The sequence below is a fragment of the Plectropomus leopardus genome, chromosome 24 (assembly GCF_026936395.1).
Source record: "Plectropomus leopardus strain MGB_pleo_1.0 chromosome 24, ASM2693639v1, whole genome shotgun sequence".
Lineage (NCBI taxonomy): Eukaryota > Metazoa > Chordata > Actinopteri > Perciformes > Serranidae > Plectropomus > Plectropomus leopardus.
In genome coordinates this window covers 10,994,273-11,066,361 of record NC_142199.1, presented here as the reverse complement: position 1 = coordinate 11,066,361, position 72,089 = coordinate 10,994,273, and the positions used below count along the sequence as shown (strand labels likewise).

At 37.5% G+C, this 72,089-nt stretch overlaps 3 protein-coding genes and 2 long non-coding RNA genes across 6 annotated transcripts in view; 1 reads left to right on the top strand and 4 right to left on the bottom strand.

The window, feature by feature from the left end:
• The window catches only part of LOC148185499 (uncharacterized), a 19,206-nt gene extending 8,552 nt beyond the window's left edge, over nucleotides 1-10,654 (top strand). Inside the window, exons 5-7 of one of the 2 annotated variants that reach the window (XR_015775864.1) lie at nucleotides 1-2; nucleotides 2,794-5,710; nucleotides 6,352-10,654. The exon at nucleotides 1-2 is cut by the window's left edge and continues 5,031 nt beyond it. This is a non-coding gene — a long non-coding RNA (uncharacterized LOC148185499). Of the gene's footprint in view, nucleotides 5,711-6,351 lie in introns of both variants that reach the window. The other variant, XR_015775863.1, reaches the window with a different exon arrangement.
• Nucleotides 10,655-23,027: 12,373 nt separating this feature from the next.
• On the bottom strand, nucleotides 23,028-25,923 carry LOC121939400 (claudin-10-like). The gene is made up of 5 exons (XM_088074430.1): nucleotides 25,799-25,923; nucleotides 24,071-24,232; nucleotides 23,908-23,989; nucleotides 23,695-23,802; nucleotides 23,028-23,598 (listed from the first exon to the last, which is right to left on the bottom strand). The coding sequence occupies exons 1-5, from the start codon at nucleotides 25,812-25,814 to the stop codon at nucleotides 23,412-23,414; spliced, it is 555 nt and encodes a 184-aa protein (XP_087930556.1). The 5' UTR covers nucleotides 25,815-25,923; the 3' UTR covers nucleotides 23,028-23,411.
• Nucleotides 25,924-34,462: 8,539 nt separating this feature from the next.
• Nucleotides 34,463-61,688, bottom strand: LOC148185497 (ATP-binding cassette sub-family C member 4-like). Its single transcript, XM_088074909.1, has 19 exons — nucleotides 61,564-61,688; nucleotides 61,173-61,259; nucleotides 58,973-59,069; nucleotides 58,631-58,840; nucleotides 57,982-58,219; nucleotides 57,709-57,855; nucleotides 57,524-57,603; nucleotides 57,265-57,415; nucleotides 57,071-57,190; nucleotides 56,749-56,971; nucleotides 56,502-56,613; nucleotides 56,197-56,388; nucleotides 55,956-56,111; nucleotides 55,696-55,785; nucleotides 55,435-55,607; nucleotides 55,226-55,331; nucleotides 41,583-41,664; nucleotides 40,975-41,088; nucleotides 34,463-34,479 (listed from the first exon to the last, which is right to left on the bottom strand). Exons 1-17 carry the CDS (start codon nucleotides 61,686-61,688, stop codon nucleotides 41,584-41,586), a joined length of 2,388 nt encoding a protein of 795 aa, XP_087931035.1. The 3' UTR covers nucleotides 34,463-34,479; nucleotides 40,975-41,088; nucleotide 41,583.
• On the bottom strand, nucleotides 51,205-54,409 carry LOC148185498 (uncharacterized). The gene is made up of 2 exons (XR_015775831.1): nucleotides 51,845-54,409; nucleotides 51,205-51,477 (listed from the first exon to the last, which is right to left on the bottom strand). It is a non-coding gene; the product is annotated as an uncharacterized LOC148185498 (long non-coding RNA).
• A 2,083-nt stretch (nucleotides 61,689-63,771) lies between the features above and the next one.
• On the bottom strand, nucleotides 63,772-71,587 carry LOC121938689 (protein O-glucosyltransferase 1-like). Its single transcript, XM_088074186.1, is given in 11 exon segments — nucleotides 63,772-64,664; nucleotides 65,545-65,601; nucleotides 66,434-66,601; nucleotides 66,722-66,780; nucleotides 67,514-67,613; nucleotides 67,795-67,854; nucleotides 68,753-68,874; nucleotides 68,964-69,099; nucleotides 69,226-69,369; nucleotides 69,614-69,704; nucleotides 71,453-71,587. Coding segments are annotated over 11 exon segments (1,167 nt in total). The 5' UTR covers nucleotides 71,526-71,587; the 3' UTR covers nucleotides 63,772-64,507.
• Nucleotides 71,588-72,089: the final 502 nt, after the last annotated feature.

Sequence of the window (72,089 nt, the reverse complement as noted above, 5' to 3'; positions counted from 1 at the left end):
ATGTGAGTAAGAGGTCGCCCGACTATCATGTGGCTTTCTTAATGATCTGTTTATTGCATATTATACTTTAACTAGTGTTTTAGACTGGTTCACAGCATACTGTCCTATGACGTCTTTAGTGACTATTTTTGGACATTTTTGGACTTTTTTATGGCTTTTTACAAAACTTTTTTGACCAGTGTACAGCATACTTTCTTTTGACTTGTTAAAGCTGCGTTATCCTTTGACTGGTTCACAGCATACTATCCTATGACTTACAAATTCCCTTTTTATGGCAAATTAATCTTTGAGTATTTTATGGCATACTCTTTATTTACTTTTTATAACATAATATTATTCTCTTTTATGGCATACTATCAAATTATTATTAAAATAAGTGTTTGTTGGCATGGTGTTTTTTTGATGTTTTTGGCTTTTTATGAAGCTTCTGTTTTTGTCTAGTTTAGTTTACAGCAAACATTTCTATGACTGTTTCATAGCATATAACACTTAACTAGTTCATGGAATACAGTACTTGGACTTTTTTAGTGCCTTTTTTAAAACTTTTTACTAGTTGACGATATAATATCCCACGGCTTTTATTTTTTTTTTTTTAACATGTTTAACTTTGACTGTTTAATGACATACTGTCCAATGACTTTGTGAATGACTATTTTATGGTATACTCTACTTTTTAAACTTTTTAGGGTGTTTTATAGCTTTGTTCTTTAAACTTTTTTGACCAGTTTAGAGCATACTATTTTACTGTTTATGGCCATTATATTGTGACTTTTTATGATGCATTATTCTTTCACTAGTTTACAGAAATATCCCGTCAGTTAGTATTGTCAGTTACCTTTTTATTGCATATCAAACTTTGAGTATTTCATGGCATACTGTTCTTTGACAGCATACTGTCCTATGAATTATTTTAATGACAGTTTCTAAAAAATATCTTTATGGGGGTTTTCATTTATAACAGACACTACATACAACAAACCAAACAAAAAATACAAACAAAACCAAACAAAAAATACAAACAAAACCAAACACAAAATACAAACAAAACCAAACAAAAAATACAAACAAAACCAAACACAAAATACTAACTAAACCATGCAAAGTAATATGAACCAAACAAAAATACAGTGCAAATAGTTTAAAAAAAAAAGCAATAATAATAATAATAATAATAATAATAAAAATAATACAAAAAACTACAGACAAAAAATAATAAATAATAATAATAATACAAACAAAACACAGACAAACAAAGCAATAAGTTGATGATTTATTTATGTTTAATTTTTAGCCTGAAAATCCCCCAAATTGTTAAAATGAAGTCAAACAGAGAATGAACTGAATACTCAATGTTTGATTTTTTTAAAAAGAAAAAAAAAAGGGTGACATCATTAATATTAAGCCATCTTCCATGTTCTGAGTCATCCACTGCTGCTCAGATAAAGATAGAGAATACAATTTGGTTTTGTTTTTTAACTCTTTAATGGCATGCTATGCTTTGACCAAATGGGCTTTTTTAATGATGCTTCTGTTTTTGGTCTAGTTTATATGACTTTTTATCGCATCCTTTCCTTTAACTCGTTCATTGCATGCTGTACTTGGACTTTTTTAAATGACTATTTTATGGCCAGCAGTACGCAGACTTTTAAGGGCTTTTTTCACTTTTTTACTAGTTTACAGCAGTATTTTTGACCATACCCTCCATTAACTTTTTGTTTTTTTGCATAATATTCTTCTGTAGTTTTGTGGCATACTATCCTTTTTTATTTATTTTTTTTAAATAACTGTTTAATGGCATGCTTTGCTTTGACTTTTTGGGCTTTTTTATGATGCTTGTGTTTTGTCTAGTTTAGAGCAAACTACTCTGTGACTTTTTGACAGCATGTTATCCTTAACTAGCTCATAATCTAATACTACATTTTTTGTAAAAGTGTATTATACTTTGACCGTTTTATAGCATACAGTACTTTTTATTATTTTGATGGCTTTTTTTTCTTACTTTTTGACCAGTTTACTACTATATTTTGACTGTTTAATATCATAGTACACTTTGACTAGTTTACAGCAAACTGAACTTTGTTCTTGCTTTTTGTATGTTTTTGAAACTTTTTTGACCAGATTAAATAAACTATCCCTCAACTGTGTAATGACATACTCTCAGATTACTTTATACGGCAGATTATACACTGACTAGTTACAGAAAACTGTCCTATGACTTTTTTAAATTACTTTGTTATAGCATGATATTCTTTCACTGCTTCATGGCAAAACTATCCTATGAATTTTTTTTACTAGTTTACAGCAGCATTTTATAGCATACCCTCTGATGACAGTTGTTGCACAGTATTCCTTTGCAGTTTTGTGGCATACTATCCTTTTTTTTCTTTTTCTATAAATAACTGCTTAATGCCATGCTATGCTTTTTTCTTATTTGCCTTTTTATGATGCTTCTGTTTTGTCTAGTTTACAGCAAACTGTTCTGTGACATTTTGATAGCACATCATAGTTAACTACTACATGGAATCCAATACTTCTTTTAGGTGTTTTTCACGTTTTCACTAGTTTCCGACATACTTTCCTATAACTTTTTTTGTAAAAGTATATTATATTTTGACTGTTTTATAGCACACAGTACTTTAAATTATTTTTATGGCTTTTTTTATGACTTTTTGACAACTGTGTCGTTTGACTGATTAATGTCATACTGGCATGACTTCAGAAAATAGTATTGTGGGGGGAGGGGGTTGTTTCTTTGGTTCTTTGTGTCTGTGTTTGTTTCTTTGTGTTTTACAGGACAGCCGCACAGGGGGGAGGATGACGAGCAGCGAAGAGGCAGCCAGTCAGAATACAACCCCAGCTGTTGTGGAGGCTTCGTCCTGGATGACGCTCACCTGAACCATGTGAGTAAGAGGTCGCCCGACTATCATGTGGCTTTCTTAATGATCTGTTTATACTATTCAATTACTTTTTAAATGACTGGGATTACATACTATCCTATGACTTCTTTAGTGACTATTTTTGGACATTTTTGGACTTTTTTATGGCTTTTTATAAAACTTTTTTGACCAGTGTACAGCATACTATCTTTTGACTTGTTAAAGCCGCGTTATCCTTTGACTGGTTCACAGCATACTATCCTATGACTTACAAATTCCCTTTTTATGGCAAATTAATCTTTGAGTATTTTATGGCATACTCTTCATTTACTTTTTATAACATAATATTATTCTCTTTTATGGCATACTATCAAATTATTATTAAAATAAGTGTTTGTTGGCATGGTGTTTTTTTGATGTTTTTGGCTTTTTATGAAGCTTCTATTTTTGTCTAGTTTAGTTTACAGCAAACATTTCTATGATGTTTTGATAGCATATAACACTTAACTAGTTCATGGAATACAGTACTTGGACTTTTAGAGCTTTTTTTTTTTTTTTTTACTTTTTTACTAGTTAACAATATAATATCCCACAACTTTTTTTTTTTTTAAACATATTTAACTTTGACTGTTTAATGACATACTGTCCAATGACTTTGTGAATGACTATTTTATGGCATACTGTACTCTTTAAACTTGCTTGGATGTTTTTTAAAAACTTTTTGAGCAGTTTACAACATCATTTTTGTCTATTTTATGGCACATTGTACTATGACATTTTTCTAAAATACAGCCCTATGACTGTTTAAATCACTATTTTATAGCATGCTTTACTTTATTATGGCTTTTTAAAAATCTTTTACTTTTTTTGACCTGTGTATAGCACAGGTCACTATTTTACTTTTTAATGACATATTATTCTTTGGCTAGTTTGATTTTTATTTATTTATTTTTTTTTTTTAATACCATTTTATTGCTTATTAAACGTTTGTGTATTTTATAGTATGCTTTTCTGTAATGGCATATTGTCCTAAGACCTTTTGTAATGACTGTTTTATGGCATGCTATACTTTTACTTTTTAGGACCGTTTTATGGCTTTTTAAAAAGATTTTTTGAACAGTTTACAGCATACTATCTTTTATGATATATTATTCTTTCACTAGTTTACAGAAATATCCCGTCAGTTAGTATTGTCAATTACCTTTTTATTGCATATCAAACTTTGAGTATTTCATGGCATACTGTTCTTTGACAGCATACTGTCCTATGAATTATTTTAATGACAGTTTCTAAAAAATATCTTTATGGGGGTTTTCAATTAGAACAGACACTACATACAACAAACCAAACAAAAAATACAAACAAAACCAAACACAAAATACAAACAAAACCAAACAAAAAATACAAACAAAACTGAGCACAAAATACAAACAAAACCAAACAAAAAACAGAAACAAAACTGAGCACAAAATAGACACAAAACCAAACAAAAAATACAAACAAAACCAAACACAAAATAAAAAACAAAACCAAACACAAAATAAAAACAAAACCAAACACAAAATACAAACAAAACCAAAAAAATACAAACACAGCTATGCAAAAACATACCAATACAACTGCAAAAGAAATACAAACACAATCAAAAACCAAAAAGTACAAGCACAAAATAGACACAAAACCAAGCAAAATACTAACAAAACTAACCAAAAAATACAAACAATAACAATACTACTACAAAAAACTACAGACAAACAAAGACATAGTGATAAAAAATAATATTAATACAAACAAAACACAGACAAACAAAGCAATAAGTTGATGATTTATTTATGTTTAATATTTACCCTGAAAATCCCCCAAATTGTTAAAATGAAGTCAAACAGAGAATGAACTGAATACTCAATGTTTGATTTTTTTAAAAAGGAAAAAAAAAGGGTGACATCATTAATATTAAGCCATCTTCCATGTTCTGAGTCATCCACTGCTGCTCAGATAAAGATAGAGAATACAATTTGGTTTTGTTTTTTAACTCTTTAATGGCATGCTATGCTTTGACCAAATGGGCTTTTTTTAATGATGCTTCTGTTTTTGGTCTAGTTTAAGGCTTTTTATCGCATCCTTTCCTTTAACTCGTTCATTGCATGCTGTACTTGGACTTTTTTAAATGACTATTTTATGGCCAGCAGTACGCAGACTTTTAAGGGCTTTTATCACTTTTTTACTAGTTTACAGCAGTATTTTTGACCATACCCTCCATTAACTTATTTTTTGCATAATATTCTTCTGTAGTTTTGTGGCATACTATCCTTTTTTATTTATTTTTTTTAAATAGCTGCTTAATGCCATGCTATGCTTTTACTTTTTTGCCTTTTTATGATGCTTCTGTTTTGTCTAGTTTACAGCAAACTGTTCTGTGACATTTTGATAGCACATCATAGTTAACTACTACATGGAATCCAATACTTCTTTTAGGTGTTTTTCACGTTTTCACTAGTTTCCGACATACTTTTCTATAACTTTTTTTGTAAAAGTATGTTATATTTTGACTGTTTTATAGCACACAGTACTTTAAATTATTTGTATGGCTTTTTTCTGACTTTTTGACAACTGTGTCTTTTGACTGATTTATGTCATACTGGCATGACTTCAGAAAATAGTATTGTGGGGGGAGGGGGTTGTTTCTTTGGTTCTTTGTTTCTGTGTTTGTTTCTTTGTGTTTTACAGGACAGCCGCACAGGGGGGAGGATGACGAGCAGCGAAGAGGCAGCCAGTCAGAATACAACCCCAGCTGTTGTGGAGGCTTCGTCCTGGATGACGCTCACGTGAACCATGTCAGTAAGAGGTCGCCCGACTATCATGTGGCTTTCTTAATGATCTGTTTATTATATGTTAAACTATACTTTAACTATCATACGGCTTCTGTTATGACTATTTCATGGCAAACTATCAAATGAATTCTTTCATATTAGTATTATTTTTTTCATATTATACTTAGACTTTTTTATTGTAAGCTATAATTTATTTATTTTTTTTTTTTGCGTGTTTTTTTATGACATGCTACACTTGGACTTTTTAGGGCTTTTTTACTTCAGTTTTTTGGTTTACCGAATACTATCCTCTGACCTCTTTTTTATAGCATATTATAATTCTGGCTGTTTTATGTATTATCCTATGATTGTTTGAATGACTATTTTATGGTATGCTACACTCTGACTTTTTATCGGTTCTTTTATGGCTTTTTAAATTAAATTGACAAGTTTAAAGCATACTATCCTATGACTTTTGAAAAATTACGTCGTTCTAGTATGTTAGTTTTTGAATGTTTTGTGGCATAATATTATTCTGTTTTATGGCATACTATCCACTAATTTCTTTCAATAACTTTAATGGCATGCAATACTTGTTTTATGGCATACTGTGATTTATATACTTATGATTTTTTTATGGCTTTTTGTTTGTTTTTAATTTACAGGACAGCCGCACAGGGGGGAGGATGACGAGCAGCGAAGAGGCAGCCAGTCAGAATACAACCCCAGCTGTTGTGGAGGCTTCGTCCTGGATGACGCTCACCTGAACCATGTGAGTAAGAGGTCGCCCGACTATCATGTGGCTTTCTTAATGATCTGTTTATTGCATATTATACTTCAATTAGTTTATAGCTAATATCCAATAGCATTCTTTCAAACAGCATATTTCACTTCTTTTTATGGTATACTATTCCATTACTATTTAAATGACAGTGATGTCGTATTATCCTATGACTTTTTAGGACTTATTCGTGACTTTTTAAAATAACTTTTTTGACCAGTGTACAGCATACTATCTTTTGACTTGTTAAAGCTGCGTTATCCTTTGACTGGTTCACAGCATACTATCCTATGACTTACAAATTCCCTTTTTATGGCAAATTAATCTTTGAGTATTTTATGGCATACTCTTTATTTACTTTTTATAACATAATATTATTCTCTATTATGGCATACGATCAAATTATTATTAAAATAAGTGTTTGTTGGTCTGATGTTTTTATGAAGCTTCTGTTTTTGTCTAGTTTAGTTTACAGCAAACATTTCTATGATGTTTTGATAGCATATAACACTTAACTAGTTCATGGAATACAGTACTTGGACAGCTTTTTTTTAAAAAACTATTTTACTAGTTTACAATATATTTTTTTTAAACATATTTAACTTTGACTGTTTAATGACATACTGTCCAATGACTTTGTGAATGACTATTTTATGGCATACTGTACTCTTTAAACTTGGTAGGATGTTTTATACCTTTTTTTTAAAAAACTTTTTGAGCAGTTAACAACACATTTTTGTCTATTTTATGACACATTATACTATGACATTTTTATAAAATACAGCCCTATGACTGTTTAAATAACTATTTTATAGCATGCTTTACTTTATTATGGCTTTTTAAAAATCTTTTACCTTTTTTGACCCGTATATAGCACACTATTTTACTTTTTAATGGCATATTATTCTTTGGCTAGTTTACAGCGTACTGTCCAATGATTTTTTTTAAAGATACCATTTTATTGCTCATTAAACGTTTGTGTATTTTATAGTATGCTTTTCTATAATGGCATATTGTCCTAAGACCTTTTATAATGACTGTTTCATGGCATGCTATACTTTTACTTTTTAGGACTGTTTTATGGCTTTTTAAAAAGATTTTTTGACCAGTTTACAGCATACTATCTTTTGACTGGTTAATGGTGCATTACACTTTGACTGGTTCACAGCATCATAATTTAAAATTACCTTTTTATGGCATATTAATCTTTGAGTATTTTATGGCATACCCTCCGATGACTTTTTATGGCAGATTATCCTGCTGGTTTTGGCCATACTATCAAATTATTTTCTAAATCACTTTTTTACTAGTTAACAACATACCATCACCTGACTACTTTTTTAAAGGCGTATTAAACTTTGACTGTTTAATGACATACTATCCAATGACTTTGTTAATGAACTCTACTTTTAAAACCTTTTAGGATGTTTTATAGCTTTGTTCTCTAAACTTGTTTGACCAGTTTAGAGCATACTATTTTACTGTTTATGGCCATTATATTGTGACTTTTTATGATGTATTATTCTTTCACTAGTTTACAGAAATATCCCGTCAGTTAGTATTGTCAATTACCTTTTTATTGCAAATCAAACTTTGAGTATTTCATGGCATACTGTTCTTTGACAGCATACTGTCCTATGAATTATTTTAATGACGGTTTCTAAAAAATATCTTTATGGGGGTTTTCATTTATAACAGACACTACATACAACAAACCAAACAAAAAATACAAACAAAATAGCCCTGACAGCAAACATAGCACACCACAAAATGGAAAAGCAAAACCAAACACAGCTGAACAAAACATACAAAAAACCAAACAAAAAATACAAACAAAACCAAACACAAAATACAAATAAAACCAAACAAAAAATACTAACAAAACCAAACAAAAAATACTAACAAAACCAAACACAAAATACAAACAAAACCAAACAAAAAACACCAACATAAACCAAACACAAAATACTAACAAAACCAAACAAAAAATACTAACAAAACCAAACAAAAAATACAAACAAAACCAAACAGAAAATACAAACAAAACCAAACACAAAATACAAACAAAACCAAACACAAAATACAAACAAAACCAAACACAAAATACTAACAAAACCAAACACAAAATACAAACAAAACCAAACACAAAAACACACAAAACCAAACACAAAATACAAACAAAACCAAACACAAAATAGACACAAAACCAAACAAAAAATACTAACAAAACCAAACAAAAAATACTAACAAAACCAAACACAAAATAGACACAAAACCAAGCACAAAATACTAACAAAACCAAACAAAAAATACTAACAAAACCAAACAAAACATACTAACAAAACCAAACACAAAATAGACACAAAACCAAACAAAAAATACAAACAAAACCGAGCACAAAATACAAACAAAACCAAACAAAAACTACCAAAACAACCATGCAAAAAACACACACAAAACCAAGAGAAAAAAAAACCAAACACAACCAAGCAAAAAGAAACTACAAACACATCCAAAAAAATCAAAAAATACAAACACAACCATGCAAAGTAATATGAACCAAACAGAAATACAAACAGTACAAATAGTGAAAAATAGTAATAATAGAAATAGTAATAAAAAATAACAATACAAACAAAACACAGACAAACAAAGCAATAAGTTGATGATTTATTTATGTTTAATTTTTAGCCTGAAAATCCCCCAAATTGTTAAAATGAAGTCAAACAGAGAATGAACTGAATACTCAATGTTTGATTTTTTTAAAAAGGAAAAAAAAAGGGTGACATCATTAATATTAAGCCATCTTCCATGTTCTGAGTCATCCACTGCTGCTCAGATAAAGATAGAGAATACAATTTGGTTTTGTTTTTTAACTCTTTAATGGCATGCTTAACTAGTGAAAGAATAAGTGCTATGACTTTTATAATAACTTTTTTAGCCAATACCTGGACTTGTAGGACTTTTTTCATTTTTGTACTGGTTTACAACATAATGTTCTACAATTTAAAAAAAAAAAAAACGTTTTGAGCATATTACACTTTGACTGTTTTATGGTGCACTATCCTATGACGTTGTTTATGACTATTGACTGGCTTTATAATGATGCTCCTGTATTTGGTCTAGTATAGTTTTAGCAAAGTATTATGTGACTTTTTACAGCATCTTTCCTTTAACTCGTTCATTACATGCTATACTTGAACTTTTTTAAATGACTATTTTATGGCCAGCAGTACGCAGACGTTTAAGGGCTTTTTTCACTTTTTTACTAGTTTACAGCAGTACTTTTAGCATACCCTCCATTAACTTTTTTTTTTTTACGTAATATTCTTCTGTAGTTTTGTGGCATACTATCCTTTTTCATTTTTTTAAAATAAATAACTGCTTAATGCCATGCTATGCTTTGATTTTTTGTGATTTTTATGATGTTTCTATTTTTTCTAGTTTACAGCAAACTGTTCTGTGACATTTTGATAGCATGTTTTGTATTTTTTCTGGGTGTTTTTTCACTTTTACTAGTTTTTGTTTGGAAAAGTATATAATACTTTGACTGTTTTATAGCACACAGTACTTTAAATTATTTTTATGGCTTTTTTTATGACTTTTTGACAACTGTGTCTTTTGACTGATTTATGTCATACTGGCACGACTTCAGAAAATAGTATTGTGGGGGGAGGGGGTTGTTTCTTTGGTTCTTTGTTTCTGTGTTTGTTTCTTTGTGTTTTACAGGACAGCCGCACAGGGGGGAGGATGACGAGCAGCGAAGAGGCAGCCAGTCAGAATACAACCCCAGCTGTTGTGGAGGCTTCGTCCTGGATGACGCTCACCTGAACCATATATATAGCATTTTTTCCTATAACTAGTTTACAGCATACTATTCAGTGACTTTTTAAAATTACTTTTTTATGGCATATTAATTGTAAAGTATTTATGGTATACTGATGACTTTTGGAGAGCTTTTTTGTGACTATTTTATGGATTTCTATCATGTGATTTAATTGCTCTTTTATGGCATACTATGGCTTCAATATGGCATATTAAATTTTGACTTTTTTTGACATATACTATGACTTTTTATTGCATATTATACTTTGACTATTTTATGTTATACTATCCTATCACAATTTTAAAGCATATCATCCGTTGACTGCTTGATGGCATGCTATACTAGACTTTTTTTTTTTTTTTTTTAAACACAAGTGTGCATGGCATACTATGACCTTTTTGACAACTATGTTATGACATAACACAACACAATTACTTTTTCAAGACTGGCTAATTCTATGACATTTGAGAGTTAAATATGTCTCCTTGAGCTCTGTGTATAAAGACAGATAGGGGATATCTTTAAATCTCTTACACCTAGGTGACTCTGCCTGACAAAAATAAATGTGTCTACTCACCAAGCAACACCAGTGTTTTCCTTTTGAATGATGGCACTTTGACCACTTCCTCATATGTCACAAGATCTTATTGGTCAAACACTGAAAAACAGAAGAAACATCAGGTGAGCGTGGCATCAGATGTCGAGGTGTTTACATGGTGAATCTTCCGATGGAAAAGTTATCTGACGCTGACTCTGTACGGGAACTGTGAAGGAAGTGGTAAATATAAACTCAGTCACCAGTTTACGAGGTAAACCTAAAAGTCTTATATTTAAATGTATTCATCAAATGTATGTTGTTGGCTGTAGGCGGTAGGGTTTTTTCCCTGTTATTGATAAGAATAGGGTGTACAAAACATTAAATACCTCAATAATGAAATTCAACAGCATCACAGGTTAATACACTGAGTTGAGTCAACATCTCTCTAAATACAATTCAAAACCAAAACACTGCATTACATTAAACTGGATTTACCTAATGAATGGGTAACTGAGTTAACATATTTTACAAATATTTCAAAAACTATATCTTGGATTTAATTTTATTCCAGGTTACGATCAAAAGCACCAAAGAACCTTTGTCTTGTTTTTTATGTTTTGTTACCGTGCAATACTAATCAAATACTCACTCTAAAACTTCTGTCATCTCAACCAGGACCTGCCAGCAACAATCCCGCCCAAGTGGGAGTTTCTTTTTCTTTACACCACACCTCCACTCCTTTCATTCAACTGTGTGCTTCTCCTTTTGCTTTATAGTCTACATTTAGGACAAACTAACAACCATCCCAACAAGTCCAAAGTTGCACGTTGGCACTCACAAGCCCCATGTGTTTGTCTTTTAGAGCACTTTTTAGAGCACATTTCCTGTTTGTCTCTCAAATATCTGATTATTTTCTAGTGTGTTTCTGTGTATGAATTCCCTTTTTTCTCGACATTGTATACTATGACGTGTCGCTCCAAGTTGTAATATGTTGTTTTTTTTAGCCATTTTTTGACACGACCCAAAAAAAAGAAAATTGTGTAGTGTGGGATGACATGAGAGTGTACGGCATTTTTGTTTGTCTTTGGATGACATTTTTTCGCCAAGTTCGATGAATAGGATGACATTTTTATGTATTTCTGGACAACATTCTATTCTATGACGACAGAAATGGAACTTGGAAAACACCTGAAGTGCCGGGAGGATTGGTGCAGAGAGTTCAAGTACGTAGTACTTGAGTAAATAAGTAGTACGAGTAAATAAGTAATTGAGTTAATAAGTAATTAAATAAGTAAGTAATTAAATAAATAAGTAATTAAGTAAATAAGGTATCGAGTAAATAAGTAATTTAGTAGATAAGTAATTAAATAAATAAGTAATCGAGTAAATAAGTGATTAAATAAATAGGTAATTATATAAATAAGTAATCGAGTAAATAAGTAATTAAATAAAGTAATTAGTAAATAAGTAATCGAGTAAATAAGTAATTGAGTAAATAATTAATCGAGTAAATAAGTAATGGAGTAAATAAGAAATCGAGTAAATAAGTAATTTAGTAGATAAGTAATTAAATAAGTAATTAATTAAATAAGTAATTAAGTAATCGAGTAAATAAGTAATCGAGTAAATAAGTAATTGAGTAATTAAGTACTTAAATAAAATAAGTAATTGAGTAAATAAGTAATTAAATAAATAAGTAATTAAGTAAATAAGTAATTGAGCAAATAAGTAATTAAATAAAGTAATTAAGTAAATAAGTAATCGAGTAAATAAGTAATTGAGTAAATAAGTAATTAAATAAATAAGTAATTATATAAATAAGTAATCGAGTAAATAAGTAATCGAGTAAATAAGTAATTGAGTAATTACGTACTTTAATAAATAAGTAATCGAGTAAATAAGTAATTAAATGAATAAGTAATCGAGTAAATAAGTAATTAAATAAATAGGTAATTATATAAATAAGTAATCGAGTAAATAAGTAATTGAGTAAATAAGTAATTAAGTAAATAAGTAATTATGTAAATAAGTAATCGAGTAAATAAGTAATTGAGTAAATAAGTAATTAAATAAAGTAATTAAGTAAATAAGTAATCGAGTAAATAAGTAATTGAGTAAATAAGAAATTGAGTAAATAAGAAATCGAGTAAATAAGTAATTTAGTAGATAAGTAATTAATTAAATAAGTAATTAAGTAAATAAGTAATCGAGTAAATAAGTAATTAAATAAATAAATAAATAGGTAATTATATAAATAAGTAATCGAGTAAATAAGTAATCGAGTAAATAAGTAATTGAGTAAATAAGTAATTAAATAAATAAGTAATTGAGTAAATAAGTAATAAATGAATAAGTAATCGAGTAAATAAGTAATTAAACAAAGAGGTAATTATATAAATAAGTAATCGAGTAAATAAGTAATTGAGTAAATAAGTAATTAAGTAAAGTAATTAAGTAAATAAGTAATTAAGTAAATAAGTAATTATGTAAATAAGTAATCGAGTACATAAGTAATTGAGTAAATAAGTAATCGAGTAAATAAGTAATCGAGTAAATAAGTAATTGAGTAATTAAGTACTTTAATAAATAAGTAATTGAGTAAATAAGTAATTAAATGAATAAGTAATCGAGTAAATAAGTAATTAAATAAATAGGTAATTATATAAATAAGTAATCGAGTAAATAAGTAATTGAGTAAATAAGTAATTAAGTAAAGTAATTAAGTAAATAAGTAATTAAGTAAATAAGTAATTATGTAAATAAATAATCGAGTAAATAAGTAATTGAGTAAATGAGTAATTAAATAAAGTAATTAAGTAAATAAGTAATCGAGTAAATAAGTAATCGAGTAAATAAGTACTTTAGTAGATAAGTAATTAATTAAATAAGTAATTAAGTAAATAAGTAATCGAGTAAATAAGTAATTAAATAAATAAATAGGTAATTATATAAATAAGTAATCGAGTAAATAAGTAATCGAGTAAATAAGTAATTGAGTAAATAAGTAATTGAGTAAATAAGTAATTATATAAATAAGTAATCGAGTAAAAAGTAATCGAGTAAAAAAGTAATCGAGTAAAAATAATAGAGTAAAAAAAGTAGTCGAGTATAAAATATAGTAAAATAGTAATCGAGAAAAAAGTAATCGAGTAAAAAAGTAATCGAGTAAAAATAGTAATCGAGTAAAAAGTAATCGAGTAAAAAATAATCGAGTAAAAATAGTAATCGAGTAAAAAAATTTGTCGAGTATAAAAATAGGGTAAAAGAGTAATCGAGTAAAAAAATAATCGAGAAAAAAGTAATCGAGTAAAAAAATAATCGAGTAAAAATAGTAATCGAGTAAAAATGTAATCGAATAAAAAAGTAATCGAGTAAAAAAGTAATCGAGTAAAAATAGTAATCGAGTAAAAAAAAAGTAGTCGAGTATAAAATATAGTAAAATAGTAATCGAGAAAAAAATTATCGAGTAAAAATAGTAATCGAGTAAAAATGTAATCGAGTAAAATAGTAATCGAGTAAAAAGTAATCGAGTAAAAAAGTAATCGAGTAAAAAAGTAATCGAGTAAAAATAGTAATCGAGTAAAAAAAAGTAGTCAAGTATAAAATATAGTAAAATAGTAATCGAGAAAAAAGTAATCGAGTAAAAAAGTAATCGAGTAAAAATAGTAATCGAGGAAAATGTAATCGAGTAAAAATGTAATCAAGGTAAAATAGTAATCGAGTAAAATAGTAATCGAGTAAAAAGTAATCGAGTAAAAAAAAGTAGTCGAGGATACAGGGAGTGCAGAATTATTAGGCAAGTTGTATTTTTGAGGATTAATTTTATTATTGAACAACAACCATGTTCTTAATGAACCCAAAAGACTCATTAATATCAAAGCTGAATATTTTTGGAAGTTGGAGTGGGGCTTTTTTAGTTTTAGCTATTTTAGGAGGATATCTGTGTGTGCAGGTGATTATTACTGTGCATAATTATTAGGCAACTTAACAAAAAACAAATATATACCCATTTCAATTATTTATTTTCACCAGGGAAACCAATATAACAGCTCAACATTCACAAATATACATTTCTGACATTCAAAAACAAATCAGTGACCAATATAGCCACCTTTCTTTGCAAGGACACTCAAAAGCCTGCCATCCATGGATTCTGTCAGTGTTTTGATCTGTTCACGATCAACATTGCGTGCAGCAGCAACCACAGCCTCCCAGACACTGTTCAGAGAGGTGTACTGTTTTCCCTCCTTGTAAATCTCACATTTGATGAGGGACCACAGGTTCTCTATGGGGTTCAGATCAGGTGAACAAGGAGGCCATGTCATTAGTTTTTCTTCTTTTAGACCCTTTCTTGCCAGCCACGCTGTGGAGTACTTGGATGTGTGTGATGGAGCATTGTCCTGCATGAAAATCATGGATGCGGACTTCTTCCTGTACCACTGCTTGAAGAAGGTGTCTTCCAGAAACTGGCAGTAGGACTGGGAGTTGAGCTTGACTCCATCCTCAACCCGAAAAGGCCCCACAAGCTCATCTTTGATGATACCAGCCCATACCAGTACCCCACCTCCACCTTGCTGGCGTCTGAGTCGGACTGGAGCTCTCTGCCCTTTACCGATCCAGCCACGGGCCCATCCATCTGGCCCATCAAGACTCACTCTCATTTCATCAGTCCATAAAACCTTAGAAAAATCAGTCTTGAGATATTTCTTGGCCCAGTCTTGACGTTTCAGCTTGTGTGTCTTGTTCAGTGGTGGTCATTTTTCAGCCTTTCTTACCTTGGCCATGTCTCTGAGTATTGCACACCTTGTGCTTTTGGGCACTCCAGTGATGTTGCAGCTCTGAAATATGGCAAAACTGGTGGCAAGTGGCATCTTGGCAGCTGCACGCTTGACTTTTCTCAGTTCATGGGCAGTTATTTTGCGCCTTGGTTTTTCCACACGCTACTTGCGATCCTGTTGACTATTTTGAATGAAACGCTTGATTGTTCGATGATCACGCTTCAGAAGCTTGGCAATTTTAAGAGTGCTGCATCCCTCTGCAAGATATCTCACTATTTTTGACTTTTCGGAGCCTGTCAAGTCCCTCTTCTGACCCATTTTGCCAAAGGAAAGGAAGTTGCCTAATAATTATGCACACCTGATATAGGGTGTTGATGTCATTAGACCACACCCCTTCTCATTACAGAGATGCACATCACCTGATATGCTTAATTGGTAGTGGGCTTTCGAGCCTATACAGCTTGGAGCAAGACAACATGCATAAAGAGGATGATGTGGTCAAAATACTCATTTGCCTAATAATTCTGCACTCACTGTAAAATATAGTAAAATAGTAATCGAGAAAAAAGTAATCGAGTAAAAAAGTAATTGAGTAAAAATAGTAATCGAGTAAAAAGTAATCGAGTAAAAAAATAATCGAGTAAAAACAGTAATCGAGTAAAAAAATTTGTCGAGTATAAAAATAGGGTAAAAGAGTAATCGAGTAAAAAATAATCGAGAAAAAAGTAATCGAATAAAAAAATAATCGAGTAAAAATAGTAATCGAGTAAAAATGTAATCGAGTAAAAAAGTTATCGAGTAAAAAAGTAATCGAGTAAAAATAGTAATCGAGTAAAAAAAGTAGTCGAGTATAAAATATAGTAAAATAGTAATTGAGAAAAAAATTATCGAGTAAAAATAGTAATCGAGTAAAAATGTAATCGAGTAAAATAGTAATCGAGTAAAATAGTAATCGAGTAAAAAAGTAATCGAGTAAAAAAGTAATCGAGTAAAAATAGTAATGAGTAAAAAGTAATCGAGTAAAAAAATAATCGAGTAAAAATAGTAATCGAGTAAAAAAATTTGTCGAGTATAAAATAGGGTAAAAGAGTAATCGAGTAAAAAAATAATCGAGAAAAAAGTAATCGAGTAAAAAGTAATCGAGTAAAAATGTAATCGAGTATAAAAATAGGGTAAAAGAGTAATCGAGTAAAAAAAATAATCGAGTAAAAAAGTAATCGAGTAAAGTGGTAATCGAGTAAAAATGTAATCGAGTAAAAAAGTAATCGAGTAAAAAAGTAATCGAGTAAAAAGTAATCGAGTATAAAAATAGAGTAAAAAGTAATCGAGTAAAGAAGTAGTCGAGTAAAGTAGTAATCGAGTAAAAATAGAGTAAATTAGAGTAAAAGAGTAATCGAGTAAAAATGTAATCGAGTAAAAAAGTAATTGAGTAAAAAAGTAATCGAGTAAAAAATTATCGAGTAAAAATAGTAATCGAGTGAAAAGTAATCGAGTAAAAAAATAATCGAGTAAAAATAGTAATCGAGTAAAAAAATTTGTCGAGTATAAAAATAGGGTAAAAGAGTAATCGAGTAAAAAAATAATCGAGAAAAAAGTAATCGAGTAAAAAAATAATCGAGTAAAAATAGTAATCGAGTAAAAATGTAATCGAGTAAAATAATCAATTAAAAATAGTAATCGAGTAAAAAATAGAGTAAAAATAGTAATCGAGTAAAAAAAGTTGTCGAGTATAAAAATAGGGTAAAAGAGTAATCGAGAAAAAAGTAATCGAGTAAAAAAATAATCGAGAAAAAAGTAATCGAGTAAGAAAATAATCGAGTAAAAATAGTAAAAAAATAATCGAGTAAAAATAGTAATCGAGTAAAAAATAATCGATTAAAAAAGTAATCGAGTAAAAAAGTAATTGAGTAATAAAATAATCGAGTAAAAAAAGTAATCGAGTAAAAATAGTAAGAGTAAAAATGTAATCGAGTAAAAAAGTAATCGATTTAAAAAAGTAATCGAGTGAAAAAGTAATCTAGTAAAGTAGTAATCGAGTAAAAAGTAATCGAGTAAAAAAGTAATCGAGTAAAAATGCAATCGAGTAAAAAAGTAATCGAGTAAAGTAGTAATCGAGTCTACATGCTATCCTAAATGTTTTTCAGCAGTTTTCCGGACACGTCTAATTGTGATATTTTCGCCATACTGTAGCCTTGCTCTTTATTTCTTTTTTTAACATGCTATTTTGTGGGTTTCTTGGGTTTTGGGGTTTTTTTTTCCACACTGTACACCATGACATGCCTCTACATGCTAAACTAAGTGGTTTTCAGCAGTTTTCCGGACATGCCAAATTGTGACATTTTCGCCATACTGTAGCCTTGCGCTTTATCTCAGTTTATTTTGTGGGTTTTTGGGCCTCTTTTTGGGTGTGTATTTGTCCTCTTCCTTGTGGAAGCTAAACCTTAAAAGTGCACTGCGCCATATAAGTCTTAAACTGATGACCAAAGAGTTACGTGGCAGCGTCTTGTCACCCGTGTTTCCTCTCTCCCTTATGGAAGTTAAACCTTTAAAGTCCACCGCATCGCATGAGCCTTGAACCGCCAACCTCTAGGTAACGTGGCAGTGTTTTATCACCTGTGTTTCCTCTCTTCCTTCTGGAAGCTAAACCTTAAAGGTGCACTGCGCCATATAAGTCTTAAGCTGACGACCTAAGAGTTACGTGGCAGCGCCTTGTCACCCGTGTTTCCTCTCTCCCTTATGGAAGTTAAACCTTTAAAGTCCACCGCATCGCCTGAGCCTCGAACCGCCAACCTCTAGGTAACGTGGCAGTGTCTTATCACCTGAGCCACCTTGTCTGACAGTTTGGCATAGCTTCCATGTGTATTTGTCCTCTTCCTTGTGGAAGATAAACCTTAAAAGTGCACTGCGCCATATAAGTCTTAAACTGACGACCTAAGAGTTACGTGGCAGCGTCTTGTCACCCGTGTTTCCTCTCTCCCTTATGGAAGTTAAACCTTTAAAGTCCACCGCATCGCCTGAGCCTCGAACCGCCAACCTCTAGGTAACGTGGCAGTGTCTTATCACCTGAGCCACCTTGTCTGACAGTTTGGCATAGCTTCCATGTGTATTTGTCCTCTTCCTTGTGGAAGATAAACCTTAAAAGTGCACTGCGCCATATAAGTCTTAAACTGACGACCTAAGAGTTACTTGGCAGCGTCTTGTCACCCGTGTTTCCTCTCTCCCTTATGGAAGTTAAACCTTTAAAGTCCACCGCATCGCCTGAGCCTCGAACCGCCAACCTCTAGGTAACGTGGCAGTGTCTTATCACCTGAGCCACCTTGTCTGACAGTTCGGCATAGCTTCCATGTGTATTTGTCCTCTTCCTTGTGGAAGATAAACCTTAAAAGTGCACTGCGCCATATAAGTCTTAAACTGACGACCTAAGAGTTACGTGGCAGCGTCTTGTCACCCGTGTTTCCTCTCTCCCTTATGGAAGTTAAACCTTTAAAGTCCACCGCATCGCCTGAGCCTCGAACCGCCAACCTCTAGGTAACGTGGCAGTGTCTTATCACCTGAGCCACCTTGTCTGACAGTTCGGCATAGCTTCCATGTGTATTTGTCCTCTTCCTTGTGGAAGATAAACCTTAAAAGTGCACTGCGCCATATAAGTCTTAAACTGACGACCTAAGAGTTACGTGGCAGCGTCTTGTCACCCGTGTTTCCTCTCTCCCTTATGGAAGTTAAACCTTTAAAGTCCACCGCATCGCCTGAGCCTCGAACCACCTACCTCTAGGTAACGTGGCAGTGTCTTATCACCTGAGCCACCTTGTCTGACAGTTCGGCATAGCTTCCATGTGTATTTGTCCTCTTCCTTGTGGAAGATAAACCTTAAAAGTGCACTGCGCCATATAAGTCTTAAACTGACGACCTAAGAGTTACGTGGCAGCGTCTTGTCACCCGTGTTTCCTCTCTCCCTTATGGAAGTTAAACCTTTAAAGTCCACCGCATCGCCTGAGCCTCGAACCGCCAACCTCTAGGTAACGTGGCAGTGTCTTATCACCTGAGCCACCTTGTCTGACAGTTTGGCATAGCTTCCATGTGTATTTCTCTCCTTCCTTGTGGAAGATAAACCTTAAAAGTGCACTGCGCCATATAAGTCTTAAACTGACGACCTAAGAGTTACGTGGCAGCGTCTTGTCACCCGTGTTTCCTCTCTCCCTTATGGAAGTTAAACCTTTAAAGTCCACCGCATCGCCTGAGCCTCGAACCGCCAACCTCTAGGTAACGTGGCAGTGTCTTATCACCTGAGCCACCTTGTCTGACAGTTTGGCATAGCTTCCATGTGTATTTCTCTCCTTCCTTGTGGAAGTTCAGCTTCTCTCTGAATGTCGTTGCCAGAGTTTTATCACCTGTGCATCAGCTGGCTCATCATAAGCGCTGTTATTAAGCTTTTTTGACACTATGTAAGTAAGTAAGTAAGAGAATACTGAAATACAACATCCAGTTGAGTTGAGTTGTCAGGCAGTTTAGCTCAGTCAGTTAAAGTGCTGGCTCTGTAACCCAGAGGTTGAGTGTTCGAATCTTACTTGATACAAGTGAATTTTGAAGTCACATTACCAAATGAAAAGGTTAAATACGCCCGGAGAAAATCTCTGAATGCCGATGGGGCTGGTGGCGCGTTGGAATGACTGTGTGGACAGTAAACCTAAGATTGAAGGTTCGAATCCAGCGTCGCCAGAACCGGAGGTGCTTCGATCCGTTGGGTGGGAGGGAAGGGAGGACGTAATTCCTCCCGGGGTTTCTGGGGTGTGTAAAGCAGGGGTTATACCGAAAAAACGTAGAATCGGCTGAAGTTTAACAGATGAGTGTAGAAGTAGCAATTGGGTGGGGTTAGAGAGAGGAAGTGGGAGGTAGAGGGGAGGGGACAGGAAGTGGGAGGAGACAGGAAGTGGGAGGAGACAGGAAGGGGAGGAGTAGGGGGAGGAGACAGGAAGTGGGAGGAGACAGGAAGTGGGAGGAGGTAGAGGGGAGGAGACAGGAAGTGGGAGGAGACAGGAAGGGGGAGGAGACAGGGAGGGGAGGAGGGGGGGGAGGGGACAGGGAGAGGGAGGAGACAGGAAGTGGGAGGAGGTAGAGGGGAGGAGAGAGGAAGTGGGAGGAGACAGAAAGAGGGAGGAGACAGGAAGTGGGAGGAGGTAGAGGGGAGGAGACAGGAAGGGGAGGAGGGGGGGGGGGAGACAGGAGGGGGAGGAGAGAGAAAGTGGGAGGAGGTAGAGGGAGGAGACAGGAAGTGGGGGGAGGAGTAGGGGAGGAGACAGGAAGGGGAGGAGACAGGAAGTGGGAGGAGGTAGAGGGGAGGAGACAGGAAGTGGGAGGAGTAGAGGGGAGGAGACAGGAAGGGGAGGAGACAGGAAGTGGGAGGAGGTAGAGGGGAGGAGACAGGAAGGGGGAGGAGGGAGAGGGGAGGAGACAGGAAGGGGGCGGAGGAGAGGGAGGGAGGGGGAGGAGACAGGAAGGGGGAGGAGACAGGAAGTGGGAGGAGACAGGAAGTGGGAGGAGACAGGAAGTGGGAGGAGGTAGAGGGGAGGAGACAGGAAGTGGGAGGAGGGGAGGAGAGAGGAAGAGGGAGGAGACAGGAAGGGGGAGGAGGTAGAGGGAGGAGACAGGAAGTGGGAGGAGGTAGAGGGAGGAGACAGGAAGGGGGAGGAGGTAGAGGGAGGAGACAGGAAGGGGAGGAGACAGGAAGTGGGAGGAGGTAGAGGGAGGAGACAGGAAGGGAGGAGACAGGAAGGGGGAGGAGGTAGAGTGGAGGAGACAGGAAGGGGAGGAGGAGGGGGAGGAGACAGGAAGGGGAGGAGTAGGGGGAGGAGACAGGAAGTGGGAGGAGACAGGAAGTGGGAGGAGGTAGAGGAGGAGGAGGGAGGAGAGGAGGAAGTGGGAGGAGGTGGGGGGAGGAGACAGGAAGTGGGAGGAGGTGGGGGAGGAGACAGGAAGGGGAGGAGTAGAGGGAGGAGACAGGAAGGGGGAGGAGGTAGGGAGGAGAGAGGAAGGGGAGGAGGAAGGGTAGGAGGGAGGGGAGGAGGGATGGATGGATGGATGGATGGATAGATAGAGATGTACGGACGCATAATGCACGTGCACACGCACACGCACGCACACGCGTGCGATGCATGTACAAAAAGTGTCCTCTCTACTCCTCCTCCCACTTCCTGTCCCCTCCCCTCCCCTCTACCTCCTCCCCTTCCTGTCTCCTCCCCCCTACCCCCCCCCCTTCCTGTCCCCTCCCTCTACCTCCTCCCACTTCCTGTCTCCTCCCCTCTACCTCCTCCCACTTTCTGTCTCCTCCCCTTCCTGTCTCCTCCCACTTCCTCTCTCCTCCCCTCTACCTCCTCCCCCTTCCTGTCTCCTCCCCTCTACCTCCTCCCCTCTACCTCCTCCCGCTTCAACAGTCTGAGTCAGAACTTGGACCGTATACTTACATGTGACTGACACGGCTCGCTCCACTGAAAAGACATGCACGCACTCGTTCTGGGCATCGAGACATCATGAAACTGCAAACACCGGGCAAAAAACGATCCCAGCATGACTATGAAGGCCAAAGAAACATCAAGAGGTCGTTCAATTCAGACAACAAAGACAAAAACAGTATTTTCAGCTGGCTGAACACACGAGCTGCTGCTGCTTTAATCAGTGAGTTCATTCGTCAATCTTAACTAAGCGACTGTTCTTTATTTATTTTTACATTAAATGCATCGCACTCCTTTACCATAAATTAGTTGTAAGATTTTCCTAATCTCACCGTTTCTGTGTAAAAGTTAAAAGTTGAAAATGAAATCCTGGAGTTGAAAGTTTGAAATGAGACACAGAATAAAGTGATTTTGATGAAATGTCTCATCAAAGGATCAGTTTAATATTTTAGGGAATATTCTTATGTGTTTTCTTGCAGAGAGTTAGATTAGAAGATTAATACCACGCATGTCTGTGCATGAAATATAATGCTGGAGCCAGCAGCTACTTAGCTTAGCTTGGTTTAGCTTAAATATTGGACATAGGGGTTAACAGCTAGCTTCACTCTGTCTGAAAATGCACGATATAATATGTTACTTAGTGATCTTTAGGCCAGATTGCACCAACAAGGATTACTTGTATGCATGTCTGCTTTTCCATAACAATAAACATTACATTGTTGCTAGCTTGCTTAAAATTTGCCAGCTTAACGGTATTCATGGTGATGGCTGGCCCAGTCTTCCTGGTGAATTGGTATCTTCAAAAAAATCAAAAAATTCATCATCATCATCATCATCATAAAAGTCAATTGTCTTAAGTCTGTCTCTCAAATTAATTTTAGGAACTTGACTATTTTGCTCAGTCCATCTCAGAAAGGCAGCCGGTGTAAAAGTTAAACTGCCTCCATTGTGGGTTTAAAGTTAACCCTGGATCACAGTTTAAATTGGGGAAAAAGGTTTAGTGCAACAGAATTAAATTAAATTTGGGTTTAGAGTAAACTAAATTGTGATTTAAGAGGTTTAAAATTAATCTTAATTTTAAAATACTTTGTTGCAACAGAATTAAAACCTAAACTATGATTTATTCAGGTTTAAAAGTGCAATGATGGTGCAGTCCAGCTTTAGAGGTTCAACTAGACAGATTTGGATTCCAGTCTTTAAGCTAACCTAAGCTAACAGATTGCTGGCTCTGGCTTCATATTGAACATACAGACACCACAGTGGTGTTGATCTTCTCATCTCATTCTCAGCAACAAAGTATATTACCCAAACGTTCCTTGTAGGTTTTGTAAATCACTCTCTCAGCTCCCCTGCAGCTCAGACGAAGCTGTCCCTGTTAAAGGTCCTGCTGCTCTTGGTTGTTGCTCTGGTTGCTCGGCTCCTCCTGCCCTCATAAAACAGCGGTGGCACCAGAGTCACTCTGGACGACGAGGCCGGCAGCATGTAGGTGCGTCTGGTCCGAGCGGTGGCGTAAGTGGCCGGTCTCCTAGGTCTTTCTGAAGAACTGTAAACGTAATTAATCTCAGGTAGTCGTGGTTCTAAAGTAGATAACAAACGTAATACAAGCATTTAAATAAAATGTTAGAGGTTTGATATTTACCTTGATGGTAGACCTTCTTTTCCAGAGAAGTAAGTCAGCACCGTCCCTCCAGAGAGGAGGAGGATGGAGCCTCCCCAGCCAACGAAAACTGCAGCTCCAAGTTCAAATCTGAACAAGTATCGAGGTATATCAACAGTTATGGTTAGATTCCCTGCACTGTTTGTTCATATCACTTCCACGGACCTTTTAACAATAATCCACTGCTTTACTCACTTCTGTGCTCTGAAAGATGGATCCAGGAACTCTGTAATGACTTTGTTGGCCCACCATGAGTAGGTGATCATCCCACAGAATCCTGTCAGAAAATAGAGCATCCTGAGTGCATCATTTTCACATAATTCAATGCTCAAAGTCATCTAAATAATGTTATTTTTACCTGAAGCTAGGTAGGTTAAACCACCTGCAAAGGTCACTCTGGCATTGGCGATCTCTGATCCACCTATTTTAGTGCATTTCATCCCAATGAGTGTGAGGACGCCTCCGAAAAAACCAGTGATGACAGCACAGACGGCCAGCGCTCTGCAGGCGTGTAGGAACGCTGAAGGAACACAGGTGAAACTCAAATGTAATTCAAATATACGTGTATATTTTTGAAATGGAGAAACAAAATTAGTATATTAAATGTACCATTAGAGCATTTTAAAGTGTTAAATGGTAGTTGTAAGTTATTTAAGTGTCTGACAGTATGACAGAAAAAGAGACCCTACAGAGAAATTAAATTCTTTCCCGTTTCCTGTTTGGTATCCACGTCACACGAAAGGAGATGTGTTGTTCTTGCATATTTTTTTTTTTGCATTTTCGAAATCAGCTTAACATTCAGCCATAGCATTGAAAAGTCACCTTTCGTGAGATATTTGTAACGAGACTTTTTGTTAGTGAGACTTAAACATAAAACAGACGGGAACATGCTAAAGATTTCATCTGTTTTGTTTCCAGTTAATTAAAAACAAATTAATTTTGTCCTGCATCCCAAAGTCATGGGAAAACATGACATTTCTCTGTAGAGTTCTCTTTGTATTTATGTTATTGATATTGTTTATTTGATAGGGACGATAAAAATGAACATAGAACAACTCCTGTCCCTAGGTAGGCTTTTAGTAAAAGAAAAGAAGAAGAAAACAAAAAAAAGGTATCACACAACACACAACAGCGTGCATACATACATATTGTCAGAGACAATAACAGCCTCAGCCTGTCAGTGGGAAAAAGGAAACGTTTTAGTGGACGTAAATGAAAGGGACACGCCTGCCCTGAGTGCTGTCTGCAGCGCTTTCTTTCAATATTGTTTGAACTGGGACTGTATGAAAGTTATAAATTGGAGCTTACAAAAAAATGTATTTTTTTAATCTTCATTAGTTGCAGAATTTCAATAGTTAAAAGCAATTAATGGTAATTTGTTTTTAATTGCATTTTCTTTTCCATTATTTTGCTTTTCAAACATTTTGAAGTCCCTATTGTCGAGGTAAAGCAATTCCTGTCTTGATAAGGAATCAAGTGACAGCTAAAAAAAGCTATATGCCACTAACATAAAGAGGGCATGTCTTTAACAGGGAGACTCATGGGTACACAGAACCCATAAGCATTCAGATGTCTTGAGGTCAGAGGTCAAGGGACCCCTGTTAAATGGACATGCTGTTTTTCCATCACCAGAGCTTGTAGAGCATAATTTATCCCCGCTCCTGAGAAGCAAGCATGACATGGATTCTTTAGGTCTTCAAGTTTGATATGATACCAGTATAATCATACAGCCTTTAAACAGGGCCTGGTACCAGCTCCTAAAGACAGGAAACGCATCTGCTAATGGAAAAAAATGGAAAAAAGGCCCCATGTACGGACCTTAATTGCATTGTGCTTAAGGCATTAATGCGTTATATATTATATTATTTAGAGTTATTGGAGCTGAGGCTAATGCTTTTATCTCCTAAGTCAAGGGGAGGGTCCAAAGTAAATACTGATAATGCTGCCTTTTTTTGTAACCTCTTAAAAATTCAGCCCCCCTCCTCACCCTGACCCTTTTCATACTGTCCCTAAATCATTTCAACTGTTTTAAAGCTTAATAAAACGTTAAAGGAATGTTTACTGTGAGGTTTTCAGAGTATCCTACCAGGCAGGGCCAGCATGGAGGGATAATCCTTGCAGTCGGACACCCCCGTGGCGGTCCTTACTGCTGTGGTCCCCGCCGATGCGTGTGCACTCCATTCCAAAGAAAGCGAGCACCGTGCCCATAAAGCCGAGGCACAGGCCGCTCACCAGGAGCCCCCTGACTGCCTGGATGTATGCTGACATCAGACAGAATGGGTTAATGTATTTATTTACATTATATGAGCAAACAGAGTCAGTATTTGAGAGTTTACCCACTTTTGATTGTCCACAGCACCCGGAAGTCTACACAGTTCACCACAGCGCTGGAGTCTTCGTAGCAGTCCCTCCACAGGTCAGACCAGTACCAAGCTGTCACCACCACTGAGGAGCCCCCTCGACCCCCCAACTGCGCCACCCTCCAGTGAGAAAATGCATCAAATACACACATTTACATTTACAGTCTTGTTTGCACGGGGTTCCCACTGATCCTTAAAAAGTCTTAAAAGGCATTGAATTCATTAATCGAAGAAAAATGGCCTGAATTGGCATTAAAATGTCTTTGATTAGTATTTCAAAAGTGTAAAAAATACTTAGACATTGGAAATAAGGTTGTTATTATTCTTTTTTTCCAACATTGCATTGCCAAAGCTCAAAATAAGGGGTAACTTAAAAAACAAAAACAATTACATGACATTAAAAGTCATATAGTGATACTTTAAAAACAATCCCCACCAAATCCTTCAATAATTGATATCAATACATGTTCTTTTTCTTTTCTTTCAGTATTTTCCACTGAATTTCAGTTAAGGTGGCATTAACCCTCTATGGTACGCACTATGATCCCAGTTGGTAAAAAAATGTTTGGGGTGTTTTTTTGTCTTAAAATAGACCAAATAAACATAATTAAGAGACATTTTCAAAAAATATTATTTTTTTAGTAGTTTTTAGGGTTCGTTGCCATATGGCAACACCGTACCATAATGGAAAGTAATGAAAACATGAGAGTTTTGTTTAAAATTGTATGTAACATTTATTTTAAAACTCATGTTATAGTATAAACAATCCCCAGTAGCCTGAACAGGCGTCAAGTAAAGTGTTACCCATTTTACACTCTCTTACTGGTAATACCTGTCACTTCACTATCATCCTCACTGTCTTCCCTCTCCTCACTGTCTCCATTGCCCTCACTGTCTCTGTCCTCACTGTCCCCACTGTCCTCATTCTCTGGCTCATAATCTTTATCCGTCTCACTGTCTTCATCACTCTCACTCTGTGTTTCCAGCAGCTCATTTTCCTCGTCACTGAATTCTTTGTCATCTTCACTATCATCTAGTGGGAGGGCTAGTTCAGCCTTTTTCCGCGATGTACCATAAAAAAAATTTGCATTCATTCTGTAAATGGAAGAAAGATGTGTCAAATATCATCATATGCAATGTGGAAAGGACTCACAAAGTGCATTATTATAGTTTATAGACTATAGAAGATCAGTGTACACCAATGCAATTGCAAAGTAGGCCTATATACAAAATGTTATCAACATGCCAGGCTAGCAATCCATAATGGTACGGTGTTGCCATATGGCAACGTACACATTTTTAACATTTTCTATTATTTATTGATCAACTACAGTGCAAGAAACTACATGATAATGAACTTAACTAACCTATTGTTGAGTGTATATTTTTTTTCCCATTGAAAAACTTCAAAAAAACACTTTTTTTGTTGAATTTTTAGGCGTCAAATGGTGAGGCTCCTCCCGTCCATGATGTCTGCAGAAAAGGGTTTCAAAATGGCCTATAGAAAGTAATGTGACAAATTTAAACACTGCTATTGGTTTAATAAGAACCCCACCTCTTTTTTAATGCATTGCATCATAACTTGGTATGTATTATCTGTGTGTAGAAGGCTTAAAATGGTGTTGTTGCCATGTGGCAACGCTGTACCATAGAGGGTTAAAAGAGCCCTCAAAAGTCTTAAATGTCACTTGCGTTAAGCTGTAGGAACCATCTAACCACAACTCTTCTGTGATTTTGCCCTGCTAGACTTTCTTTGCCATTGGCAGAATATAATTAACTTAAACAGTAGTATTAACACGACTATTACTCACAATAGACAAATTTAAAAAGAATCGTCAAAACTGAAACGGCAGAGGATGAGATATTCTGACTAAAACACTGGATCCTACATTTCCCATAATGCAACAACCTGGTCACACCATTAGGATCGTTTTTTTCAAACTTCAGTAAGCTCTTCCAGAGCCACAGAAAGATATATAACAGATTTCACAGGCTGAGTAGCACTGCTCATGTAGAGGAAAACTTCATGTTTTTCCAAACAATTTGGAATAAAAGAAAAGAAAAAGAAAACATGAACTGACAAGCTGATTTCTCAAACTGTGCTGATTATTCGTTTAACCTTTTTATTTTATTTTTTATTTGACCATATTAAAAAGAAGGGAGATGGCAAATTCGACACCAAAGATCGAACTGTTTTGGAGCGTTTCATCACTTCTGGCTTCGGCACATACTTAGAGACGGGCTTCTAAACGTGATCGGTACCAAACCTGATAGATCCATGTACCAAACCCAGACAGAATTTTGAAAGACCGCAGGAAGTGCAGGAGTTTGAGGTGTCGTGTCGTGGCGAGAAAGCAGAGGGAGATTTGTACAAACTGAGCTGAGTTGTGGGTAGACTGATAGAAATATAGATAGACAGATATACATACACACATATTATATAATAAAATAGCATATGTAAATAGATATATACACACACACATATATATCCATAAATATATATATATATGGATTTATATAGATACATATAACTATAGCTTACAAAAAACAATGATAAATGGCTGCAACGCAATCTTCTACCAGCAGATGGTGTCGTAGAGCGAACAGGTTTTAAAATGTTTAAAAACGGTTCAAATCAATGGTTTAAAAATACTGAAATGTTTCAAGGTGTTGAAATTGCCATCTCTATTAAAAAAGTTGCTTCAAATTGTCACTTTGTCACCCAACTACTTAGTGTTATATCAAATTAATTGATATTAATTGCATGCAAAGGAAATTAAAGAGAGAATTAATAATGAATAAATTAAGACACTTTCTCTCCTAAATTTACAGTAATGAAGTGCTCTAGTGTGCATCCTTCTGTGTAACTCTTTTTATGCCTACCTCCAGTGGTCCATAGCAAGCGTGCAGCCCACAATGCACCAGCCCAGTGTGCAGAGCAGCAGGCCCAGGATCTGAGCCCACCTCCTCCACATCCCTTCACACTGCTAAATAAAAGATTCTTTACTTATTAAGTACAAACACTTAGTGAAATGTGATGAAGCTGTAAGTCCGTCCTCTTACAGCAGCTGCTTGTGTATTTGTATGAAGGTTTGAAGAACAGCGAAGCAGACTCTTGTTTACAGTCAACCAGAGCTGATCAGCCTGGTGGAGTTTTATTTGCACTTTAAATTGCTGCGTCGCGTGCTTCAGTTATGTGTTATGTTGAATGAATATTTACATGTGCTGTCTAGCCGTGACAAATTATAGATGATAAAAATGAAAAACAGGCATCAAACTGCATGAAAGATTTTTATACAAAACACAGATTGATACAAACACACACACACACATATGCAGTATACAGGCTTTTTGGCTGGGGAAAAGGGAGCTCACAGGAAATGATTGTGTGGCTGCAACTCACGCTTCTACCAGCAGATGCCGATGTAGAGCGAACAGGTTGCCATCTGACATGTTGCAGTTGTGGTGCGCACCAGAAAATGGGCTTTCTCCGAAGTGGGAGTGTCCCACGGCGGGTACTATCAAGATACCCCAGAGAACTACCCGATACTAAAGGCGAGTAGAGTAGAGTAGAGCACAGTACAGTACAGTACAGTAGAGCCGGTACTATGCAGTGGAAAAGCGCCATAATGCACAATGGCGCCACCCTGTGGCCTAACGCCACCATAACAAGAGAGTTTGATACGGTTGGATTCGGCCAATCACAATGCAGTTTGTTGCATGAAATAATAAATGCATGAAAAGCCATATCAATAATCTGTAACAAACAATAAATAAAATATAGCTTTGCTCGTGTCTCCTGTGTAATTGTACTCCCATCAGCATACATTGGTTTGTGGTTTAGCTGATAAAAGTCATGTAAATGACCTTAAAAGTTAGAAATAGGATTTTGACAAGGCCTAATAAATAAAGTGTAACACTAGAGCAAACCAAGGAGTCCATCTGGTGGCTGAGGTCTGAACAGCTGTGTGATGGTTGGGCTTTGGCCACTAGGTGGCACTACGCTTTGCACATAAAGGTTCCTGAAATAATAATAATAAAAGACATTAAGTAATTTCTCAATGTTATGTGTTAATGCGCTCACTATATTACATTTCTGAACATCTGTCTCCACTATGTAACCTTCGCGTACAGTACAGTAGAGTACAGTAGGATAGAGTAGAGTACCGTACAGCACACTCCAGTAGAGAGCAGTAGAGTGCAGTACAATACAGTACAGTAGAATAGAGTACAGCAGAGTATAGTAGAGTACAGTACAGTAGAGTAGAGCACAGTATAGTACAGTACAAAAGAGAACCGTAGAGTGCAGTACAATACAGCACAGTAGAGTACAGTACAATAGAGTACAGTAGAATAGAGTACAGCAGAGTATAGTAGAGTACAGTACAATAGAGTAGAGCACAGTACAGTACCGTAGAGAACAGTAGAGTACAGTACAGCACAGTAGAGTACAGTACAAAAGAGAACCGTAGAGTGCAGTACAATACAGTACAGTAGAGTACAGTACAATAGAGTACAGCAGAGTACAGTACAGCACAGTACAGTAGAGTGCAGTACTGTAGAGTACAGTACAGTAGAATAGAGTACAGTAGAGTGTAGTAGAGTACAGTACAATAGAGTAGAGCACAGTACAGTAGAGTACAGTACAATAGAGTACAGTACAGCACAGTAGAGAACAGCACAGTACAGTAGAGTACAGTACAATAGAGTACAGTACAGCACAGTACAATAGAGTACAGTAGAGAACAGTAGAGTTGAGTACAGTAGAGCAGAGTAGAGTTCAGTACAGTAGAGTACAGTACAGTACAGTAGAGAACAGTAGAGTACAGTACAGTAGAGTACAGTACAGTAGAGTAGAGCCAGTATCATGTAGTGGAAAAGCCATGATCGAACTGTTTCGAAACGTTTCGTAACTTCGAGACTCGAGACGGGTTTCGAAACGTCACGTGATCGGTACCAAACCTGATAGATGAGAAAGCAGAGGGAGATTTGTACGAACTGAGCTGAGTTGTTGGTAGAGTCATTAATAGAGAGATAGATAGATTGATACACACACACACACACACACACACACACACACACACACACACACGCACACACACACACACACACACACATCTATATACAGGCTTTTTGGCTGGGGAAAAGGGAGCTCACAGGAAATGATTGTATGGCTGCAACTCACGCTTCTACCAGCAGATGCCGATGTAGAGCGAACAGGTTGCCATCTGACATGTTGCAGTTGTGGTGCGCACCAGAAAATGGGCTTTCTCCGAAGTGGGAGTGTCCCACGGCGGGTACTATCAATGGAAAACGAACCCAGAGAACTACCCGATACTAAAGGCGAGTAGAGTAGAGTAGAGCACAGTACAGTACAGTACAGTAGAGCCGGTACTATGCAGTGGAAAAGCGCCACAATGCACAATGGCGCCACCCAGTGGCCTAACGCCACCATAACAAGAGAGTTTGATACGGTTGGATTCGGCCAATCACAATGCAGTTTGTTGCATGAAATAATAAATGCATGAAAAGCCATATCAATAATCTGTAACAAACAATAAATAAAATATAGCTTTGCTCGTGTCTCCTGTATAATTGTACTCCCATCAGCATACATTGTTTTGTGGTTTAGCTGATAAAAGTCACGTAAATGACCTTAAAAGTTAGAAATAGGATTTTGACAAGGCCTAATAAATAAAGTGTAACACTAGAGCAAACCAAGGACTCCATCTGGTGGCTGAGGTCTGAACAGCTGTGTGATGGTTGGGCTCTGGCCTCTAGGTGGCACTACGCTTTGCACATAAAGGTTCCTGAAATAATAAAAATAAAAGACATTCAGTAATATCTCAATGTTATGTGTTAATGCGCTCACTATATTACATTTCTGAACATCTGTCTCCACTATTTAACCTTCGCGTACAGTACAGTAGAGTAGAGTACAGTACAGTAGGATAGAGTAGAGTACCATACAGCACACTCCAGTAGAGAACAGTAGAGTGCAGTACAATACAGTACAGTAGAGTACAGTACCGTAGAGTACAGTACAGTAGAATAGAGTACAGCAGAGTATAGAAGAGTACAGTACAATAGAGTAGAGCACAGTACAGTACCATAGAGAACAGTAGAGTACAGTACAGCACAGTAGAGAACAGTAGAGTACAGTACAGAAGATAACCGTAGAGGGCAGTACAATACAGTACAATAGAGTACAGTACAGCACAGCAGAGTACAGTACAGCACAGTACCATAGAGTGCAGTACAATACAGTAGAGTACAGTACCGTAGAGTACAGTGCAGTAGAATAGAGTTCAGTAGAGTATAGTAGAGTACAGTACAGCACAGTAGATGACAGTACAGTTGAATATAGTAAAGTAGAGTACAGTACAGTAGAGTACAGTACAGTACCATAGAGTAGAGTACAGCACAGTAGAGTACAGTACAGTACAGTACAGTACAGTAGAGTAGAGCCAGTGTCATGTAGTGGAAAAAGCCATGAAGAACTGTTTCGATACGTTTCGTAACTTCGACAAGTAGCTCGATACGGGTTTCGAAACGTCACATGATCGGTACCAAACCTGATAGATCCATGCACCAAACCCAGACAGAATTTTAAAAGACCGCAGGAAATGCGGGTGTTTGAGGTTTTGTGTTGTGGCAAGAAAGCAGAGGGAGATTTGCACGAACTGAGCTGAGTTGTTGGTAGAGTCATTAATAGAGAGATAGATAGATTGATACACACACACACACACACACACACACACACACACACACACATATGCATATATACAGGCTTTTTGGCTGGGGAAAAGGGAGCTCACAGGTAATGTTTGTGTGGCTGCAACTCACGCTTCTACCAGCAGATGCCGATGTAGAGCGAACAGGTTGCCATCTGACATGTTGCAGTTGTGGTGCGCACCAGAAAATGGGCTTTCTCCGAAGTGGGAGTGTCCCACGGCGGGTACTATCAATGGAAAACGAACCCCAGAGAACTACCCGATACTAAAGGCGAGTAGAGCAGAGTAGAGCACAGTACAGTACAGTAGAGTCGGTACTATGCAGTGGAAAAGCGCCACAATGCACAATGGCGCCACCCTGTGGCCTAACGCCACCATAACAAGAGAGTTAGATACGGTTGGATTCGGCCAATCACAATGCAGTTTGTTGCAGATGACGTGTAAGTATACGTAAGCAGACACGAGGCGTAGGGCCGCCTTCCGATTGGTCGACACACCTACGTTTGTTCAAAATACTCTCCCAAGGAACTATGGGAAACCAATATGGCGTTTAGCATCGACGCTAATGTATATAATATATATGTATCATGGAAATATGGTTAAAAATACGGACAGAAGACACCAAATATCAGATCTATCGTTACGCATTCATTTAACAAGGTCCCGTAAAAACACAAGAATTACCAGGCTGGATAGAGAGGCTTCTGACAGAGCTACGATGCGTCGGACTGACGGCAGCTTTTACTGGCGAATAAAAGTAAGGGGAGCGAAAAACGGTCTCACAGTTATTAAAACTTTTCTAATTTTGCAAATTTTATATGTCGGCGACTAAGCCGGCTGCAGAGGGTTAATCATTTCTTGAAAACAGAGGCATGCAGATGAATATAGCTGCGACCAGATAGCTGTAAAACACAGCGCGAAGCCTCACATTGTCAAAATACAAGGCAGAAAACAAAAACGAAAGAAATTAGAGCTGATCAGCCTGGTGGAGTTTTATTTGCACTTTAAATTGCTGCGTCGCGTGCTTCAGTTATGTATGTTGAATGAATATTTACATGTGCTGTCTAACTGTGACAAATTATAGATGATGAAAATGAAAAACAGGCATCAAACTGCATGAATCAATTCAGGGAAAAAGATTTGACTTTTTATACAAAACACAGATTGAATTTGCTCTCTAACGGATTCACGAACTGAAAAGAAAAGCATCTGTCCGTGACATTTATTCATATTTGTCCCTCACATGATGAACCGCGTTTATTCAAATAAAAGAGTTTTTGATGAACGCTGTGGTCTCACTCCTAGAGCTGCCTGACAACGACGACACTGTCCGGCTGCTGCCGCTGCTCCTGGACCCGGACAAAGTTGACACGCTAGACCTCGATGAGACACCGGTCTCTGACCCTGACCCGGATCCTGACCTCGACCCCGCAGACCCAGCAGACCGGGTGGCTCGCCCGCTCTTCGGCGAGCGCGCAGACTTTGCCGTGCGTCCAGATTTGGCCGTGCGCTCCGATCTGGAGGAAATGCCGGACAGGTCTGAGCGCTCAGAGTTGGACGACAGCTCGGACACGGAGGACACTTTGGTCTTGGAGGTGATCGCGGACACGGAGGACAGAGCTGTGGTGGACTTGTTCTGCTCAGGGTCTGGTATCGGCTGGACGTTGATTACCCTGGAGAGAGATAAATGAGCAGCTGTGAACAATGTTTTCACTCAACCCATGCTGAGCTGTACCTGAGGATTTTAGAAAAACTCAAGTCATTAGTGTAAGCACCAAAATGTTTTTAAATTGTGACATTTTTTCATATTTTATTTGTTCAAAATGTTTTTCCCAACATAAATAAATGCTGCATTACAGTGTCCGACAGGCTCAGCATTTATCTCAGTCATTACTGCCTGACATATCTCCCACAGGCTGCTCAACCCCCCAAAATCACAGCCATCTATATCCTATTGAAAAAAAAAAAATGTGTGACATGACCTATGACCCCTGCGTGGGCCACTGAATGCAGACCTACATCACGGCTTTTACATTTACACTGAACCAAGCAAATTCATGAGCTGAAACATGTGTACTCGGCAATCATCAGGCTGAGAGAAGAGTTCTGACAGTGTAGTTTACTTTTTTTTATTTTAATTCAAGTTTTTTAATAGAATTATCCAACATCAGAAATCCATTCTGCGGTATGCTGAGCCGGGCAGGGCCGGTTTCCGGTTTTTGAAGCGGAAGCAAGCAATAGCATACCCGCCACTGTAGCATCTATTTACTGTTTGAACTTGATTGTGTCTTGTTCATGTGAAAGGTCAGGCTGGTTTCCTGTTGATAATTCACCCGTGTTGTGACGGCCTCTAGCTCAGTGAACAAAGTGTCCTCCCTGTACAGGTTGAGTTTTTCGCAGAGGCCCGGGTTTGATTCGAGCTTGTGGTCATCCCTGTTCTCTCTCCCTCTTTCCTGTCTCTCTCTAACTGTACTACAATAAATGCATGAAAAGCCATATCAATAATCTGTAACAAACAATAAATAAAATATAGCTTTGCTCGTGTCTCCTGTGTAATTGTACTCCCATTAGCATACATTGGTTTGTGGTTTAGCTGATAAAAGTCATGTAAATGACCTTAAAAGTTAGAAACAGGATTTTGACAAGGCCTAATAAATAAAGTGTAACACTAGAGCAGACCAAGGACTCCATCTGGTGGCTGAGGTCTGAACAGCTGTGTGATGGTTGGGCTCTGGCCACTAGGTGGCACTACGCTTTGCACATAAAGGTTCCTGAAATAATAATAATAAAAGACATTCAGTAATTTCTCAATGTTATGTGTTAATGTGTTCACTATATTACATTTCTGAACATCTGTCTCCACTATTTAACCTTCGCGTTTTTCTCGCCGAGACCATCTGTGCCTGAAGCGGTGCTGAAAACGATCCCCAGAAAACTACCTGATACCAAAGGTCAGTACAGTACAGTACAGTAGAATACAGTAGAGTACAGTATAGTAGAATAGAGTTCAGTACAGGACAGTAGAGTACAGCACAGTAGAGTACAGTACAGTACTGTAGAATACAGTAGAGTACAGTACAGTAGAATAGAGTACAGTACAGGACAGTAGAGTACAGTATAGTACAGTACAGTAGAAAAGAGTACAGTATAATATAGCACAGTACAGTAGAGTACAGTACAGTAGAGTGCAGTACAGGAGAGTACAGTATAGTGCAGTAAAATAGAGGAGAGTACAGTAGAGTAGAATAGAGTACAGTACAGTAGAGTACAGGACCATAGAGTACAGTATAGTACAGTACATTAGAATAGAGTACAGTATAATATAGCACAGCACAGTAGAGTACAGTACAGTAGAGAATAGTAGAGTGCAGTACCGCAGAGTACAGTACAGCACAGTAGAGTACTGTAGAGAACAGTAGAGTACAGCACAATAGAGTACAGTATAGTAGAATAGAGTACAGTATAGTCTAGTACAGTAGAGTACAGTACAACACAGTGGAGTACAGTACAGTAGAGTACAGTACAGTAGAATAGAGTACAGAAGAGTACAGTAGAGTAGAGTAGAGTAGAGAAGAGTACAGTACAGAAGAGCAGAGTAGAGTACAGTACAGTTCAGTACAGTACAGTAGAGCAGAGTAGAGTTCAGTACAGTACAGTAGAGTAGAGCCAGTATCATGTAGTGGAAAAGCCATGATCGAACTGTTTCGAAACGTATCGTCACTTCGACAAGTCGCTCGAGACGGGTTTCGAAACGTCACGTGATCGGTACCAAACCTGATAGATCCATGTACCAAACCCAGACAGAATTTTAAAAGACCGCAGGAAATGCGGGTGTTTGAGGTTTTGTGTTGTGGCGAGAAAGCAGAGGGAGATTTGTACGAACTGAGCTGAGTTGTTGGTAGATTAATTAATAGAGAGATAGATAGATTGATACAAACACACACACACACACACACACACACACACACACACACACACACACACACACACACATCTATATACAGGCTTTTTGGCTGGGGAAAAAGGAGCTCACAGGAAATGATTGTATGGCTGCAACTCACGCTTCTACCAGCAGATGCCGATGTAGAGCGAACAGGTTGCCATCTGACATGTTGCAGTTGTGGTGCGCACCAGAAAATGGGCTTTCTCCGAAGTGGGAGTGTCCCACGGCGGGTACTATCAATGGAAAACGAACCCCAGAGAACTACCCGATACTAAAGGCGAGTAGAGTAGAGTAGAGCACAGTACAGTACAGTACAGTAGAGCCGGTACTATGCAGTGGAAAAGCGCCACAATGCACAATGGCGCCACCCTGTGGCCTAGCGCCGCCATAACAAGAGAGTTAGATACGGTTGGATTCGGCCAATCACAATGCAGTTTGTTGCAGATGACGTGTAAGTATACGTAAGCAGACACGAGGCGTAGGGCCGCCTTCCGATTGGTCGACACACCTACGTTTGTTCAAAATACTCTCCCAAGGAACTATGGGAAACCAATATGGCGTTTAGCATCGACGCTAATGTATATAATGTATATGTATCATCGAAATATGGTTAAAAATACGGACGGAAGACACCAAATATCAGATCTATCGTTACGCATTCATTTAACAAGGTCCCGTAAAAACACAAGAATTACCAGGCTGGATAGAGACGCTTCTAACAGAGCTACGATGCGTCGGACAGACGGCAGCTTTTACTGGCGAATAAAAGTAAGGGGAGCGAAAAACGGTCTCAAAGTTATTAAAACTTTTCTAATTTTGCAAATTTTATTCGTCGGCGACTAAGCCGGCTGCAGAGGGTTAATCATTTCTTGAAAACAGAGGCATGCAGATGAATATAGCTGCGACCAGATAGCTGTAAAACACAGCGCGAAGCCTCACATTGTCAAAATTCAAGACAGAAAACAAAAACGAAGGAAATTATCCTTTTGGACATGTTTTTCCAAGGCATTAACCAAAATATAGAGATTAAAACAATGTTCTCGATAGGACTGAGAGTAAAAAAAATATAGGAAGGCATAAATGTTTCTTTGAAACCTGATTGTACATATAACTTATTGAGAAAATAACGGAATGATCTGTTTATATTTATTTGTATGTATAATGGTTTTACAAGACGTCCAGCCCCTCAAGCCGCAAACTTTTTTTTTCTGATTTTCAATGGCTCTACAAAGTGTCAGTCATTCTCACAACCAGTTGTTATTGGCTAATTCAAAATAAGAAGGCGGGGTTTTTTCTTCCGTTGACAGTGAGGGGAGGAGTCCAATCCAAAGGTCAGAGTTCAGCCCGTAATGGCGATTTCGGAGGGAAGCTGCGGTGGAAGTCATGGCGGATGTCGGCGGATTTTTCTGCAGGTAATAATCTCTCTTTTTGGCCTTGATATTTTACTGAATTCGGTAGTCTGAACATTTACCAATGTATAAGGACCGTTTGTATTGCAATATTAATCGATTGGTGGATTACAACGAGGCTTTGTGGGTGAGTTGTAAATGTTTGTTGGTGGTTGTTGGCTGTAAAACACAGCGCGAAGCCTCAAATTGTCACATTCAAGGCCGAAAACAAAAATGAAGGAAATTATTCTTTTGGGCATGTTTTTCTGAGGCGTTAACAAAAACATAGAGATTAAAACAATGTTCTCAATGGGACTGAGTTAAAAAATATAGGAAGGCATAAATGTTTCTTTGCAGCCTGATTGTGTATACATAAAAAGTCCAAATGAGTGATGATTTTCTTCCATTGAGAAAATAAAGTAATGATCTTTTTATATTTATTTGTATTTATAATGTTTTTTTAAGAAATCGAGCCCCTGAAGTTGCTATTGGCTAGTTCAAAATAAGAAGGCGGGGCTTGTTCTTCCGTTGACAGTCACTTTTGGTTGAGGGGAGGAGTCCAACCCAAAGGTCAGAGTTCAGCCCGTAATGGCGTTTTCGGTAGGAAGCGTGGGAAGTCATGGCGGATGTCCGCGGATTTTTGTACAGGTAATAATCTCGCTTTTTGGACTTGATATTTTACTGAATTCGATAGTCTGAACATTTACCAATGTATAAGGGCCGTTTTTATCGGAATATTAATCGATTGGTTGATTACAACGAGGCTTAAATGTTTGTTGGTTGGACACGTGCGGGTTGTAGTTTGGAGTAGTCTGCATCACTCCAATCGCGTTAAAATTAACTAACAATATGGCGTTAAAGTTACCTGTTAAGAGACACTATCAAAGTTATATCCAGTTATAAGTAAGTAGCTTGCTTCAGCTGCAATTCTTGTTGTTTTGAGCGATGTTGTTTTAGCCGATGTGCTACCTAGCTAGCTAGCTAGTTATGCTAGGTAGCATATCGGCTAATTCTAATTGGGCTAGTACTACATCGGCTAGTAGTACCCGCTTACAGGCTGTCTGATTGCCGATGAAAGCACAAGGAAATATGTGATAGTATTATACAGTTAAATAAATGCGCAATCAACAATACTCTAATGTTTATTTATACAGTATCAAGCTAGTCAGCAGTCGTTAAGCTTAATTTAGCTTCACGACCAGAACTGCGAGGAAACAGTGATCAGGGCTCTGTATTTGAAGCCCAATAATGATAATATCACATTTTATTGAATCTTTGCAAAAACGTAAGTGAAAATCACTTCTCTGCGGGGAGTTCGGAGTTGGTGATTTTTAAAAGAGCTCTTTGGTGGATTGTGTTATTTAGAAAATCGTGTTATTATGTCTAGCTGTCTAACTGCACCTGTCTAACTGTCACACTACACCTGTCTAGCTGTTTTGTCGTATTTACCATATTTATGCTGAACTGTGCTTGATATTTTCCCGTAGATATTTATTTCGTAAATGTAAAATAGGGCTGGGGCGACGCATCGACGTAAGCGATAACGTGAATACGTTGATACACGTAACGTGCGTCGACGCGTCGCACCCTTTCACCCCGCAGTGTTTTAAAATGTTTTTTTTCTGTACATTTGTAAACTCACATCATTTTAGTGATCATCAAGTCTCTTCTGTAGTGGAATCAACATAATATGATGCATTCTCATATGATGGCCCACCAGCGCATGGAGACATGAATACAATGCTTTTCAATGTATGTGATTTTTATTTATTGTGCAAAATAAGAAAAATACTCCAACTTATATATTTTTTCCACTTCTCCTCAAGGTCTGGGTGCCGGAAACGAAGACTGAAGTTAAACCTAACAAAAATAGGTGTGTGAATCCATTTTGTTATTGGTGACATGACTAAAAACTTTGCTGTCTCTGTTTTTGTCTGAGTTTTTCTCTGACTCCCCTCCCCCTTGGGGGTTAGGGTTAGGGTTTGCAGCAATGGTGCCCTCGCTGCTTGTTTATTGTGGGTCTTGTAGTCTTTTACTGGATGCCATGATGATTTGTAGTCCTTGTTGCAACCACTGGGGGGGTATCTCCTCTCAAGTATATATATATATATATATATATATATATATATATATATACACACACACACACACACACACACACACACACAAGCTCAATGAATATATTGTTATAAATAACAAAAATTAAACAATGCTTTTTCACTGATGGCTTTAGTTTCATTTTTAACACATAGACATGAGGGAATTTCTCTCATCTAACTCTTGATAAGAAAGCAAATGAGCATAGTTCCCAAATTATAGAAGCAAAACTTGAAAAGGTAAAGTTTTTTTTTTTATGCCAAGTTGACTGGCTGCCAAGAAAACCTGTCAGGTCAACTGTTCAACCAAACCAGACATGTGACGTGAGTTAGATCAATAATTGGGTTGTTCAATAAATGTTAGTCTTTGTGTCTCTTTCACTCTCCGCAGCAGGATGTCTCATCAACTTCACATTCCCCAGAATAAATTCATGCTGCTTGAGCTCCTTCCAGTGTTGAAATTGATCCACAGCATGCCGTTTATTATTTACTGTGCTGTTAAACACCAGCCCTCTGTTTTTGTGTGGCTGCTGTGGCTTTGGGGTTATATTACGTGTTGAGAGGGAGTGTACCCACAGTGCACATCTGCACACTCCCACCTTTAACCTGCTCACATGGCCTCATGCATTTTAGATAATGAGTCATACCCCCGCAGAGCTCACGGGACGCTGGTATTTATTTAGGAAGTGGAGTTATTTATTCACCTTCTCTGACATGTTAAAACATCAACACTGTACTCACACTGGCTCTCCTCCACAGAGCGGCGTACACACCGACCACAGGTAGAAGAAACCACCAGTCGTGTGAAAAGCCGAGCCGACCCAGCCGAGAAACATCGGGGTGCCCAGGTCATACCTGTTGGTGTTTCAAAACGTAGGTGGTTTTTTTTTTAAAGAAATCCTTGCAGGGGAACTAACCCTATTTTCAAAACTGATACATGTTATTCCTGTGGTCTAAGTAAGTCCAAAATATTAGTAAATATGAACAACTCTCTCCAAAATCCCCAAAGCTAAAATGCAATAACTCTGCCTGGAGCTGCTGCATAGACAATTAATTAGGAAAGGTGACATTTCGAGCACCTCGGGTGATAATCTAACTATGTTAGACCTGCAGTTGATTAAAGGTTGTTTTAGTATAAAAAAGAACACAAAAAAATCAGTGGACTCCCATTTATTGTCTATGGAGCAGACTTACACTTAATGGCATCACAGTTGAGACTCATTTCTCTGGTTTCTGGTGTTATGAAAGTAGCTCATGTTCACAATTATTGATTGAGCTTTCACAGGCCACAGAAATAACATATTCTAATTGTAACGTAGGCGATATTCCCTTAAATGCAGTTAACTTACTTCAGTCCATCAAAGTCAGGGTTGAAGTATTCGACTGAGACATACTGCGCATAAACCGCATACCCACACGTGGACAGCAAACCTGAAGAGAAATCACATCCAGAGACAGAAAAACACTTCATTTGCACATAACAATTACTTAAAAAAACACCTAGAATTTGTTTGACTGTATCAAATAGAAAAATGCATTTGAAGTGATTCAAATTAAGACTGAGCAATGCATTTTAAATAAAAAAAAAGAAAAAAGTTTTTTATTTCTAAATGACCCATTGGTGCTTTCAAGATATTTATATGCAGCATTTTTAGAAAGTAAATAATACTAGAGACCTATTCATTCCTCACTTTTATTTTCTTCTAAAAATGGTATCAGTTAACTCACTGACGTATATATAGTTAAAAGTGTGTTTGACAGGAATAATGGAAAAGGACTTTTCCCTCTCTGGGGCCATGATTTGTTGCATTGTGCTGTACTTTGCATATTTATTTTACAATAAAGTAACATTTGTAATACAATTTTCAGATGTCTTGTATGTCATTGAAGGCAAAATTCGAACGTTCAAATCACTGTTTTGCTGGACAGACTGGCTTTCACAGAAATGCATTTTTCTCAGCTTTCTAGAAAAATTGTGGTCTTTTCGATGAAACTCGCCTCTGTTCAACTTCTGATAAATCAAAAGTGGAACAATGTGCAAACAAATGTTTTTTACCTTGACGAAAAAGAGAGTTTCTTTTTTCATTTGATCTATTGAGTGTTTTCAGAGTGTTTGTACAAAATATTCTGTGGGTCTTGAAAGATGACTCGAAACGGCCAGAAAAGCTGGCACAAGCCACTTTCCATTATATGATAACGTAAGCATATATATATATATATATATATATATAGCATCCTCGTCATCGACGAGGCCACGGCCAACGTGGACCCCAGGTACTACTATACTATAGTATGGCGAAAAAAGTCAAAATCTGACCCCTCTTAAAAATGGCTGAAAACCACTTAGAATAGCTCCTAGAAGCGCGTTATAGCATACAAAGTGGAAATAAAGTCCAAAAAAGGCCAAAAACTTGATAATTTAGCATGTCCCAAAAATGGCGAAAAAAGGCAATAGTATAGTATGGCGAAAAAAGTCAAAATTTGACCGCTCCTGAAAATGGCTAAAAATGATATAGAATAGCTTGTAGAGACGCGTAATAGCATGCAAAGTGGAAATAAAGGTCAAAAAAAGGCCCAAAACCTGATAATTTAGCATGTCCCAAAAATGGCGACAAAGGCAATACTATAGTATGGCGAAAAAAGTCAAAATTTGACCCCTCCTAAAAATGGCTGAAAACCACTTAGAATAGCTCCTAGAAGCGCGTTATAGCATACACAGTGGAAATAATGGTCAAAAAAGGCCAAAAACATCATAAATTAGCATGTCCAAAAAATGGCAACCAAGGCAATAGTATAGTATGGTGAAAAAAGTCAAAATTTGACCGCTCCTGAAAATGGCTGAAAACTACTTAGAATAGCTTGTAGAGATGCGTTATAGCATACAAAGTGGAAATAATGGTCAAAAAAGGCCAAAAACATCATAAATTAGCATGTCCAAAAAATGGCAACCAAGGCAATAGTGTAGTATGGCGAAAAAAGTCAAAATTTGACCCCTCCTAAAAATGGCTGAAAACAAGCTATTCTATATGAAAATGGCTGAAAACTACTTAGAATAGCTTGTAGAGATGCGTTATAGCATACAAAGTGGAAATAAAGGTCAAAAAAGGCCAAAAACATCATAAATTAGCATGTCCAAAAAATGGCGAAAAAAAGGCAATACTATAGTATGGCAAAAAAGTCAAAATTTGACCCCTCCTGAAAATGGCTGAAAACTACTTAGAATAGCTCCTAGAAGCGCGTTATAGCATACAAAGTGGAAATAAAGGTCAAAAAAGGCCAAAAACATCATAAATTAGCATGTCCAAAAAATGGCGAAAAAAAGGCAATACTATAGTATGGCAAAAAAGTCAAAATTTGACCCCTCCTAAAAATGGCTGAAAACTACTTAGAATAGCTCCTAGAAGCGCGTTATAGCATACACAGTGGATACAAAGTGGAAATAATGGTCAAAAAAGGCCAAAAAACTCATAATTTAGCATGTCCCAAAAATGCCGAAAAAAAGGCAATAGTATAGTATGGTGAAAAAAGTCAAAATTTGACCGCTCCTAAAAATGGCTAAAAATGATATAGAATAGCTTGTAGAGACGCGTAATAGCATGCAAAGTGGAAATAATGGTCAAAAAAGGCCAAAAAAGTCATAATTTAGCATGTCCAAAAAATGGCGACAAAGGCAATAGTATAGTATGGCGAAAAAAGTCAAAATTGGACCGCTCCTAAAAATGGCTGAAAACTACTTAGAATAGCTTGTAGAAGCACGTTATAGCATACAAAGTGGAAATAAAGGTCAAAAAAAGGCCCAAAACCTGATAATTTAGCATGTCCCAAAAATGGCGAAAAAAAGGCAATAGTATAGTATGGCGAAAAATTCAAAATTTGGCCGCTCCTGAAAATGGCTAAAAATGATATAGAATAGCTTGTAGAGACGCATAATAGTATACAAAGTGAAAATAAAGTCCAAAAAAGCCCAAAAACTTGATAATTTAGCATGTACCAAAAATGGCGAAAAAAAGGCAATAGTATAGTATGGTGAAAAAAGTCAAAATTTGACCCCTCCTAAAAATGGCTGAAAACCACTTAGAATAGCTTGTAGAAGCGCGTTATAGCATACAAAGTGGAAATAATGTTCAAAAAAGGCCAAAAACGTCATGAGTTAGCATGTCCAAAAAATGGCGAAAAAAAGGCAATACTATAGTATGGCAAAAAAAGTCAAAATTTGACCCCTCCTGAAAATGGCTAAAAATGATATAGAATAGCTTGTAGAGACGCGTAATAGCATGCAAAGTGGAAATAAAGGTCAAAAAAAGGCCCAAAACCTGATAATTTAGCATGTCCCAAAAATGGCGAAAAAAAGGCAATACTATAGTATGGTGAAAAAAGTCAAAATTTGACCCCTCCTGAAAATGGCTAAAAATGATATAGAATAGCTTGTAGAGACGCGTAATAGCATAAAAAGTGAAAATAAAGTCCAAAAAAGGCCAAAAACATGATAATTTAGCATGTCCCAAAAATGGCGAAAAAAAGGCAATACTATAGTATGGCGAAAAAAGTCAAAATTGGACCCCTCCTAAAAATGGCTGAAAACCACTTAGAATAGCTTGTAGAAGCGTATTATAGCATACAAAGTGGAAATAAAGGTCAAAAAAGGCCAAAAAACTCATAATTTAGCATGTCCCAAAAATGGCGAAAAAAAGGCAATACTACAATGTCCATAAAATATTTAATAAAACCAGATTAGTCCAAAAATGTACTTTCCAGAAAATATGAGTTTATATTGTGCTGGAATGATGTTTGTTCTGTGCCCGGATGCGAATCTTTCAAAAAGTTCATAATGACAAGTACCCTCAATAATAGTGAAACAATTATAAATCTGAAACACCATATTGTCACTTTGTTGACATTATGATTTCCTTCCTTGCTTAATTTTCTGTCACGCTTGACTTTTTGGATAAATTGTACTTTGTCTGTGTTTCTTTTGTGTCCAGGTTCTAGATGCAGGGAAAATCAACGCCTATGCCGAGCCTTACACCCTGCTTCAAGATCCAGATGGCATCTTTTACAAAATGGTGCAGCAGACTGGAAAGCAAGAGGCAGCAGCTCTACTGGAAGCAGCTAAACGGGCAAGTTTTAACAGCAGAGCAGAACACACATATTAAGAAGCTGTTTTGTTTTTGGGCCTAACTAACTTTGCTGTGTATGCCTCCTCAGGCGTACGACAGCAGAAGCCAGCCCAGCATATTAAGGACAAAATTCAGAAAGTTAAAAATCAAATATTGTTTTATTAAAGACAGATGCATGTGACAGTCTGACAATTGAAAGAGTGGCACCATCTTAACTGTAAGTTTTACAGTTGGCTTTTCAGGACACTAAGTGTCACATCTATGCAATCTGATTTCTAAGTGAGAACCATTCATTGTCTCTTACTTCCCTCTGCATTCGTGTAAAGTTTCTGAAAAATCAAAATTCCTGTAAAAAGAAAAAAAATAAAGAAAAACTGTCAAATAACAAACTTGTAGGAAAAGTCTGCTAATTTTGACAATGTTGAAGTTTTGAATATCTTACTGATGTTTGTTGTGCAGCAGTTGACCCAGGCTGTCAAGACTTGTGTGTTGCTTTGGAAAGTGAAAAGTCAAGTTCAACTGTATTTGTTTGAATGATAACAACACCTTACCTGTCTGGCTAATTCCAGCAGGGCTGCTGCTTCAGCTCCTGGATCATGCCAGAGAGAGAGAGAGAGAGAGAGAGAGAGAGAGAGAGAGAGAGAGAGAGAGAGAGAGAGAGAGAGAGAGAGAGAGAGAGAGAGAGAGAGAGAGAGAGAGAGAGAGAGAGAGAGAGAGAGAGAGAGAGAGAGAGAGAGAGAGAGAGAGAGAGAGAGAGAGAGAGAGAGAGAGAGAGAGAGAGAGAGAGAGAGAGAGAGAGAGAGAGAGAGAGAGAGAGCGAGAGAGAGAGAGAGAGAGAGAGAGAGAGAGAGAGAGAGAGAGAGAGAGAGAGATGGTCATGTGTTTTGCTTTGGAAAAAATACTTGTGGCTACATGTGTTTTCCCTTTTAAAAAACACTTGTGGTCACAAGTGTTTTTTCCAACTGTCTTAAACATTGGGTTTGACTGCGTGGGTAGGGGTGTGCATCTACATTTTAATTGTCATATATTATATATATATATTATATATTATAATATATATTATAATTGTAATTTGTATGTATATGTAGTTACATATACATAGTTCTATTTGAAAACACATGTAGCCACAACGCCATGGCGCGTTGTTTTCCTTTTAAAAATACTTGTGGTCCTGCGCGTTAGACCACAAGTGTTTTTTCCAACTGTCTTAAACATTGGGTTCGACTGCCAGGGTGGGGGTGTGCATGTATATTTTAATTTTCATATATGTTGGGTATATATATATATATATATATATATATATATATATATATATATATATATATATACACTCAACATAGTTAGTTATCTATATTGAGTTCTATTTGAAAACACATGTAGCCAACGCTGCGCCAGGCTACATGTGTTTTCCCTTTAAAAATACTTGTGGTCACAACGCAAGCTGCCAGACCACAAGTGTTTTTTCCAACTGTCTTAAACATTGGGTTCGACTGCCAGGGTGGGGTGTGCATGTATATTTTAATTTTCATATATGTTGGGTGTATATATATATATATATATATATATATATATATATATATATATACACTCAACATAGTTAGTTATCTATATTGAGTTCTATTTGAAAACACATGTAGCCTGGCATGGGCGTTGTGGCTACATGTGTTTTCCTTTAAAAATACTTGTGGTCACAACGCATGAAGCGTTGTGACCACAAGTGTTTTTTCCAACTGTCTTAAACATTGGGTTCGACTGCGTGGGTAGGGGTGTGTATCTACATTTTAATTTTCATATATGTTGGGTGTATATATATATATATATATATATATATATATATATATATACACTCAACATAGTTAGTTATCTATATTGAGTTCTATTTGAAAACACATGTAGCTGCCAGGCTACATGTGTTTTCCTTTTGTAAATACTTGTGGTCACAACGCCAAGCTGGCCAGACCACAAGTGTTTTTTCCAACTGTCTTAAACATTGGGTCTCGACTGCCAGGGTGGGGGTGTGCATCTATATTTTAATTTTCATATATGTTGGGTGTATATATATATATATATATATATATATATATATATACACTCAACATAGTTAGTTATCTATATTGAGTTCTATTTGAAAACACATGTAGCCTGCCAAGCAGCGTTACATGTGTTTTCCTTTAAAAATACTTGTGGTCACAACGCTTGTGAAGCGTTGCCAGACCACAAGTGTTTTTTCCAACTGTCTTAAACATTGGGTTCGACTGCGTGGGTAGGGGTGTGCATATATATTTTAATTGTCATATGTTATATATATATATTATATATTATAATATATATTATAATTGTAATTTGTATGTATATGTAGTTATCAGTAGTATGGAGTTGTTTGTGTAGTCAGTGGTTGGTGGCGGACTCTTGTGAGCAAATTTTTAATCTATATCAAAGTATTTTTGTATAATATGTATATAAGTATTTTGTATAATATGTATATAAGTATTTTGTATAATATGTATATAAGTATTTTGTATAATATGTATATAAGTATTTTGTATAATATGTATATAAGTATTTTGTATAATATGTATATAAGTATTTTGTATAATATGTATATAAGTATTTTGTATAATATGTATATAAGTATTTTGTATAATATGTATATAAGTATTTTGTATAATATGTATATAAGTATTTTGTATAATATGTATATAAGTATTTTGTATAATATGTATATAAGTATTTTGTATAATATGTATATAAGTATTTTGTATAATATGTATATAAGTATTTTGTATAATATGTATATAAGTATTTTGTATAATATGTATATAAGTATTTTGTATAATATGTATATAAGTATTTTGTATAATATGTATATAAGTATTTTGTATAATATGTATATAAGTATTTTGTATAATATGTATATAAGTATTTTGTATAATATGTATATAAGTATTTTGTATAATATGTATATAAGTATTTTTGTATAATATGTATATAAGTATTTTGTATAATATGTATATAAGTATTTTGTATAATATGTATATAAGTATTTTGTATAATATGTATATAAGTATTTTGTATAATATGTATATAAGTATTTTGTATAATATGTATATAAGTATTTTGTATAATATGTATATAAGTATTTTGTATAATATGTATATAAGTATTTTGTATAATATGTATATAAGTATTTTGTATAATATGTATATAAGTATTTTGTATAATATGTATATAAGTATTTTGTATAATATGTATATAAGTATTTTGTATAATATGTATATAAGTATTTTGTATAATATGTATATAAGTATTTTGTATAATATGTATATAAGTATTTTGTATAATATGTATATAAGTATTTATTTTGTATATTTTGTACAAACAACAACAACAACAATTAAATAACAGACCCCAGACATTGTAAAGGCTCAACATATAAAAGTTTAATGAAATATTGCAATGCACAAATACAGCAACACAAACAACATAAGGCGTTACATACAAACATACATACATACAATTTGAGGCGTAAGAAATGTGCGTTACATACAAACATACATACATACAATTTAAGGCGTAAGAAATGTGCACGTGAAGATGTGCTAACATATTGTGTCTTGCTTGAATTTTTAAGGTTTTAAACTTTAAACAACACTCAGTTGGCAAATAAATTACATTTCAAAAGTTAAGTAATTTAAGCTAATTACTTTACTTTTGAAATGTAATTTATTTGCCAACTGAGTGTTGTTTAAAGTTTTCTGGTCGAAGATCCTTTCTGCTAAACTGTGAGTGTGCAAGTGAAGATGTGCTAACATATTGTCTCTTGCTTTTAAACTTTAAACAACACTCAGTTGGCAAATAAATTACATTTCAAAAGTAAAGTAATTAGCTTAAATTACTTAACTTTTGAAATGTAATTTATTTGCCAACCGAGTGTTGTTTAAAGTGTAAAAGCTTTAAATCAAGCAAGACACAATAACTTAGCACAGCTTCACTTGCACACTCACAGTTTAGCAGAAACAATCTTGAACCTGAAAACTTTAAACAACACTCGGTTGGCAAATAAATTACATTTCAAAAGTTAAGTAATGTAAGCTAATTACTTAACTTTTGAAATGTAATTTATTTGCCAACCGAGTATTGTTTAAAGTTTTCTGGTCGAAGATCCTTTCTGCTAAACTGTGAGTGTGCAAGTGAAGATGTGCTAACATATTGTCTCTTGCTTTTAAACTTTAAACAACACTCGGTTGGCAAATACATTACATTTCAAAAGTTAAGCTGTAATTATTTGCCAGCTGACTATTGTTTAAAGTTCAAAAGCAAGACACAATATCTTTGCACACCTTCACTTGCACACTCACAGTTAAGCAGAAACAATCTTGAACCTGAAAACTTTAAACAACACTCAGTTGGCAAATGAATTACATTTCAAAAGTTAAGTAATTTAAGCTAATTACTTTACTTTTGAAATGTAATTTATTTGCCAACTGAGTGTTGTTTAAAGTGTAAAAGCTTAAAACAAATCAAGCAAGACACAATAACTTAGCACAGCTTCACTTGCACACTCACAGTTTAGCAGCAACATAACAAATGTATATTTTTAAGTTTCACAATTCCAATATTAAACATATTTATATATAATTCTAATATTAAAAATATTTTTCTATATATAATTGTTTTATAAGCACATTTTTCATTTATATAAAAGTATATACACAATTCTAATATTATAAATACATTTTTAGATTAAGAAAGTGATCGACAATAAACGTGACACTTAACGTTTAAAGGAAATATATTAAATAAACTTTGAATTATATATTATTTAACTTCTAATTAAAGTCAGTAAGTGATAATATATATATATATTTTAAGTTAAGTATAAGTTTCACAATTCTAATATTATAAACACATTTTTCTAATATTATAAATATAGTTTTAGATTAATAAATAAACGTGACATTTAACAGAAATATGTTAAAATAAACTTTGAATTACATATTATTTAACTTCTAAATTAAAGTCAGTAAGTGATCAAGAACATCTAACAGAAATATATTACATTATAACATTATAAACATATTTTTATATATAATTCTACTATTAAATATATTATTTCTATATATAATTGTATTATAAGTATATTTGTTATTTACATAAAAGTATATATACAATTCTAATTTAATTATATTTTTAGATTAAGAAAGTGATCAACAATAAACGTGACATTTAACAGAAATATGTTACATAAACTTTGAATTATATATTACTTAACTTCTAATTAAAGTCAGTAAGTGATCAAGAATAGACATATATTTTAGAATATATTTTATATTAAGAAAGTGATCAACAATAAACGAGACATTTAATGTTTAACTTTAACAGAAATGTGTTAAATACACTTTGAATTATATACTATTTAACTATTATTTAACTTCTAATTAAAGTCAGTAAGTGATAATATATTTTTTAAGTTTACGCAATTCTAATATTATAAACATATTCTTATATATAAAAATAATTAACTTTAACAGAAATATATTAAATAAACTTTAATATTAGCAATTCTAATAGTAAACATATTTACATATATAATTCTAATTTTAAAAATATTTTTTCTATATATAATTGTATTATAAGTATATTTTTCATTTATATAAAAGTATATACACAATTCTAATTATAAATATATTTTTAGATTAAAGTGATCAACAATAAACGTGACATTTAACTTTAACAGAAATATATTAAATAAACTTAAATATTAGCAATTCTAATATTATTATGCAGTTCTCACCATACATAAAAAAAATGTTCAAAATGTTAACCCATTAAATGCCAGTTTTTGTAATTACAACTTGATTTTTATTTAAAGCAATAAACAGAAGCAGAAATTCAACACACTTACAGATTTACACACAGCGCATTACATTACAAAAAAATACTACCGCTTTTTAAACAACACAAGCACAAAGTCTCTCCTCGCGAGCGGAAAAACGTGGAAACACACTCACGGTTTGACAGTCTTGTCCTCACGGCAGGAGACAGTCTTGTCCTCACGGCAGGAGACGTCCGCCGTGCGGAGGAAGGGAAACTGTGGTCCTCTCAGTCCGGCTCCGTAAAACCGTCACTGAAGCAAACACAAACACCAACAATCACCAAACTTGAAGCAACAAATCTCGCTTTCTTTGAGTTTTGACACGAAAAGTAGCCAAACAGAGCTAACGCTGCTCTGCTAATCTCCATGACACTTCCTACACACTTCCGCCCCGCTCGACCCACCTCGTGACTTCCGCCGACCAATCAACAATCGCTACGTATACTCCCGACATTTCCCGCCAACTTTTAAATTTTGAATAAAAACATTAACATTACTTACTTTTAAATCTGTATCACTTAGTAAACTTTTAACTATCGTCATTTCTCTCCCCTCGTCCTCCGAAATAAACAACACGAGCACAAAGTCCTTCATCACGAGCAGAGGAGTGCACGCTCACCGTTTAGCAGAAACAGTCTCGTCCTCAACTCTGGTCCTCTCAGTCCGGCTCCGTTCAGCGTCGCCGTCGCTGAAGCAAACACAAACACAAACACGGGCTCAAACTTCACTTTAAGCACTATAAACGTGTTGTAGCATCAAAAAACAAAATCTCACTTTCTTCGAGTTTTTTTGACACGAAAAGTAGCCAAACAAAGCTAACGCCGCTCTGCTAATCTCCATGACACTTCCTACACACTTCCGCCCCGCTCCACCCACCTCGTGACTTCCGCCGACCAATCAACAATCGCTACGTATACTCCCGACATTTCCCGCCAACTTTTAAATTTTGAATAAAAACATTAACTTTACTTACTTTTAAATCTGTATCACTTAGTAAACTTTTAACTATCGTCATTTCTCTCCCCTCGTCCTCCGTATTAAACAACACGAGCACAAAGTCCGAAAGCTTCAGAGGTAGAAAATGTGGTTACTCACTCACCGTTTAGCAATCTTCTCCTTCATCTTCTCCTTCATCTCCTCCTTCGCTTCAGATAGGTGGAAAAGGCCTCCTCACGGCAGGAGATCGGTCGGTTGACACACAACGCGCGACGGTTGACACACACGTCATGGCCGCGGCAGGCAGACATGGAGGCAAAACTCACGATTCGCCTCGGTGTTCACGGAGGAAAACAAAGTCGAAGAAACGTAGTCTTCGTCGCTCTCTGGTCTTCAGTTGTCTTCACCTCGACGCTCTCTCGGACACTGTCTCTGTGTCTGTGTCTCTTTTGTCTTTACTCTTCCCGCTAACAGTCTCACCACACGTCACTTCCTCCTGACGTCACTTCCACTACATGTGACTTGACCCCTCCTACAACGTCCGTCTTAACACCTCCCCCTTACACTTGACACTTCCGCGTCACGTTTGACATAGCTCCTCCCCCGACGTCACTTTTATGTGAAAGATTTCATCATCGTTTAGCATAACGCCTTGTAAAGAAACTCCACGGAGCCCGGGAGGGGACACGGCCCCCTCCACTCCCTTCCACCCACGGACTCAGGGATGCATCCAAGTCTGGCACCGCACGGGGTTTGAACCGCTTACCTGCGGTTCTCGTCGGACACCCAAGACAGTCACCAAGCCACTACGCCACCAGCCTCTTCCGCGCTTCCCGCGAAGCGAAAATCGATATTTAAATTTGCATGTGGCGAAGGGACTTAAAAAAAAAATAAACTCATATAAAACGACGTCGTTGACATTGTTATGACATGTCCGTCACGTTTGTCTGTAAGATATCGGTTTCATTACAATTTAAGCGAAATGCTATGCCCCAAGAAAACCATTGAAATTACATCAGCGAGTAGTTGTAACAATGGGGTCTCGAACCAGCGATCTCTGGTTCCCCGCGATAAACGCTGCACAGCCGCGTCACTACGCCGCTGCGCCACCAGTGTTTTGAGCGATTTTTACGCTTCGGTACGTCACTGATTTCACATTTGGTGGTGGGACTTAACAAAAAAAAAAAAAAAAAATCCGACATCATAATTTGTCACGTGTCATAGCAAATTATTATTATTATTATTTTCCCTCGAGGCCAAGGAGGACTGGCGGCATGGCGGCGCCCCTCCAGCAGATGGCGCCCTAGGCGACCGCACAAAAAGCCGGCCCTGTATCATAGTGTAGTAGTCAGAATAAAGATTTTCTTTTGTCAAGTGGCTTATTTTATATGTCATAAAACTGTGTGATAATAATAGTATAGTACGTTGAAAAAAGACGTACTATACTATTGCCCTATTACTGCTCCGACAAATGGCTGAAAACGACATAGCTTGTAGAGACGCTTCATAATATACAATGTACGGCCATGTAAGTAAGCCACCGAGCCAGCAGGCTTTCCAAAACTCTGTCTGTGTGATCGAGATTTTCTTTTGGTGGCGGAACTTGACAAAAGAAAAACTCGATTTTGATTGTAAGAACGGGACCTCGAACCGGCAATCTCTTGATCACCGCGGTGATCTTATCACAACGGCCGTGTCACTACGCCGCTGCGCCACCAGTGTTTTAAGCGATGTTGAAGCGTCGGCACCTCAGTGATTTCACATTTGGTGGTGGGACTTCACAAAAAAAAAAAATTCGACGTTGTATATTATGACGCGTCTCTACAAGTTATGTCGTTTTCAGCCATTTGTAGGAGCAGTAATAGCACGTCTTTTTCCGACGTACTATACTATTATTATCACACAGTTATGACATATAAACTAAGCCACTTGACAAAAGAAAAGCTTGATTGTGACTACTACACTATGATACAGGGCCGGCTTTTTGTGCGGTCGCCTTTGGCGCCATCTGCTGGAGGGGCGCCGCCTTGCCGCTAGTCCCCCCTTGGCCTCGAGGGAAAATAACAATAAAATAATAATTTGCTATGACACGTCTTGAGAAGTTATTCTGTGTTTTTTTTTCAACTTGCTTAAATATGATGTCACACCAGACACACCAGCTGCCTCTGGCCCACGCTGAAGTTGGAGCCCGACTCGGCCAGAACTGTCTCCAACCTCCCGGGCAGCTCCTCCACCGCAGACTTGAGCTGCACCTGCAGGGAACGCAGAGCGAGCGTTTTTTTTTCCACATGCTAAATTATGATGTTGGCCTTTTTTTGGCTATGACGCGTGTCTACAAGTTATAATATGTTGCTCACAGACATGTTTTGGAGCTGTCTTAATTTCAAATTTTTCGACATACTACGCTATGGCTTTTTGAGCGATTTTTGGAATAAGGTAAATTATAAAGTGTACACTAAGAGGGACTTACAGAGACTTAGGAGAGACTTAGATTATATGGTTTTAGCTATTTTTAAACATCTGGGAGCACTTTAAACAAATGCCTTTGCTTAAGGACAATAATGTCCACTTCTAAAGCCTTTCATAAAAATGGTTAACTATTTGATATTTTTGATTTAAAAGACTCACTCCGAAAAATTTGGCCAATTACTTTTTTCTAGATAGTATTTTTATGAATGGTTTTGGAAGTGGACATTTTTGTCCATAATGGCCTTAAAGGGTAGTACGTTTACTCACAGTGTATCACAGACCCAGTGCAAAAATTGGACGCTTACAAACTACATAGCAACAAAGACACTTAGAAACTACATGCATAGCAACTAAGACATAGCTTACAAGCTACATAGCAACTAATTATTATAACTTTGATTTCACCAGGACGGTCCCATAGAGATCAGAGATCACTTTTACAAGGACACCTGTCTCAAGTGGACAGAAATGCAGAATGAAATCTGTAAGGTTTTTGTTTTTTTGTAAAGCGGTCCTTCGTTTCTGTTACAGTCGAAAAGAGGTTGGGCCCTACTACGCTCATCACGGCACTGTAATGGCAGCATGAAGGACTCACCAGTATCCTGTCGCTGTCTATGACGGTGTTGAGACGATGAGCGATGGTCAGCACGGTGCACTCTCTGAACTTGTCCCGTATGGTTTCCTGGATCAGTTCATCTGTCCTGCAAAGACACGGAACATGCTTTAATGCTTTAGAGGACGCAGTTCACAAGCAGATAAACAAACAACTACATGTGTCTGCACGACGGTGACTGTCGGCGGTACCTGGGGTCCACGTTGGCCGTGGCCTCGTCGATGACGAGGATGCGGTTCTTCCTCAGGACGGCTCTGGCCAGACACACCAGCTGCCTCTGGCCCACGCTGAAGTTGGAGCCCGACTCGGCCAGAACTGTCTCCAACCTCCCGGGCAGCTCCTCCACCGCAGACTTGAGCTGCACCTGCAGGGAACGCAGAGCGAGCGTTTGACCGACGCGCCGGACAGTGCGAGCTATAAAGTCGCTTAGAGTGTGCTGATTGGACGCTAACCTCCTCTAGAGCCCTCCACAGGTCTCCATCGGTGTGCTGATTGAAAGGGTCCAAGTTCTTCCTCACTGTGTCGGTAAACAGCACCGGGTCCTGGGGACCGGAGGGAGGACAGGTCAGAAAGAAAAAACACGAGATTAGATTCGTAATTTAATTCCGCACGACCTCAGGACAAACTGCCTTTCGTTCCAAAGTGGGAAATCCTCACATATACAACGCATCGCATTTTTGTACATCTTTAAATCGGGTCGGCCGATGTCTACCTGAGGGATGATGGACATCTTCTGGCGCAGGTCGTGGAGGCCGATCTCGGACGTCGACACGCCGTCGATGTAGATCTTCCCCTGCGGCTCGGCCAGGCGGAAAAGAGCGGAGACCAGAGAGCTTTTCCCGGCACCTGTTCGACCTACTACGCCGACCTGACGCGCGGGACAGAAGACAGACCGAGTGATCAAAGTGCGTGAAAAAGCAGACTGCGGCTATCGGCAATCCGAGACGTCTCACCTTCTCGTTGGGCTGGAAGGTGGCGCTGATGTTTCTGAGGACTGGCGGTCCGTCGCTGCTGTAGGAGAAGTTCACCCGGTCAAAGGTCACCAGGCCTTTGCTGGGCCAGTTGGGAGGAGGACGATTGTGAGTTTTCCACGGCGCTTCGCTCTCCAGCTCCGTGTACTCCACCACTCTCTCCACTGACGTCATCTGAAGAGACAAGAGGCTCTTTCCAATCAGCGAATGACGCGTCCTCCCATCCTCGCACCCGCAGCCTGCTGACTCAACTGTTTAAGATTTTCTGTTGCTCGCTCAGCTCTCGCCATGTTCTCCACCTCGGCACTTTCTCCACCAGGCCCACCTCTCCAGCCTTGAGCCCTGACAGACACAGACGCGCAGAAAACAAAGGACACTTTTCTACGCTGCGGAGAAAACCTGTTAAAGTACGTAGGCTAGTTAAAAGTCAATATGACAATGTGCTCTTTATTATTACAAGAGTAAAGGATTCATGTTAATATGTTTTCGTTCTTGTTTGACAAGTAATCCAAGGTGCAGTTAACTATTTATTTACACATACCAGTCACATTACAGACGCTGAAAGCAGCATCCAAACAATTGCTGTTGCGATAAGCTTGGTTTGACGACTGATCGTCAGTACGTGTGTGTGCGTGCAGTTCCTCACCGTCTCTGAGCAGGATGCAGCCAAATGTTGTGAAGGTGACAAATATGGAGCAAATGCTGTCGAGGTGAAGTGCAAACCAGCGGGAGGTCATCAGGAACAAAAACCACGCCTCTGACACAGGGGAGACACAAGATTGCTTTTAGCAAGGTATGTATTTTACAAGTGACATGAAAACATGACTATAAACACTAATATCACGTCAATAAAAACCTGAATGCAGGTCCTGATGTGCATCAAAGGCCTTCTTTAACCTGTCCTCCGCGCCGAGGGCTCGGATCGTCCACAGGCCCTGAAGAGACAAAGACAGGTGGGAGAACACCGGACTCCGAGCTGCGAGAAACACGACAAAGTCTGGGTGAAAATTCTGCACCTGGTACAATTACAGCGAGAATCCGTGAACGTACTTATCGATTCTAGGCGTTTGACATCTCGTGATGTGCGGAGGTAAAAGTGCCTCAAGTACAGGAAGACGAAAAGCAGAGGGACGACAGGAACGAGGATGAGAGGGATGACCGAGGCCGCCACCGCAACCACGCCGACGTTCTGTAAAAACAGCTGAAACGCGACACGCATCGCTCCGTGAGGAATACTGAACAAACAAAACAAACAATTTCGTGGATGCGCAGTAGTTTTGATGAAATGGTTCATTCAGTTATTTCTTACCTGATAAAAGTCCACGAAGGTGATGGGTAACATGGAGTCCATTTGGCTGATGTCTTTGGAAAACCTGTTCAGAATTCTTCCTACGAAGCGGGAAAAAGCAAACTCAGAAAAAAGGTTACGGAGCAGATTGCCTGGGATTAAGTGATCCCGAGTTTAAACACGAGTAAATTCTGAGCGAGACTTACCGATGGGGTTGACGTCAAAGAAGCGAACGGGCGTTCGGATCACGGCACTGAACATGCTGTTGTGCAGAGCCTGAGCCGATCGCACCAGCCCGTGAAAGATCACTAAACTCCTGGAGTAGCCAAAGACAACGGCAGCTGCTGTCAGACCTGAAAGCGGAAACAGTCGGCCGCGTTGGAGCACGCTGTATCTTTTTATAGGTTTTATAGCATCGTGCGCATTAAAAGCAATACGGTCAAACAAAACGTGTGGCGATAAAGGTATGGAGGGCTTACCTGAATAAATACTGAGGTAAAACGTGAGCCCGGACTCTTGATCTGAGCAGGTAGCATTGACGCTCCTTTCGGTGCTGACGGCGGCGACCGTGCTGTTTACGTGCTCCGCTCTTGCCCTGTCGGTCGACAAGATCGACACATCGGCCGGGACGGACGGCAAAAGATTCAGGCAGCGGCATACAATAAAATACAATATGCATGTCATTATGTCACGGAGAAACTCACGCTCAACTTTCAACTGTTCGTGGTTCTTTTTTGTTTCTATTGTTTCTTTTCTTTAGGAGTACATGTATGCAGCCGGACCTTCTTTTACAATTGTTATTATTATCACAGATTTGATTAATTTCTTTCAGTTTTAAACATGACATTAAACATTTTAAACCCCCTCCCCCAAGGTTTTTTGGGGGAGGGGGTTGTTGTTTTTAAACTGAAACTTCTTTGAAGACATTCCTGAGCTAACCGCCTCGTTGAATTTATGACTCTGTGAGCAGGAACTAAAGAGCAACAGATTTCACTGCCCCTCCCACAGTTTCAGTTAACTTACTACTACTACTACTTACTACTTACTACTACTACTACTACTTTAAATGAAAGACTGTTAAAATAACTCCAACTTCACCTTCAGATTTTATCTTAAAAATGTACATACTGAGAGATGATCGGTGCAGGTGCTCTCTGGTGGCAGGAGGCTGCTGTGTGAACTGTTCGAGTGACTCGTCCTCTGGCTGAGTAACGACAGTCTGTCTGAGTCAGCTGATCGGGAGCAGCGCTCCTGCTCCTCGTCGCTTTTCTGCAGAGACACAAAGTCGAGGCCGGAGCTCTGCAGCTTGGCGTAGGTACCCTGAGCCATGATGTGACCCTGTGACAAACAAGACAAAACTCTGCTATCAAGGGTAAAAGCAGTATAAGAGTATAAGATTTGTCTTTGTGACAGGGTTTAAGGGAAAAGTTTAGGAGGTACTAGAGGGCTTCGTTGTAACGGTTTTCTGACCTCCTTGAGCACCAGAATCTGGTCAGCCGCCTTCAGATGCTGCAGCTGGTGGGTGACCAGGATACGACACTTGTTCTTCAGCAGGCCACAGATACACCTGATGCGTGAACACACAGACATACAAAAGCCTTGTCTGTGTCTCTCTGTCTGTTTGTATGAGGGTTAGCTAAAGCCACAGCTGTGATACATTTGAAAAGGGATCCAGCCTGTGTGTTTACAGCAGAGCCCTATGTAGTCTAATCTGCTCCTTTTACAGTGCTGACAGTCGTGTCAACAACCGAGTAAGATCGCACTCTGCTGGACAAACTATAGAATACAACCACCTGAAAATAACCCAGCATCATTTTCTGCATTATATTCTCTGTAAACAGAGTTTTCCCATCAGCGCATTTGGAAACAAATATGTGCAGAGGCTGGTTTGCACCATTATGTCTGTAAAATGCTGATATCAGCTGATAATATAGGTTCATTGAAAAATCAGACAGGCTCTAGCAGAAAGGGCAAAAATGTGGCCAAAAACTTAATTACAATTACAAATAGTGGACCTTCTCTTGGGTTTAGGGCATGGCTCCAAGACGCTGCAAAAAAGCGTCTTGGAACTATCAACGAAAAATGGGATAAGAAATTAATAAGCTATTGTTACCAAATATTCCTGAGCATGAATTTGAATAACACTGCACAGGTCAAGGAGAGATGGGAAATTGAAATTAATTCCAACATATCACATGATATGTGGGAGGAAATTTGTACTGAAATACATCTGGTAACTAATTCAAATGTATGGAGAGAATTTAAATGGAAGGTCGTCGTGACATTCTTTCGGACACCTGAAATTACAGCTAAATTTATTACTACAAACTCAAATAAATGCTGGAGAAACTGCGGCACACACATTGGTAATCCGACCCACATCCTCTGGCTATTCCCAAAACTTGAAGTATTCTGGAAGGAAGTGTTTGAAACACTTAAAAAATATTTGGTGGAAATATTACAATGGACCCAATGGTAGCCCTACTAGGTCTATTACCAAGAGGCATGGAAGGTAGAGCCAAAAAATATCTCTTACAGATACTACTAGCTACAGCAATTAAATGCATTACAGTGAGGTGGTTGAAGCCTGACCCTCCAACACATAATATGTGGCCTGAAAAAATAAAGGAAATATATCAAATGGAACAAATAACTTATTCTCTGAGTCTCCAAAAACATATATTCACTAAAAGGTGGAGCCCTGCCATGGGTATACTGATATAATTCTATTTCTTTTATTCCATCTTGCTCTATTCTACTTTATTTTATATTTTTCTTCGTCACTGTAGTCTCTGTCTATTTCGTTGTACCATAATTGTCACCTTGTATATGAAACAGCAGATATGATGATTATGATCCTGTACATGAGTTTGAATGAAACTTAAATAAAAATTAAGTTCAAAACAAAAAAAAACACAAAACTATCATTATTGGAAAGCCAAGACTTGACTCTTTCAAATATTGCCTCCAAGTTGTTTTTTTTGGTTTTGTTTTTACAATTTAAACTTATATTTACAAATATTGGGCACACATGAATATTGGGAGAAATGTGTCCCCCAATATATTATATTACTATGAAATACATAACTGTTATTGCGGTCTATGTATGCAGTACATACTGTATAGATTTAATATGTGGAATGGATCCAGCCTGTGTGTTTACGGCAGAGCCCTATGTAGTCTAATCTGCTCCTTTTACAGTGCTGACAGTCGTGTAAACAACCGAGTAAGATCGCACTCTGCTGGACAAACTATAGAATACAACCACCTGAAAATAACCCAGCATCATTTTCTGCATTATATTCTCTGTAAACAGAGTTTTCCCATCAGCGCATTTGGGAACAAATATGTGCAGAGGCTGGTTTGCTCCATTATGTCTGTAAAATGCTGATATCAGCTGATAATATAGGTTTATTGAAAAATCAGACAGGCTCAAGCAAAAAGGGCAAAAATTTGGTTACAAAAACTTAATTACAATTACAAATAGTGGACCTTCACTTGGGTTTGGGGCATGGCTCCAAGACGCTTTTTTGTAGTTTCTAGTTTTTCCTACTTTCTAACGTCTAGCTTAATTCGTGTTTCCTTCATGTTCGGTGCTCGGTGATACCAGAGGGTTAATATTACTATTTGGGACACGTTAACAATCTGGACAGAAGTGACAGTGACTTACTGTTCCAACAGATGTTTCCCAACCTCAGTGTCCACAGCGCTTAAAGGGTCACCCAGGAGGTAGATGTCTGCGTCCTGATACACAGCCCTGAAAACACACACGCGCACACTTTAGTGGGGTGAACCGATGTGGTGACCGAAAATTAAAGACGGGAACTTTAATGAGAGCGGAACAAATACCAGGTCAATAATATCAGTGGACGATTTTAGCAAATATTAACCGTTGTCCCCTAACGGTAGAAATAAAAGCTAATGTGTGAAGCAAAACATGTAGATTAATTTCTAGGAAGTGTGCCTTCTGCGTAACACAGACATGACAGAGGCCGCTCAGCTCAGCAGCTGTTAAATGGTGCAGTCCTATCAAAACACACTGGGCACACAAGCACACTTACTGGGGAGAAATTTCTCTATTAACTACAGAATGTGTCATTGATGTTTCAACGCGCTGCTGGGAGTCTGGACCAGCCAGCACACCCTGCTCAGAGGACCTGACTCCAAAATAACATCCAGTTATCATCGCATCTGAAAATGTCGTCTTAAGAATCGGGGAATGTCCGATATCAGACTGATAATCTCTGTCTTCTGTCGTAAGAAATTATTTTAAAACCATTGGCAGGATTTCATGTTAAGAAAAAAACATGAATGCCTAATCAATGTGTGCAGAAATACGCTGTTACAAGTAAAAGTCCTACATTAAAATCTGACCACAGTAAAAGTACAAAACTATACTTAAATGACTAAAAGTTAAAGTATTCATTATGCAGAATGACCCATATCAGATTAATATGTCTTTACTTATTGGGTTATAATATTTGATGCATTGGTGTGTTCATTACGGTTACCTTCTTAAAACATGGAGTGATATCACATTTCTTATGCTGCACTCAGATGCTCAGATATTCACCAATATTTAAACCTTTGAAAAATGAGAAAATTAGTCTGATTCCTTTCAAAAACATGGGAAAATGGATATGATCAACTTTGCATTAAAGGTTTCAAAAATTGCAGCAATGAGTAGATTTAAAGAACTATTTTTAAAAAGCTAGAGAAACTTTTTAGGGAAAACAAAATAACGTAGGGGAAAACTCATAATTACATTATTCAAAATTAAGTTTCAAAATTATTTATCTTCTGCACTTTTTTCAGGTGTTTTTTTCTCTTTTAATTTTTTTAACCTATTTTTTAAACTCATTTTTCAAGGATTTTCTTTTTTTTACAAATTTCATGCTATTTTTGGGTCATTTCTTCTTCCGTTGCTCATTGCCTTCTTACCGATTTGCTCATGTTTAAAATGGTTAATGTTGCAGCTGGTAAATGTGGGGGTCATTGTCAATACTTTTTTTTGTTTGTTTCACTGCTGGGTAGATCAACCTATAACATAATTTATTAGCTGATTATATTTTCATTCATCATCAACTAAAACTCATATAATTGGATAAGAGTAAAAAGTGCTTTATTTCCCTCTGAAATGTGGAGTAGAATTATAAAATTACATAAAATTGAAATACAGAACGCTCACCAGTGTACAATGAATGTATAAATACCACACTTTATTCCATATATTTAATTATATTTAACATATCCTGAAATGTACCAAAAATAAGTTCAAACACCCTTGACAATTAAATCAATTTAGGTCCATGTCAGACACCCTTGCTACTCACAGCTTCACTTATGCAAATCATTGTTTGCTTTTCTTACATAAAAATAACACATTTGAAACGTTTTAATTAACAAACATTATGCACAGTGTCTCCTCGCTTGCTGTAGCAAAGCTGTCAGGTCACACCGTGCAGACTGCAGTCTACTGGCTACTGCTAACTCGGCTAATATCTCGCCGTAGTTATTCGGTGAAATAAAGTAAGTAATACATCTTCTGCTTGACCTTATAATGACACGTGGGAATTAAAATAAAGGGTTGAACGCAAACTGCGTGTTTATATGAAAACATTCATAGGAAATACACTGTCTGTCCGATAATGGGAGCCTTAGCACACGCACTTAGCATGCTATTAGCTTCTAGCATATCGGTGATAAAACATTTCTTTAAATGAACTCACCAACAGGAGAGGCTGAATTCCTAAACAGTCAAAAGAGCCGCAACACAATTTGACGCACATTGACGCTAAATACTCAACATATTTCTGTTTCAGTAACTGTCCTCGTAAGAGTTTGTTTCTCAGCGGTGACTTCGACGATGAACTTTGACATCGGCCAGTTTACAGCGACGCAAGCGGATATGACGACAGAGCCACCCTGCGGTGGGAGGACTGAACAGCACGCTGCATCCGCACTAAGCTGCAAATACTGCACAGTTTACAGAAAAAATATTTTGGGTGTCTTCAGTTGAGAAATCATTATGATAACAATTTTTTAAAAAACTGGGCAGAGGACTAAATTTGATCGGGATACTCTCTGATGCATATAAGGGAAATAAAAAGTGATTTGGAGGATTTACTACAAAAAAGGTCTTTCCACAGCGTACATTAAATCCCGGTGGGAAAAAAGCCTATCAAGCACTTCATGCAACCGATAATGATCCTGTTGTTTCTTGCCTTTTATGTTCTTAACAAAAAAGAAATACTGCCCTCGGGATCTGGGATGTTTCAAAACTTTTTTATTGACACAAAACCCCCCAAAATTCTTTACAAGCTGCAACAACAACCTGAAAGTCACACTTTGACCGGGCACGCTTTATCACAGCTTTTTGGCCAAATACACAAACTAATCTTTTCACAACAGTTCTTCACAACAGTGTAAAAAAAATGACCTTTCATGGGTGACAATCACAGTACAATGTGAATACTACAACATATTCAACATCATACTGTATCATCTATACTTCGTGGTGGTTCCCAACTGGTGGGTTTGCAGGTCTGTTCTGAATGGACCGCAAGAGACCCGCGACCATGTCAAAAGAAACACTTTAATTTGCAGCACAGTGCCTTTATTTTTTCAGTGTGATTTCCTACTGCAAAAAGAAAGACACTTTCCCTTTTTTTTGAGAACAGTAATATATATATATATATATAAATCCCAGACCCAGTGGCTGCACCAGTTAGGAACCACAGCCTGTAGACCGTGGAATACATAGTAACAGTAACACATGGTCCACATTAGACTAAAAGACTGAATTCATTAGAAATAATGGAAGAAGTATCCGGACAAAGCTTTACACTTCAGCTACACTTTAAGTTCTTTTTTTTGACAAAAATAGACTTATCGACATGTAATGTTGCTTGTATAGAAATCGCACGTTGCGGTGCAGTCAGTGATTACACTGATAATGTAGAGCTTGCCTTCACTACAGCTGCCCTGGTCCATGGAGTCTCACTCTCACAGCTCCGTCCTGCCCGGTCCGTGGACGACCTGGTTGTAGCTGTTGTTTCTTTTGGGTCTGTAAGTGAGAAGACGGCTGAACTCGGTGAGGAGTCGCTCCCAGTAGCAGGAAACGTCTTCCATCCGCAGGTGGTTGAGGATGAAGTCCTTTCCCCTGCGGGCAGAGAGAGAGAAAGTCAAACTGTGTGCACGCATGCAGGCAGACGTGCAACGCCGTTCTACACGTCTGCACAGCAGTCAGGCTACATTTACAGTTTGCATCCGTGTCTGTGAAAACATGGACGCTTCACACGAACAACAGATCTAAAAAATCACCACAGCTTCAAGGTGGTTCTTGAGTTATGGCCAAAAACATTTAGTATGAGGTCATCATGATCTTGACTTTTGACCACCAGATTCTAATCGCTTCGTTCTTGAGTCCAAGTGGACGTTTGTGCCAAATTAGAGGAAACTCGCTCAAGATTATCTTCAAATATTGCATTCAAGAGAATGACATGGGTGCAAGGTCACTGTGACCTTGACCTTTGACCACCAAATTCGAATTAGCTCATTGCTGAGTCCAAATGAAAACAGGTGCAAAATTTGCAGAAATTCCCTTGTGGCATTGTTGAGATATCGCATTCGCAAAAAGGGGTCGACAGATTACCGGCCGGGGCGATAATTGACATTTCGCTGATTATCTGTTTTGTGTTGAATTTGTTATATTACACTTTTTAAATATGAACAGAAACATTTCATTTTTATTGTAAATGCACATCGGTTCCAAATGTCAGTTATCAGTCTCATTAACTACTGATAATCGGTATTGGCTCTGTAAAACCAATATCAGTTTACTCCCAGTCCACAAGAATGTGCCAGACGGACAGACGGACGGACGGACGGACGGACAACCTGAAAACATAACACCTCCGGCCTCGGCTATAGCCGGCGCAGAGGCAAAAAATACGTGAACAGTGGAGCCCTGACTTTTTCCAAATACACGGATGCTGCAGCTCAGTACCAATAAAATTCGATCGTAACATTTGATGTGTTACCTTGTGGCGATCTCCTGTGCGATGTCGTCATTCTCCTTGACAAACTGTAGTAATTCCCTAAGAGACAGAACACGTAAAGACATGTCAACGCATAACGTACACACGGAGGACATTCAGACCAAAATATGTTAGGGTGCAGACACAGGTTAAAAAGTGCCTTCAGTGCTGATTTCATTCATTCAAGCAGTGACCTGCACGGAGGCAGGCGTGTGAATTTGAACATGAAACTTCTCAGGTTTCAACTGTTACATCACCTGCACATGTATATGGTGCTGACAGACGTTATTTTATTTTTAACCGCTTTAAATGTTAGCCAACATTTCTAGAGGGATGAATTTGATATCACATGAAACTACAAGACATAAGGTCCCTTGACCTCTGACCTCAAGATATCTTAATGAAGATAGGTTCTGTGGCTACCCATGAGTATTGCTTTATAGACAATACCTATACTTGTCTTTTGCAGTTTTTGCAAAATCAAGACAATCTGGTAAGAGTTGCTCGACCTTGTCAATATGAACTTGATACATGTTTTGTAATGCAAAACAATGGAACTAAAAACGGTATTAAAAAATGGGATTAATCGCAATTAACAATTGAAATTCTGTGATTAATGGCAATTAAAAAATGTATCATTTGACAATCCTGTTTAAAACACATAACTGTTGCTATGTTAAAACCTTGTGTCCAAGTTTTTTTGTGCCAGTAAAAATGGACAAAAACTGGCAGAACTGAAAAAGTGCATGTTTGGTCTCGTGTCATGTGTTTTCTAAGGCGTTCCTTAAGAGAGATGCAAAATATGGAACTCAGTGAAACTGGTCACACAAGGACCAGGACTGCATGTAAATGTCATAACGGAGGAGAAAACGTGTGACACCGGCTGAGGTACCTGACGTCAGAGAGATCCTGCTTGACTGGGATGTAGTGGACCCAGGGCCGCAGCTGCGGGTAGAAAAACTCCTGCCATTCATCCCCCACATGAAACACCAGCGAACCACAGAGGAAGAGATGTTTGAGGCGGAAGCTGGCCGCCACACCTCGGAAGTTGAATAAATATCTGCAGGTGTAGGAAGGGACGGTTAAGACTGATCACAAGTTATGTGCTTCGCTCAGCGAGACGGACATCCAACAGCGTCTTAAAGGTCACATTTTGTCTGTTATTCAAAATCCGGCCTACTTGTATTTGCAGTGATCGACCAGAGGGATTTCTATGGCCGGGGGTCTCCCTAGTGTGTCCTAAAACAGACAGAAAGACACGGGTTAGTGAATTATTAATACTGATCAACTTTTTGAGTCAAAATACAGGATTCCCACACGCTGTCGTGGACAACATAAGATTCAAACTCTATTCAAACATTATTTCAGCGTCCCACATGATCTGTTTAAGGACAGTAGGAAATTCAAAATTCAATGATTATTTATGTTTTTACAGTTTCTGTGATGAATGGTGTCATTTTGGCCATTTTGAAAATAAACATGCCTTTCAAAAAAATAATAATAATAATAATCGCCCTAAATTCAGTAAATCAAGTTTTCTAAAATAAAAAAGTGCCCAAAATTTTAAAGCAAAAAAGGCCAAACTTATTTTAAAGAACAATGCCATCCCAACCTGTTTTCTTAAAAAAATAAAATAAATAATGCTATATGTCCATTTAAATAAAAAAATTTTCCTGTAAAAATTGCCAAAAATTCAAATACAAGAAAAACATAAAATGCAGCCATTTAATGTTGTATTCCCTCCCCTAAATTATTAAATACATTCACTATTGTGTTACATTAATGTAATTTAATTTACAACACAGTTCTCCAAAACTTTCAATGATTTTGACTCGTTCCATTACTTTTCCATGCCTGGAAAATGTAATTGTGAATTTCCATGAATTTTCCATGGTTCCCCATGACTGTATGAACCCTGTATAGTGTCTTTTCAGGTGCTTTTTAACCCTGGTGTGGTTTCAGAATGACTGACCCTCTCGGACTTCCAGGCCTGGTTTTTAGTGTACTCTGCATCCACCAGGTCTGGAGCTTCTCTGGACAGAAGAATCAGAGGGTCTCGCTCTGGACTGGTTCTGTCAGAGAAACAAAGACGACAATGACTAAACTGTCATCGTAAGTCTCAGCTTTGCAGCCAACGGTGGTGAGAAGAAGGTGAGTAGAGAGTTATTACAGAAGAAACTGTGATAACTGACATGAAAACATTTAAATTGTTGTATAATGTCACGTAAACACACAAACTAATAAGATCAGGACCTGGAGCCCCTGAAGAATCCTTTGAACTCTTTCTTCTTCCATGGCCACTGTGCTGCAGACCTCCCACAACACATCACGTAGAAAGGCACAATTATATGATGCATTTAATCATTTCAGAAGGGGACAGATTGTTCAGGAGGAAGACTTAAAAAAAGAAAATAAAAAAAAAAAAAGGAACCAAACCAAGTAACCAATAACACCGGACAGGACAGGGGTGATCCTCTGCGGTGGGCAGCCACAGTAAAGGATCACACACGGACCAATGAAACCCATAAAATATAGATTAAAAAACATACTCCAGCATGCAAAGGCAAGACTTGCGAGAAATTTTTTAAAAAAAGGGGAAAAAAAAGCAGAAAACGCCATTTTCATTGACAGAATTTATCAGAGAAATATGCTTTGCTGAAACTTGATGTTACATCTCAGAGGTTCCTCTCCTCTGAGAACAGATAAAATACATCGTTGAGACTTGAATTTGGTCACTGATTCCAATTTCTTTAAAGGCTCATTTTAGCCAATAAAGTTTTCTTTTGGGTCTCTTTTTGTTGATCTCCAGAGCTGATTATTTCAGACGAATAGAGATTACTGCAGTGAGAGAGGAAAAAGAGCACTTCGAGATCTTAAATTTGAGTCAGGCTGAGATAAGAGGAAGACAAGTGACCCCCTCACGTATCCACTCACGGTGCATTCAGGACAACTTGGAAAAACAAACTCTTGATTAAAATTAATTGAACCGCTGTCCAGCTCGATTGACATTATGGAAAAGTGCGGGCGGCATCGTGAACAGACGCTGCAGCTGCGGGGGACAGGTACCCTGCGTCTATTACGCCCCTGTGTATGTCATCGGCCATAACTGCAAATAATTGCTGTTTCAGTGTAATATTTATCAACTCTTTTTCTGTAAATACTTCATCAATGATTCATGCCAATAAGTAACAAAAACATTGCTGAACGTTACTTTTTAAGGTCATCCCTCATCAGATCCCATCGTCCCAGTCCGGTGGGGTATATGGGCTACACGGCAGGTCCTCCCTCCCAAAAAGTCCACGCAGGGTACATGATGTCCTGGTAGTCTGCTGTCTACTCATATCAAACATAAAACACAGATCAAAACCGGCATTTGTGTGTGTATCAAAGTGTGTGCGTAAAACTAATGCCTACAGCCTGACCTTACTGAAAGACAAGACGGGCAGGGTCGGCTGCACCCAGCTGGGGACTTGTGGGTAATCCCTGACATTTACCACCATCTCCAAGTCAGGCAGCCTGTCAATCACCTCCAGGATGAAATGCTCCATCCCACTGCACCTACAAAAAGAGCAAACAATCAGCTGATTGGGAGCAGTAAGTAACAATGTGTTCAACTTGAGCCGTTACGGCTTCTGAGGTGACCGAACATAATAAATAATCACATGACAGACTTTTTCTCCTCACCTGGCAGGAAACATACAGTTGTGTTCTCTGTACAACTTGTGACCGATGATCTGGTAGTGGGTGCCCACCCCTCTTTGAACAGTCGCAGCCATGAGATCTTCAGAGCTTCTCCCTTTGAACGGCCGCAGGTCATCATGTAGGACACTGAGACAGATATCGAGAGTGGCGGGGGAGAAGCGATCCAAAAATTAAACCTGCGCAGTGGCACTATGGCAATTGCTCGTCTGTATCTTCAGAAAAAAAACACAAGTGGTGCATAAACATGAACTAGTCTCAAGAGAGTTTTATTGCTGCGTGATTTCCTTCACAAATCTAATTCATGGTAGTTGAGAGAAATCTGAATTACAATATATGAGGAAAAGCAAAGACATGACGGCATCACACACACCTTACGTGGCAGCTACAGTTGACGGGATTGCAGGGAGTGTATCCTTTGACAGCATCGGAAATCTTGTCCCTAATTTTCTTCCACTGTTGACCTACAAATAAAGGAAACTAGTGTTAGAGAACAGCAATACAAACAACCAAAGAATGTAGAAAACGATAAACAACAATCATGTCAATGAATCAACCAGACAGGAACACTGCACAACAAAAAAGAGATCACTGAGTCTTTCTTTGTGCCTTTAACCATCTTAAAATACCCGAAGAATGATCTAAGGACACATACAGTGCTGTGAAAAAGTATTTACCGATTTCTTACTTTTTTTCATGTGTGTCAAACTCAACTGTTTCAGATCGTCAAACAACTTTAAATATTAAACAAAGATAACCCAAGTAAACATAAAATGCAGTTTTTCTGTGCTGACTTTATTTGTTAAGAGAAAAATACTACCCAAACCCACATGATCCTGTGTGAAAAAGTAACTGCCCCCCTTGTTAAATGATGAGGTTATTGTGTTTAATCATATTATTGTAGAAAGCTGAGATTAATTTCATAGTCACACCCAGGCCTGATTGCTGCCAGACCTTTCAAATCAGAGGATCACATGAATAGAACCTGTCTGACAGGGTGAAGTCGGCCATATTGAACCCGAGACATCGTGCCGCTTGTGAGTTATCTTATAAACTTATATTTAAGTTTGCTTGATCTGAAATGGTGAAAGAGTGACACTGTACCTGCCTAATTTCAACACCTTTTAACCTTTTGTCAATTTATTCAGTGGCAAAAAACTAAGACAATTTACTAAACTTAGTACATAATACAAACAAGTGGTTTAGTTATCCTAGGTCGATGCGATGACAATAAAATGTCACAACAGTGTCATCTTTAAAAGTCAAAAACTCCTCTTTTGCCGCACATCCGGCTACTGTCTGGTTTAACTGTGACTATTATTGTATTTCTTTTACTTTAGTGGGTTACCTATTTTATTGGTTTAACTCATGTGTTATCTTTTATCAGTCTATTTATCTTATTTCATTCTGTTTTAATAGTTTTTATTCTAATTCATATGTATTTTTAGTATTATGTTATTTAATCTTAACTTTTTTTCAGATATCTGTATATTTTATTGGGTTGTTCATCTTAATTGTTATTTCAGGAAGTTTCATTCTTGGTTTTAATGGAATTGATTCACATTTGATGGTCAATCGCTGGCTTTGTTTTGTGTCTGCAACTTGCACCTCACACTGTGCTTCAATCTGGGTTTAAATGTGCCATCTAAAAGTTGCTTTCTTGATAGATCCAGTAAGGAGAAATGGAGCTTATTGGGTCAGCATCAGGTCAGTGTCCCCGAACAAGGCCATTGGGTCATTAAAGAGCTTGTGTCCTAAAATGACCTTAAATATCCTGCTTTGGTTTTGCACGCTTTTCACATCATGGGCTCAAGTTACAAATGCAGCACAAAATAAACGCTGAGCCTTCGTGTGTCTGAGTAAACACTGCCGGGGCATCCAGCCAGATCATTTGTTTGTGCTAACTAGCCTTAGCTGACGTGTTTCTACATCTGCGCCCAGCCTCAATGAATATAACTACCATGGTCGATATCATTTATTTTACAGTGTCGCTTAAAGCGGAACAACCATCCGTGCAAACCTTAAAGTTAGCACAGCGCGCTTGGCTGAGTTAGCTCGCGGGCTAACGTCCGTTAGCTAGCTCGTGAAGTGATGAATGACTCCAACAACAAAAGTTACCTCAAGTTGGCACAGCGAAACAAACGGCGGCAAACTCTCACAAACACGTTTACACGATGTTTTACGAGTCGCATTTGTTTAAATTTGTTATTACCTGAAGCGGGAACCAAACATAAAGCAGAAACTTGCAATAGTGTGAAAAACCTCCACAGCCAAGAGCGATTCATGTTTCTTTCTATCCTCCAGCGCTGTCTGAGGAGGAGACAAAGCGGGGATCTGGGATCTGTTACTACTGCCTGAATACAGTCATTACGGTAATCCGCACAACGAAAATCCTACACGTTACCGTAATGTTTAGAAGAGGAACCCCGCTTGGCATTAAAGGGATAATCCCCACAAAATCTGCCTTTTAAAGTTACATTCACAGTCTGCCTGTCTAAATAAATCAACCATCGTGTATTCAGGGAAAATTGACTGAACATAAGAGTTTAATGCTCTAATGAATTCAGATTCCTTCAGAACTACAGTAAAATGATGAAAAAAAGTCTATAAAAAATAAATAACTAGCAGCAATCTCTGTCAGGAATAATAAACAGCAATAAAATCTGTAAAATGGCAAAAAAAAAGTTAACATTAAAATTAAAAATACATAGAAAAATCTGTCACGAATAAAGGATATAACCACAACAGCAAAAAAAAGTAGAAAAAAAACAATAAATGACAATCATGTCTGTAAATTAATTAAACATGAACACTAGACAAAAAACATAATTGAGTGTTACTTTTCCCCC

Excerpts from the sequence above, each read along its gene's own strand:
- LOC121939400 (XM_088074430.1), bottom strand. Across the intron at positions 23,990-24,070 it reads TTTAACCTACCTAGCTTCAG|GATTCTGTGGGATGATCACC; the intron begins GTAAAAATAACA and ends ATTTTCTGACAG. Across the intron at positions 23,803-23,907 it reads CCATCTTTCAGAGCACAGAA|ATTTGAACTTGGAGCTGCAG; the intron begins GTGAGTAAAGCA and ends ATACTTGTTCAG.
- LOC148185497 (XM_088074909.1), bottom strand. The coding sequence starts at position 61,688 with ATGATAACTGGATGTTATTTTGGAGTCAGGTCCTCTGAGCAGGGTGTG. Across the intron at positions 57,604-57,708 it reads CTTTGACGTCAACCCCATCG|GAAGAATTCTGAACAGGTTT; the intron begins GTAAGTCTCGCT and ends CCCGCTTCGTAG. Across the intron at positions 41,665-55,225 it reads TAGACAGCGACAGGATACTG|GTTTGCTGTCCACGTGTGGG; the intron begins GTGAGTCCTTCA and ends ATTTCTCTTCAG.